The sequence below is a fragment of the Strix aluco genome, chromosome 5 (genome assembly GCF_031877795.1).
Source record: "Strix aluco isolate bStrAlu1 chromosome 5, bStrAlu1.hap1, whole genome shotgun sequence".
Taxonomy (NCBI): Eukaryota; Metazoa; Chordata; class Aves; order Strigiformes; family Strigidae; genus Strix; species Strix aluco.
In genome coordinates this window covers 84983827-85053620 of record NC_133935.1, presented here as the reverse complement: position 1 = coordinate 85053620, position 69794 = coordinate 84983827, and the positions used below count along the sequence as shown (strand labels likewise).

The window sequence follows — 69794 nt, the reverse complement described above, 5'->3', positions numbered from 1 at the left end:
TGCTTGCCTGCCCATCTCCCAGCAGTTGCAGCACGCTCTCCCCAGCTCTGCAGTTTGGTTTATAAGATAAACCAGCTAACGTTGGGGATGGCTAAAGTGGGTGCGGGAGATTTTGCAAGGATGCTTCAAGCGGCACATGCCTAACGCCCAAAACAACCTCAGCTATATGGAAAACAGGATCTTTCCCAGGAAGATGACTAACCCTTTCCTTGCTTCTCTCCTGCTTTTCTTATTCCTCCTGTAGGAAGAATGTGTTTTTTTCCCAAAGCAGTTTTTAAGCATCTTACCACTTCATAGCCCTTGAGTTGTTTTTCCGCTCCCAATCTCTAAGGTGTGATCTCTAGCCTCCACTTGAGAGCTTGCAGCAAGTCAACAGCTCAGGAATCCATGTGGTCCTGCCAAGACAAAGGTCTTCAACTCATCACAGATTTCTCCACCTTTTGCCGCGGGCAGAAAGCTGGGTAGCTTTTTTGGACTTCGCTGCTTTGAACTTGTAAAACTCGTATAGCAACTGTGAACCAAAACTCCATTGATACTCTAGCAAAACACCCAAGGCTGCTCCAGCACCTGCTCCTCTTGTGAGCACGGGAAGAGAAAACCGGTGGGTTTTGCGTTGTTTGAGGCACTTCAGGGAAGTGCTGGGTTTCTGCAGTTGTAGTGAAGCAGAGTTGTCGCTGGGAGAGGATATGGGTTGGAGCAATCCCCAAACACTCGTCTTCCCTCTTTCTAGGAGAGTGTGATGCAGTCACCCAGCAAAATTTGAATACCTTTCTGGGGAAGTAATCATATGGAAATGAAGTATACTCAAACCAGGATTCAGGTGTTTGCTTCAAGCACAAATTTTAGAGGAAGACCATCTCCCTGTACTTCACCAGTTAAAGCTCTGTGCATCACCCCATATATCACAATACAGCTGCTTCTGCAGATACAGTCCCAAAAGTATCACGTTCACCTACAAGGGCTCAGCTCTTCCAAGGAAATCAGGAATTTAGGGCTAAGAAGGAAATCAAGTAAGTCCTGAAAATACAGCCAGCCATCACAGTGCTGTTCATGTATTTCCTTCCCCTTTCTTCCCTTTGTTTTCTACCTGATAATTTCAAAGTGGTTTGCTTAGTTTTATTTCTGTCCAGCAGGTTGTTTTATTCATGGGCAAAGCTTAATGGTCTTTGTTTTTCCTGCAGCATTTCTGCAGGCAAAGCTTGGAGAATATAAAAGCCTGGGGACTTGAGGCTACTATCAGTTTTTATATTAAAAAATAATGATGTTGGCATCATAAAATCAATAGATGCTTTTTTTTTTTTTTTTTCCTGATGTAAGGAAAAAAAGAAAAAAGGGTTTAACTGCATGACAGGGATTTGCCTCACCAAGCCTGGACTGTGTGAAATAGAATCGATTATTTGTCACTCTGGATGCGTCAGGGGAAGGATGGAGATATTTCTCCAAATGTGACATTTTGTCTTCAGTGCCAGGTGGGTGTGTGACAGCAGTTCAAAGCTGTGGAAATCAATGGAGAGAGGAGACAGTTTCCTACATGGAAAGAGCAAAATCACATTTAAAAACCTGCTGGAGCAGATGGCTGCAGAAAAGCCACCAAGGTATGTATCTGACAGAGGGTGGTGTTGCTGCATTAATTACTGTGTGCAGAGCTCTCCTGGGAAATGCTGTCTGGTTCTTTACTGGGACCTTTCTCTCCAGAACCCCAAAGCTGATGACTGTGCAAAACAGGAGATCAGGATCAGGAGCTGTGCAAGGGACCAAGAGCACCAGGTCCTACGTCTTTGACCTGCATCTCTCTAATCCAATCTTGTCTTGACACCTTTATGGAGCACCTAATCTTTGTGATATGAAGATGCTAGCTCTAATACCAGAGGTTAGCAAAAGTAATCTGTCTAGGTCAAGGCTGCAGTGTATGTGGGTGTTGGCTGGAAAGTTTCCGGAAGCTCATTGTTCCCAGTCCCTGTTACATCTTAATCCCTGATGACCTGGTTGTGCTGCCCACTCTCCCGGCAGAAACAACATTGCCATTGCTAGTGAGAGGCCACAAGCCTCTTTGCAACTTTCCCTTCTGCTAAATTTGCAAGGCTGGAGAGTCAGGTGCGCGATCAACACGTGGGGAGAGCTGGCTGTGTGAAAGCGAGCTGGGACTAGGTGTCTTTGGCTGCTGATGTGGGGGAGAATTCACAAAGGCCTTGAAAAGTGGGTATGGGCCAAAAACAGAAGCCTTGGGGCTATAAACAATTCGTTGATGGTCAGTGAGTGGTCACTGAAGTGCAACCTTGAGAGATTGGCTTAGGTGTAACAGCAGCAGCTCAGCGAGAAAACAGCTGAGCAGTGGGATAAGAGGCCTGATGCTGCCTGGGAAAGCAGCACCTTCAAGCATCGTGTAACCAATGGGGTGAGGCTAAGAGCCTGCCTGAGCACTCAAACATCTTATAAAAGGACAAAATAGGATTATGCAAGCCAGATCGATCGTGTAAGCATGTCCCACAACATACCCAGTGCCAGCAGTTACGAGCACCCTCATCTTTCTTGGGCTTGTGCCACGCAAGCCGTTCAAAATGTTATGAATATTTTAAATGAGCTGTTTGTATTATTATTTCCTTGTAGAGTACAACCCTTGTAGTGAAGGAGATCCTCGTGACTGATTCTTGGGCTGAAGCAACTGCGTGGCTCCAGCCCAAGAAAAGCACCAACATCCCTGTCTCGCAGACTGCTACCAGCCGTTATCTTATCGTACCACTAACTGGAAAGGGAGGCCAGTTCAATACTGATTTCCTGGCTGGGCAGTCACTCATATGAAGATCCATTCCCCCCTGTACAGGTAAAGATGTCTCTGCTTCTCTTAGGTATGTGCAGAAATGCTGAGCAGCTTAGCTCATCTCCTGTGTCCCTTGATACAAAGCCTGGTTGTGCACAAGTATTGATTCGGTGCAAGGTGGGGAAGGGAAGTTAAATCTCCATCTTGGACAAAGAGGGTTTTTCTAGGGTTAAGGATGAAGCTGAGGGTTGCAGTCACAGCATCTCACCCAAATATGGGTTTTAAACCTGGGAGAAAGGTAAAAAGACTCTCTGCTGGGTCTAACTAAGCGACTCGCCTAAAATATTAATAATTATGCCTTTGTTTCTTTTGGAGACAGCTTCCCACAGGACATGGCTGGGAAAGGTGCTGGCAAACATCGCTGCTCCAAGTGCCTCTCCCACGGAAATCTGCACTTGGGAAGATCCTGAGAAGCCATCTGGACCATCCCTCAGCCCTGGGGCAGGATCAGCACTGGCTAAGACCCTTCCCAGACCATTTTCCCTACCTGTTCCAAAAACCTCAAATGATGCTGAGCCTCCCACTGCCCTCTCTGACCATACAGCCCAGCGTTTGTGCTCTGCCAAGAGGAGAGACGTCCTCATTTCACTCTCCTGGACCATATTTTGTTTAGTTTAATCTAAACCTGGTTTTGAGACCAGCTTGTTTCTCAGCATTTGGCTTTTTAAAATTATCATTATTATTACTTTTATGTTGTTCTTTTTAGATCCCAGACAGAATTGCTGTTGAACAGTGAGTAAGGGGTGGAGATCCTAGTGCACCAGAAATCCCCAGACTATGTGTGAAGCCTTCCCTGTTTATTTAAACTGCCTGACACCACTTAGGTGCCCGAGGTGCTTTCTGTGGGCGAAAAACAATAGTATCTAATAGAGGGAATGAGGCAACAAGATGCTCCAACTCCTACGATGGTCTTGGCTGGAGCTTGGAAGCTGCTTTCTAGAAATTGCCCATGGGGAAAACCGAAAGCAGATGTGTGGAGCCCAAGGATGGTCCCATCTGAGATCTTTCTAGGCCAATGGATAGGGTGACTGGAGCAAATCCCAATTATCAACCAGATGCTTTATTCATTTCAAGATGATTTCCTGGGGACCAGATTCTATGGAGGTTGTTACTTGTAAGCCTCTTCCCTTGAAGAGCAGCTGGGTCCTGGGTGAATGGCCTTGGCTTTGCCCATGGGGTGCAGGGGGAAAGTAGGTGCTTTGCTGCTGAACGGGCACCTCTTAAATCCCAAAACACTCCTGGAGCATCAGGAACAGCCCTCCATCCACTCAGCCGCCCTGAGGCTGGGTGCTTGCCCAGGGGTTATTTAAGCCTTTGCACTATTTCGTCCAAGGGGGTGGCAAATCCTCTCTACCTCCCTGACCAGGTGATGGAAGCACCTTAATGGGGACCTTAACCCCCAGCCTCTAGTACAGGACCTGATCACACCTATGATGCTCTGACATGCTCCTATTGGGAAGTTGTTGGAGCTGAACTGACAGTGTCAAAGAAAGATCAATATGCAGAAAAAAAAAAATATGAGGAGTTAGGCACCTTCCAAGCACTGAGCAGGATGTTATGGACAACAAATCTGGACATGAGCACCCAAACATGGATTTTGATGGACATGATGCCCAAGTTCATTATTGGGTCTAACCCTGAGTATATCGCACTGTTTCTTTTGCCAAGCCCTGGAATCATGTGCTGGAAATACTCTTCCAGCAGTGAACTGCTGATCCATATTTATCCCAGGCAGTAAAACTGTAAAGATCTGGTTTTGTGTTTTATAGAGATTTGGAAGCTCATCACTTCAAGCAATATCACTCATTTCCCAGAGTAGAGCACCAGGTTAGAGTTGGACTCTCGTTGCTGCTGGGGGTGGATCAGCAGAGTTCCTGGGCCGTAGACAGGTAATGAGGCCAACAACTGTGGGGAAAAAGGTTTTAACAGCAAGATGACAGCGTGACCTCCACAATGCCCTGTGGATCCAGGATGTTTGGAGATGCAGCATTAGGTCAAGCTGGCAGCCCGGGGCCAGATCCTGCACAGGGATCATCACAGGTAGATGCTGGCACTTTCCCTTTAGCTGCTCCCCATTGCTCAGCCGTGAGCTGTGCTGGGACAGCTGCACAGAGCAGCCAGGGCCATGTGGGTCAAGAGCCTGTGCATGGAGTGGGGCTCAGCAGCCTCCAGCAAGGGGTGGAAGGAGCCTGAAGGACACAAGAGGAGCTTCACAGGCTGTGGAGTAGCATTGGGGCTTGCTGAACTGCCTCCAGAAAGCACTGGCTGCTGCTGCTGGAAAATGCAATGAAAGGCAGGTTGCTGTCATGCCACCCTGGCCTTGGGCATGGCTGGGGTGTCCTCTTGTGCTTGGGTGTTGGGCCATGTGGAGCAGTCTCCTTCATCTACTGGGCTATGTCTGGCAGTGGCACGTGGATGTCTAGCTCAGCTGCCTTGAATTTTCTCACCCTGTGGCCCTTTAGGGTTGCTAAATGTCCTGACAAATTCCATCTTTGCATGATTTTTCCCCAATATAATGGTTGCTTCCTCGATTTGCCAGGGCAGAGATCCAGCCCCAGCCTGTCCTGCCATGGTCTCTGGGGGCAGGGAAGAAACCAGCTGCTGTAACTGGTTTCAGTTCCTGGAAGGAACCTCAGCAGCCCTTACCACCAAATCTTCTATGCTTTTCTCCCTCGCATGGTGCTGAGGCCCAGGGCCATCTCCATGTGCAGCAGCCATTGCTCCCAGAGCAGGGCATGTAAGACATTGATGTCCCTGCCATCCCTGCTGGAGTTACAGCTCTCATAACAGAGCCTGGGGGAATTTTTTTTTTGAATGCTCCTCACCCACTGCCTTAAACAGGTTTTTCTGGGGGGGTTTAAGCAAAATCTGGCAGACGCTGCACTGGAGTGGATGGAGAGTGCTCCCCTTGAGCATCACGGTGTTCTGGATGGGGCTGGAGCCTGCAGTAGGTGGACAGGGAGGCTTTATACACCACAGCCACCAGCACAGGGATGGTTTGAGGAAGATCTTGGTGACTCCAGGAGGGAGGAACAGTTCTACAGGGAGCAAAGACACAGCAGAGAGCTCGTGACCACCAAGATGGAAGGACGGGGGCCAGTCCTGTGTAGCTTAAGGAGTTTCTCTTGAGCTAACTCCAAGCCAATGCCTCTTTCTGCCTCCAGGGAGGGCAGTGAAGGAACCACAGTAAAAATAAACAACTCTCCCAGGTGATAATGCTCCACCTTCACCTCCTGCTGCAACCTGAGCTGCAGGTTGAGTGGTAGAGATTAAGCCACGAAGACCTGATTGCAGTTCCAAAACTCTAGGCTCAGCTCAGGGCTCATCCCAGCCCCGCAGCAGCTGTCCCTGCTGTGATCCCAGGAGAGGGGGATTTGCACATCCTCAGCGTGGGGGTTAGCACAACAGGATCTGAACCTCCAATTGCCTCGGCCTTGGATGGGCCAGCCTGTGCAAGGGCAGACGGGAGGTGCTAAACAGGAGGATCTGAGTTTCTGGCTCCCTGGTGTGGGAAGCAGTTGAGTTTTCCCAGCTTGGCCCAGTGCCACCACCAAGAAGATGGGATTGGTGCTCTGCTGAGCTCAGGAGATTGGCACAAGTGGTGCGGGAGGCCAAAACCCCATTATCTCACCCACATCCATTACACTCAGCTCTGTACTGGTCCCACCAGGAAGAAAACCACAACAAACCAAACCAAAAACCATTCCCAGTGGCTTCCATCCCTTTTTAAGGCCATCAGCTCCTTATCCTGTCCCTGTCACCTCTCTCCCAGCCCTGCTGTCTCCGGGAAGCGAAGGGTTAAAAGCTCCGAAATTGCAAGAACTTCCTCCTTTCCGCAGTGCCTGCCTCCAAATGACGCTGGTTTCTGCCGGGCTTTGCCCAAATATGTCCGTTTCCTTCTAAAAGAAGAAAGAGGAGGTAGGAAGAAAATATAAATAAAGAAGAAATATATATATATATATATATAAAGAGCAAGGCATCTGCGACCGCAGAACCCAGGCGTCCGATCCCATGCCGTTCCGCAAAGGTAGGGGCTGGATGGGGGGGGGGGGCGGGCAGCACCCCGGGATGGTCCTGGGGACGATGGGGGACCTGGGGGGGGGGGGGGGGGGGCTGAGGCTGGGTTCCGTGCGGAGCCTCCGTACAGGGGTGGGAGATGGGGGCACCGGGCTGAGCCCGGCTTTGCTGCACCGCTGGGTTTCGGTGGGAGGAGGGGGTTTACACCACGATGCTGGGGGGTTTGGGGGGTAGAAATTGCAGCCTGCAAAGGGCAACTGTCTCCCCTCCACCTTCCTTTGGTTGGGGGTTTTTTCGTCTCTCCCTGCTCTGGGGGAATAAACTGCTCTGGGTGGTGGCAAGGGCTGAGGACGAGAAGGAAGCAGGACGTTTCTGGGCGGGGGGGGGGGGGCGCTGCTGGGGTTGTTTTGGGCGATGTAGACTGAGAACTGGCAACCTGCGTGCGCTTGTGGTGGTCCTTAGGAGATGCTCAGCTGGAGGAGCTGTGCCGTTGGGAGCCTGGGAGGAGAGACCGGGGAGGTAAACGGGGTTTGGGAGGGGTATCCACCTGGGTAGCCCGCTTTGACACTGTGGTGCTCTCCGATCTGCACCCCCAAACCATCTCTTTTCCCAAAAAACTCCATCTCAGCAGCTGGCAGAAATCCCCACTCTTCCCATCCCCTGGCTTGGCAGCATGGGGCGAGAAGGACCCAGCTATGAGACCTAAAGCCCCGAGGGCTGCTCCTGTGCTTCCCCATGGGGGGTGGATGAATTTTCCACCCTCCCTGGCCCGCTGTGAAGCAGAGGCCCTTAATGTCACCACCTCCTCCTCATCCCAAGGGGTATCATAGTCCGGGCATGGTGGGGCACAGAGCAGGATGCTCCTGGTGGCTCCTTGTCCTAGCAGCTCTATTGGGATGAGAAACAGAGGGGAAAAAGTGTTTTCCAGGAGATACAAAGGCCGGGCGAGGCAGGGTTAAGTTGGGGCGTGCAAGGACACAGGGAGAAGATGCTGCTCAGCATCTAACCCAGGTGCTTTGCTGAAGTGGATCGGTGTCTCTGGGCTGGTGGGCAGCCAGTGCCACGCTGGGAGCTGGCAGTGCTGGGGCAGAGGGTACCGCTGTGGAGATGTTACACCCTGAGGCTGGCATGGCTTGAAAAGGCAGCAGGGAGGGAATGAAAATTTGGGAGAGAGGCATGGATTTGTTTTTCTTACCTCTCCCTGCTCTGGGGAGGATGCTCTGGGTGTGCGGCAGTTTGCCCGCAGTGATGTTCACGGAGCCCGGCGGAGATTTATGTTGCCTTTTAAGGCTCAATGAAGCATGATGTGGTTCACACCCTCGCATCTTGACAGCGCAGCAGACTTCAGGTCTTGATTTAATTTTAGGTGATAAACGGATTTGTTTAGAGCAGGAGGAGAGATGCTGGGGGGTGGGGGGTTGGAGGAAAGCGGAGCCTGTCAGGCTTTGAAAGTGCTGAGCCCCCGGGGGTGAGTATGGAGAGCTGGGGGGGGGGCTTCCCATGTTGGAGGGCAGCTCGTGTGGCCCCACTGCAGCCTCAGCAGGGATCCCAGTCCTAAAAACGAGAGGCAGATCCCCAGGGCTTGGGGACACATGGTGGGTTTGCAGTAAGGAGGATGCATTTCCATGTGGTCTTGCCCAGCACACCTGAACTGGGGAGGACCCATTTGTTGGGGCACCGTGCCGTGCTTGCCGTCCCCGCAAGATACCTGGGGCACAGCTAACCTGCAAGTCCTCGGGACCCCGCTGTGGGCAGTTTGGTTCTGCAGCCATTGTGTCACCCTCGCAGCTATAACTTCTCTACAAACTTCCTCTAGAGGTCAACCTTGAAATGCCAGAGAGGCTGCCAGCAGCTCCCTGCAGCAGCTTGCAGCTCCACCTTGGGAAGGTCTAACGTGACACAGAGGCCAGCGTGGATGGGTTTTGTCCATCACCTGTGCATGTGCATGCTCAGCTCACGCTGGAGACCCCCCAGGGACCCCTTCTTCTGCAGATGGAGACTGTCAGACTCGCTTAGACTAGAACAGACTGTGAGAGTTTGGCCATGACAATGCCTGTAGGGGTTCTCTGTAAGTCCTGGCTGCAGTCTGTGTAGACGTGACACCAGCTGAGAGCATCCCGTTGGGTTGGTGGCACCCCATGTCACCGGCCATGCCTAGAGCACTGCTTGGTGGCTGCAGTTGGGCTGCCTGGGCTTCCCATGGGCACATCTATAAACCACCAGGCAGGAGGGTTGTGGAGAGCATGGTCTTCTGCCTGCCCTTTAAAAGCTGCAGAGTGAGCTGTGCATATCCTTAGTTTGCAGAAGAGTCGAGCATGAAGATATTTTCTCTGTAGTTCAACTTGGTGCATTAAAAATCCTTGCTGAAGGTGGTGGCCTCAGCCTGATTGGAGTCAGGATGCCAGCCCGATCCTCCCAGAGGAAAAATAGGGCTCCAGCCAGCTCAGCAAGGAGGCTGAGCCCTTTCCGCTGGGAGCCTTCTGGGAGCAGTGTCTCACCCCACTCGCACACCTCCACCCAGAACTGGGGTGCAAAGAGGAGGCTCTGCCTAAAGGCTACTGCTCTGCGAACCTCCAGAGGCACATGGAGACTTTGGGATGTGCATTTTGGAAGCCCTGAGCTGTCTTTGCACACCCCTGCATGTGGAAATGGAGTGTCCTGGGGAGTAAAATGCAAACTCCACCCTAGCTCTGCTGGCTTCTCACCACTTGCAGCTTTGGCATCACTTTCCTGTGTCTCCCTGACAAGTCTGTGCTAAATCCTCATTGCCTTGGCTCTGTTCTGCCTCCTTTCTCTCTGGGCATCACGGCCAGTGGCATTGCCCCAGGATCTGCACTTCATGTCTGTACCACAGTTGCCATTTAGCCGACGTCGAGGCGTTTGGCTGTTTCAGATATTAAAGAAAGGTATTTCTAGCAGAGATGCTCAAGGACAGCTAGAAGGAATGAGCTTATGGCAGGAATTAATTTCTTATAGCATCACCACATCAGCTGGGAGAAAGTCCTGATCCCTAAGCAGCGCTGTTACCCTGGAAAAGCCCCATCTGTGGCTACAGCTCTACTGGCAGGAGGTGTGGGGCGCTTTCACCTAAAATGCCCTTCACCCCGCCTGAAAAATATGATTTAATTACTGCAGCTGACAAGAGGAAGTCTGGGAGTGTGCAGGTAATAAGCAGCCAGGATATTGCCAGAGAGCAGGACATTCGTCATTTGTCAAAGGACAAATGAAATCCTGGTGGTGCTGCTGGCGGGGAAGGAGCTGGAGATAAGACTGAAAGCCAGCGAGCAGAGATCGAAGGCATGATGCCGGGAGCCACTGGCTTCCCAGAGTATGGGTACGGCCGTTAGCAAGTTGGCAAGGGCATGACATGGGGCAAGGTGCTTCCCAGCTGAAAAAAAAAAATGCATGGCACCATGAGTATATATATATTTATGGGTATATATAAAGTTGTAGGTTGGCTTTGAGCTGTTGGATGGGAGGACGTTCTGGGTGCTGCTTGGATCATTGGTCATCAGGGCATGTTACTGCTGGACTGGTGTGAGCAAAGGATCCTGCGTGGTGATGCACGGCTTGAATCGGGCAAGAAAGAGGACTCGGGGCCCTGCTTGATGAGGGGGCAGGTTCTGGAGTGGTTGGTGTTGATTTCTTCTGTTGATGGTCTTCTCTGGGACCACCAAGGAGGAACACGCTGGTGGCAGAGGTGGGACTGGATGGATGCGGGCTGTGGTTTGGAGAGGCGATGGTGGACACCGTGTTCCTGCGAGGGGGCTCTGCTGGCATGGACATCGGCTGCAGTTGTGCAACACTGGTACAACCCAAGCAGAGACAGCTTGGACAAGTGCAGCCAACTGTGCTGAGCACTCCGTCTTTGCAGGATAAACAAGAAGACCTCAAAGGAAGGTGGAGATTAGAAGAGCCATGGGCATGGTGGACCAGTTGGGATCCTGTGCAGCATCTGAAGGAGCAGCCACAGCTTGCATGGGCAAGAGAAGAAGGAGGGACTCTGGAACAAGCACAAGCACCGGGGTCAGGGAACTCCTGAGGGGTCTGCAGCTGAAACATGAGCTCTGTCCTTCATCTGCTGGTCTGGCAGTGGGAAATCAAGCAGTGCCTCATGGTCGCTGCACACATGAGTTGGATTAAACACCTCTTCCCAGGCTAAGAGCGATCTGGTGGGCATCCTTGCATACGTCACATGGGGTGAGATGGCTTTCACCTTCCTTAGCCCTCTGGAGTGAGGTGTACGGCCTAAGCCAGGCATCCAGGTCCCATCCAGTGGCAACCTCTCCATTGGCATTGACCACAGGGAGAGCCAGACACTTGGCTCCAAGCTGTCACGACACAGCTGAGATGAATATGATCTCAGGCCTAGCGAGGGACTGGAGGAGCTGAGCACCTACCACGCACAGGGGAGCAGCAGGTTTGAAAAACCAACCCTAATCTTCCCAGGGTCCTTCCTCCCCCCATCACACCTACCTCCACAAGGACCAATTTACTCATGATCAGCCAAGTTGTTTGGAGATCTTGGAGACTCTATACAGCAGCCCCCAAATCCAGCCCTCGGGGTGCTTGCAGGACACAGAGCAGAGACCTCAGTGTGTGTCGCATCTACTGACCCCACTGCAGATACGTTGTGCTGGATGTCTCTCAACCACCACACCCCAGCCACCATGGGGTGTTTTGTCTGCGTGGAGGTTTGCAGCATCCCACGATGCTGGGTGGAGAAAAGCACCTGGTAGACATGCACAAAGTCCTGCTGAGGTCCACCCTCCCCTGGCTCCTCTCTGCTGGTGGCCATCAGAGCAATCTCCTGCGAGCAACTCCATCCATAGGTGGCAGAAGTTATTATACAGCAGGAGAAGTGGTAACAGGAGTTATTTTGGCAGGAGAAATGCCCTGGTAGGAATGATGCTGTGGCGGTGATTTCTGCCACCAAGCACTGCAATTTCCAGCTGCATGGTAGGAGGAGCGGGTAGACAGCCTGGACGTTATAACAATACTGCTCTTTATTAAGCCCTTTCCCTCTCTGTTAGCAGAAGTTGTGATGTCTTCTGGTCTCGTTTCTGCTTGTTGAGATCAAGGAGGCTCTTGTTAGCAGGAGCAGGGGTGCCTTTTGCACGTGAGCATGAAGGGAAAGGGCAGGACAGTGCCACGTCCCAGCATTATTATTTCTGCTGTGTCCTCCCTTCTCTGTTGAGCGCTTCCCTGATATCACAACTCCTGCGGATAGTCAGATTATAACACCCTCTGATGGGAAACTACCTGCTTTTGCAGTGTGATTACAGCTAAGGGTGGAGATTTGCCTTTCTGCAGCTCTTTAGTATTAAAAGGGATCGTTTTGTCACTTTGGGATGGTTTCTGCCTTTCTGGCAATGCCCTGCAAATCTGCATGCTGCTGTGTTTGCTGGTCACATCACCCATCGCTCCTCGATGTCATGCTTTCCCGGCAGCCCTGAAAAACCTTTTATCCAGCACTTCCCGTCAAAGGCACCGGGGAGGATTTACGAGCACCGATGAGCGATACATCTGAAGCGGAGAAGCCAAGTGGGGAGTTGGGAGCTGCTTGCGGGGGGCCCTGCCTGCTGCAGCTCCCCATGGGGGCTGTCCCAGTGACGGTGACAGCGTGGGTGTCTGCTCGCAGCCGTCTGCTCAAAGGGCAGGGAGGAAATGGGCTGCAGAGCTGGCCCCAGCTCTCCTGACTCACCGGCTCGTGCCTGAGTCAAACCATCGCCCTGTTTTCAATGAATACCTTTCCTGGAAGACTGGAAACCCCCTCGTGCCCTGCTTTGCCCCCTGGCTGGTATTTCTTGCCAGGGTATTCTCCTTCTGGCTCTTGGCTTCGTTTCATCCCCTTTCACCTTGTTGGCCTCCTTGAGTGAAATACAAGTAAATGACCCAAAGAAGCAGGTGTCTGTCACTCCATCACACCCGTCCCAGCACGTCCCTGCTCCCTGCAGCTCCAAGAATGCACCTGGTGAGCATGACCTCTCCACTGTCTCTTTGACATTGCACTTTCTTTAGTGTTTACGACCACTGATGGGGAGTTTTTAATGGGTTTAAGGAGCCACCGTGCCTCGGGGTTGTGTTCCTATTGGTGCTCATGGGGTTGCACACAACCAAGCAGCAAAGCCCACCACATCTCATGGCACTGGTGTGAGGGAGGACATGCCAGCCTGTGGTGGGTAGGTGGGACATCGTTCGCTGACACTGGCTGGAGGTGGAACTGCCACCCGACTACAAACTGCTGTAGGAGGCTTGTAAAGGGTTTGCCGTTCTCCAGCGGGGAGATGTAAGCTCCAGTGGGGGTTTTTGGGACCTGCTCTGTACCTTGATCGCTCCACAGAAACCATCTGGTGAGGAGATATGGTTGTTACTACCTCTCAGACTTCCTGAGTCTGGGAATCAAACCACGTAACGATGCAGTCGCTGATAGCATCTCCTCATCTCCTAAGCTGGGAGCAGGCAGACATGCCTGTAACCTGCCTTCCCAGGGCCAGCAACCCACCGAGCAACTTGGGTTGCTGGAAAAACCCTCCTTTTAGTGTCCTGCCTCCCTCCTGCATGGATGAAGGAGGTTTCTCCTTTGCTGTATTTACATGGTGAACAGGTATTAGCATGACCCTGGTACTTTCTGTCCATGCCACCAGCTGAAGACCAGGCTCGGTGGCCATGTTACATAGGAAAAGCTCAGCTGGCTGGGCTTGGCTGGCCTTGGCCTACGAAGAAGGGTCCAGCCCCTCTGTAGGAAGCTCAGTGTGGGCTTGGGCTTCACCGCAGAGCTCAGATCACGCCACCAACACACCCTGGGCCACTTCTCCACCTGGCATCCCACCATCTCTGACGTTCCCTTTGCCATCAGGAGCCAGTGCCGGCAGGGTGGCTGGCATGCCAAACCCTTCCCTAACACACCCTCAACGATGGAGAAATTAATCTCGACATAAAATGACTCCAAAGGCTTTAAATCAGATGACCACGGGTTTTTCGTGAAGGGATGTGGGAGGATTTCAAAACCAGCAGCCGGCGAGGCGTGATCCCTGTTTGCCTGCTGCGTGCGTGCACACATGCACACGCAGGCACGCACGTCTCTGCAGGGCACCCTGCTTTTTTTCCCCCTGCATAACCACATTTTAAGGCTGAAAAAAAAAGGGGATAGGGGACAGGCCCTGGTTGGGTGTCCAAATCAAACCTACACAAGCAGTTTCAAATTTCCCTTTTGTTTTCTCCCCTGGGGACTTCCTTGTCCTCCCAAGAAGTATTAGGCTTTCCCTAATACCTAGGCAACTTTTCCTATATCTACCTTAAACCATCCTTACTATCAAGGACAGTTATAATTTTCTTTATAACATCTTTTTTCAGACTGAAAGCTGTTCCCACATTTTCCAACCCAGGTTTCTCCTTCCTGGAGCACAAAATTGCTCGTATTTTGTGCTCTCCCATATATCCTATTCTGGAGACATCTCTTTGGTGTTGCCCACCCCAGCCCATCCCAGATTAAACCTCTTCCCAAAAGCACAGGGCCTGGAGTGAGATGTGCCCTTCCCTGGTGCTGAAAAACCAGCACCATCCAGGCTAGAAAACCCAACCTCCTGCATTTTCTATACCACCCTCCTGCTAAAACACCCTTGAATTGGGCTTTCCTTTTGGTTTTTCGTTATTATTATTTTTTTCTCCAAGGGTATCATGCTGTTTGTTCATAGCTGGCTGCTGAAATTTTTTTATTCCCCCTCTCTCCCGTCCTTCAGTCCTCACTGGGGGATTTCCAGCTTTATCTCTTGAGGCAGGGGAAACTGAGGCACAGGAGGGTGCAGTAATAGGCTAAAGACTGTAGTGATTGAGGCTTTAGTTACTCTTATGCACAAATCCAGTGCTCTCTGCATCAAACCTGGCCGTGCCTGAGCATCCTGCAGTGTGCCCCCCGCCATGTTGGTACATTTTGGTGTGCATCGCTGCTCCAGACCTTACCGTGGTGCAATGCAGAGCTTCAAAATCAACCCATGCAGGTAGGAGCAGGGTGTTAAAACCCTACCTGGAGAGATTTGGGTTGGAAATCGGGGAAAGCTTTGCTCAGCCCTGGAGTAGGTTAATCCAAGCACAGGGTGGGGAGGCTGAGATGGGCAAATATCTCCCTATGAAGTGGCTTGGGGAGAAACGATGCTGCTTCGGGGCTGGGGAAGGAGCGATCTGCTGGGAAAAGGAGGTGCTGTTGTGTTCCTGCGCAGCCCCAGCTCTGCTTCGGGCTCTCCCAGTGGGGCTGACAGCCCTCAGCAGCTGGCACTTGGGCAGGGACGCAGCAGAGCTGGTGTTAAATGGCTGCAGCCCTTCAGACAACCTGATTTATTCCCCTCCCTGACGCCTTGGCAGTCAGCTCTGGTGCTTGTTTGTCCAACCTGATGGGAGGGAGCTTTTCGCAGGGTGGCGAGGTGAACTTGTTTACAGATTTATTTCTCATTTTTTGGCCGTGCATGGCCCGTTGGCACGCAGCCGCCGGCGGGAACCCACGCTCGCTGCCCGAGAGGGCCGGCGGGGCCGGCGGGCTGCCGGAGCACGTGCCGGCCCTGGGAAGCCGCACGGGCTGTGCATGCCCCGTCCACATGCACATGGGGAGGAAACGCTGCTGGGCTCTGCTTTCCTGACCTCGCCGTCACCCAGCACCGCCACCATCCCTCCCAGCAGCTGCAGCCTCCGCCGGAGACACGCGAAAGGGGCATGAGCAGCTATCGCCGGTGCTGGGGGGCTGATGGGCTTTCTGGCTATTTCCAGGAAATCTGGAGAACAGCTGAGCCTGGTAAACAACGGCGATAATGTGCCAGGGTGGGAGGTGTTTTTCTTCCAGCGGTACTGGAAGAAAAATTGGGCGTCCTGCCTCCTGCACCCAGATCTGGCCACAAGCCCCAAGGGGGGATGTGACTTCCCAGTTTGGTCTCTCTGGAGCTGGGATGCTCTGGCTGCTTCTGCCTGGGGATAAGCAGGAGGACGGATTGCACAGTGTGGGTCTTACTCACGGGCTTGGAGGCAGGGACTGAGTGCCTGGCCCAAGGAAACTGAATTATTCTGCCCCTAAAAATGCAGACAGGCACTGCCGGGTTATCCTGCACAAATGGAGAATAAATGCTCCTTAGTCACTGATATAAATTTATTTGGAGGAAACGTCCCTTAATCCCAGGTATGACCCAGGCAAGTGTTCCACCTTGATGCCAATAGGAGACTCTAGCATGCCCAGTGCAGAAATTTGAGCTTTTGACTTGTTTTCTCTTCCACTCACTGATTTTCTTAGAAATCATCCTTATTAGCAAGGGATTTCTAAGAGGAACAGTAGGACATGGCTGAGACTGATTTAGGCTTGGGCAGCCTGACAAAGCCCCTCTGGCCCCAGCACCGCAGGATGCTGCCCCACTTTGTGCCAACACCAGTGCTCATGATAAAGCACTCCCTTTGCAAAAAAATTGAAATAATAAAGGAAAAAAAAAAAAAGCAGCTGTTGTTTTTTTCCAGCCTGGGTCCGTTTCCCAGCAGGACAGCTGGATCCTGTTCACAGCTGAGGGTGAGGCTTTGGGTTGGGAAGAGGGACTCGGAAGTGGCTTTGCCGCTGAAATCTCCATGTTGTTGAACTGACCTGAGCAGGGTGGGTCAAGACAGAAGAGGTACCTGCCAGCAGTAATTTTTGTGTTTATTTGTTTCTCCAAGGTTGATTTGCCAAAAGCAGGGAATGGATTTCCACCTCCTACCAGCTGTGAAGAATGTGTACATGGGCGACCACAAAGCCTTCAATTCTCTTAAACATGAAATCACCTCTGGTTGCTGCCGTGTTTCCCCTCTCCTTTTTTTCTTTTCATAATTTTTGGGTGCAGCTGAGCTGCTCAGAAACTCACCCAAGACAAACACATTGGCGCCGTAAATAGGAGAGCAATTTAATAAACCATTAAATGGTTTATGACTGTTGCAATGGCAGCAGTTTTGGCAACTTCTCGGTGGAGGACATGAGGGTGGGAAGAGGTCTTCTTTGGGGAATGGCTTTACCAGTCCAAATTTTGGAAAACCTGAGGTTGCTTTTTCTGGCTTGGCTTTGGATGTCCTGCCATGCCATGCTTGCAGCAATGGGGTTGGGTGGCCTTGGTGGCTAACGGCCCATCTGCAAACAAGACAAGACATGGCAACGTGGGATGATGCTGGCGTGTGCCAGTGTCGAGTCTTAGTCACCCCGGTTCGTCTATGACTGACTCTGTCTGAATGCGAAAGGACCAGATTTTTGAGCAGCATCCTAAGGCAGCAGCAGCAGGGGCTGTCAGGGATCGAGGCGGTTGCGTGTGCTCTTGCACGTGTCCAAGGGAGCTGTGCTTGTCCAGGCATGGACTGGACCCTGTGTGAGATGGGCTTTCAGGGTTTTTTATTTGGTCAGCCCTGAACTGAGTATCTGTGTTTAAGGCAGGACAGGGAGGGGACACACAACGCATCCGTGCTCAGAGCATGTCCTGTAGATATGGGGGACTGCAGCTATGACCCTCTGGCCACCCTTGCCTCACCCCAAACCCATGCTGGTGGGGTCTGCATTAGCCACAACTTCAGAAAGACCTTACTTTTGCATAGCTGCCAGGTTTGGGAAATGCTCTGGGCTCTGCCCATGCAAACCTCCGTGTGTCTCGGCACCCTAACGGGTGCAGACTGTAGCTCCTGTTGGCTCAGTGCATGGGTCGGGAGAATCAACCATCCATCTGACCCACAAGGCACCACAAGCACCTTCACCCAGCAGTGGGAACAAGGTGCCCATCATTTAGGTGCCTGGGACTATCCGAGCCTGGGTGATCAATTCACAACATGAAGCAAAGGAAGGTCGTGCCTTGAGCCCGAGCCCAGCTCTCTTTCTTTATTGGGAAGTTGGCAGGAGAGCCTGCCCAGGAGTTGGGTGGCAGTCAGATCTCTTGTTGACTCAGGCCACTCTCTAGCAGTTGTTTTAATTCAGCCTGAGCACCGGGTAAACAGCCGGGCTGGGAAATCTGAAACCCTCGCTCTGACCTTGCTGTCGCTGCAGGCGTCAGCCCGGGGAGCTGCAAGCGGGGAAGCACGGACCCATCGGCCCGGTGCATGTGGGCACGGTGGGAACAAACACGTGGGGTGAGCTCATGTCTCTTGGAGTCATTTGTTTGGTTTTCAAGGAGTGAAGAAAAAATTGAACCCTCTTTGGGGCACAGAGTTTGTGCTGTGATTCCTTGATGAGTGGTGTTGCCAGAAATACCGAAGTAGACGCAGTAGAAGTGGTTTTTCCCCCTTCTCCGTCATATTTGGTGGGGTCAACTTGTGGTCAATGGTCAACATGTTCTTCCACCTGTGCTATCCCCTCATGGCTCTGGCTCTCAGCTCAAGTAACAGCAGTTGTTTTTGGAGGAAACTGGGCACTCCCTAGTGCTATGATGTACAGCATCTTCCCTCGTGATCTCTACCAAACTGACAGGTACCCAAACACCGTTTTTTTAATGTTAAACTCCAGGGCAGAAATCTAAACATTCAGGTGAATTTTCTTTTTTCTTTATTTTTTTTTTTTCCAAGGAGCTGTTAACAGCTTGTCATTGTGGGTTGGAAAATTTAAATGCATTTGAGAAAATATGTTGGCAGCAAGCTCCCCATATTGTTTCAGCTTGTCCCAAAATTCCAGAGAAATTTACCATTCATATTTTCGTTTCTGATTGGAAAATGTTGGGGAAAGAAGAAACAAATTCTGTAGATATTTTTGGACAATGTTAGCATTTTTTTTTTCACCAGCCAGGTCTCCATGGCATGGAAAAGATTAAACAAAATACACAAATTAAAAACATCTGCTAGGAATTAGATAAATTAAAATCTTTGCCCTATAAGCAGAAAAATTTTAAGAAAACCCTGATAAGGAAATCTGGTTATTTAACTTCTGCATTCCAACCATCTGTGTGATCTGATTCCAGTGATTTGGCTCAAAAAATTGGTTAGGAGAGTTGTTAGAAAATCAGAGATCTGAATTGTAACCTGGGGGAGGCTTTGACTGTAGAGAGCTCCAGTGAAATATATGGAAAGTTAGACTGACTCCTGCAGCTGGAAAACCCTCCTTGAGATGTCTGCTGTGTGAAGGACAGAGCCTCAATCAGTCTTCCATCTCTTGATCTTTGTTCCTGATGCAGAGAATTCAGAAATCTTTGCCTTCTCATAACGGCTTTTCAGTTGGTTGGTCCTTGGGCATTTTTCAGTGTAGTTGTGGACTTTAGTGTTCTGAATTTCAACCTATTGGCTATACACGTTCTCTCTTAGTTGTCTTTAACAGACCTCCTAAAAGCAGTCCCTGCAAGTCTCAGATTTAAAAGCACATGGCAACAGTCTGGAGAAGTGGGACACTCAGACCTCACCTCTTGATGCCTTGTGGTTTCCAGCAGTTGAATGGAGAGGTGAACCCTTGGGGAGGCTGATCCAGGGAACAGCTCGACCCAAGGAGCGGTGTTGGTCCCAAAAGTGGTTCTTCTTGGCCAGAGTTGAGGTGCGTAGGACACTGTTGGGCAACCATCACCTGCCATTGCCTGTATCATCCCAGCCCTGAGAGGAATCAGGGACAAGCAGGTTGTCGATATGGCAGACGTGCTCACAAGGGTGTGTGGGTGGAAGGATCTTCAGCACGTACGCGGTTTCGAAACGCATCTCCTCCTCAAAGCTTTACTCTTCCTCCCTACATGGGACTCTGGATTGAACAAGGAATTGTGTTTTGGGTCACCTCTCGCTGGAGTGCACTGAGATGTGTGTCAGATGGCTTTGGATATAGCATGAGGTCTTCCTCCATGCTCAAGGGCTACAAACACCTCCAGCACACATCTCATCTTGATTTACAATCAATACCCAAGGCAGGGCAAGTGAATTGCTCTGGGAGTACCCGTTTCTCTCTGCAGACGGTAGAAGTGGTCAAAGGTGACCAGTTTCTTGCAGAGACCCAAAATGACATAAATTCTTCCCAAATACTACCCGCAGCTTCGCTGTGGATGGAGGCAGACACAGCAGGAGCCGTGCGGGGCTGCTCGGCATCCCTCAGGGAACATTTCCATCTGAGCATCCCAGGCAGTGCAGATCCTCCTGGTATGCTGCTTCTAGGACAGCATGTTATCACCTCTTTATCAAAAGCCCCTGTATCGGGAGCCAAACTGCTATTAGCGGGGGTTGACAGCAGGGACAAAAAATTACTCTTTTTCCTAGGTTACGATTAATCTGGTTGCATGCTGCTGCCTACAAGCACCTCCTCCATGATCAGCAGGAATACAAACCACCACGGTTTCTTCCTGAGAGCTTTGTATTGTAGCTTCTTGCATTTCTTTGAAGAGATTCCCCAGCGTCTCCTGGGTATCTGGCTTCATGACATCATTGCCTAGAGCTCTTTAGAAGCCTCTTGGTCACCATGGCAATGCTGAGGTTGTCACTGGCCTGGGCTTGTTATGTCATAAGGTGAGTCAGCCCCAGAATGAAAGGCCACAGCCTTTGCCATTGTTTGATTTAATAACCTGCAATGATGAGATAACGATCCAGGTTCTTAATGACAAGTGGGTGTTAATAAGATGTTAGGAAATAGTTCAATAGCAAAGTCCATGGGATAATGACAGGCTGTTGATTTCCGGAGGGTGACCATTAAATGGGTTGAATAGACTCATCCAAAGGGGGTTTCACATCCATCACTAAGGCCCTGCAGGCAGAAGACCTCCAGAGCTGCATCCCAGATGCAGCCGGATTGGGAATTAAGCTCTTCATGAACACAACCAGCTTCAACCACTGGGTGCCTCCATGGAAATGGTTCCTCTGACAGTCTGTGCTTGGAGGGTTGGGATTTTACCTCCTTCCCACTGGATCTCTGACTTGCATCACTTCGCAGCACGAATTAGGTCTGGATCAGGTGTAATCACATGGCTGTATTTCTGCTGATTTATCCAGAGAAGGCACTATGGTAACATGTGCCAGGTTTATGCTGGCAGCAGCAGGACGGGTAATATCTGATCTGGCAGCTGGGACAGAGTAACCATGTAAACACACTTTTCTTTCAAACCAGCAGGATTTTTGTGCTGGCTCGGTGCCTTGTCACAGGTGGTTGTGGCATTTTGCTAAGGGATGAGGTAACCTGAAGTTTAACATCTTGTGGATTTATGCCCTAAATCAACCCCAGGACTTTCAGTGGGGAATTTCACACCCTAAAATCACAGGGCAAACGGGGAGGTGTTCCTCTGGTGTAACTAAAAGTACCTGGGAGTGGGAGGCACAGTGTCAGGCTCATGTGAATATTGGCTTCTCAGAGTCACTGACAGTGCCAAAACCAGAATTTTGGCGCTCTGACTGATCCGCACCCTTCAACCCTTTCTGTTGGGACCAAGCCCGAAATTTTGCAGCCAGATTTCATTTCAAGGAGAACCAGTATCAGATTCCTGAGACTGGAATATCCCCAACCTCTTGCCATCTAATTACCCTGTAACCACTTTTAAAAACCCGTATTTGTCTCTGCAACCTATGGAGTCAATTATCTTTATGATTTAGCCCGTTTATGGGGTGAGTTTTGTTTTGTACTAGTCTTGTAAGGTCAGGAACTTTCACAGGACATTGCTCAATCCTTCTGGACCCGTGTCTAAGCAGATCTGTCAGTGTTGAGAAATATCCTTCCTCCAAGGGATGTTGCAGGTTCAGAACGTTATTTCTGAATGTGTTTTTTTTTGACAATTAGAGAATGTATTCTCAAAAGTTACAGATGAAACTCCCTTCCTGGGATTTTAAATAAGAACATCAGTCTGGGAGGCTCCTTTGGGGTCATCAGTCCTGGCTACTGGACACCCATCTTACACCTCCCCATCTCTGGCCTTGAGCTTTACTGGGTCTTCCCAGGGACCCTCCAAGACCTGAGCACAGTTGGAGACACCCACCTCTCTCTGGGGACATTGGAGGGATTCTTCGGTGATTTTGCTTCTAATTTGAGGAATCAAGATTAAATCCAGGCTCTCATACTCCCTTCTTCTCCATATTCATCACGGCTGGGTAATGCATTTGCAACTCTCCCATTTCCTTTCCTATCTACCTTTTAACTCACTCGATTAGAACCAAATGCCTCTAGTCGGGGCACAAATCTGGCAGCTCAAAAGAAACTAGGTTTGAACCCTCATCCTCCTGCTTGAAGGGCTCCTAAATGAAAAGGAATTTAAAAAAATAAATTGCTTTTAGCAGGGCTGACGGTGTACAACAGAGAGTTGACTTCAGGCAGAATTTACCGTCCCTGAAATATTTCCTGCGTTGCACGGGGTACAACAGTGACAGGACACAGGGGACCTCAGAGCAGAGGGTTGAGCAAAAGCAAGCAGGTGCCCAAGCTCGCATCGGTTGAATACGGCTCAAAAAGCACTTAAAGAAAATTATAGGGAGTCCCTTTTTTGCCAGGACAGTGAAATGATTTTTTTTTTTTTTTTAACTATCTGGGTCGTACTCGTTGCACGCAAGGTGATGTGCACAAGAGCTGATTTTTGCTGTTTGTTGCTTGAGTGTTGGGAACAGTCGCCGTGTGCATTTTTGCAACCCCTTAGTGGATTTTCCTGCCTCTTGGCTGCCAGGACAGGCTTGCGTGCGGCAGCCCCGAGTGCCTGCTCTGCTGGTATTTCAGTGCTGGGCTGTTGCTAGCAACTAGCTAAATTTCTTGCGATCTGGGAAGGAAGACGTTTCATGAGCACATCAGGTCCAGTTACAGCATGTAATAGTTTCAGAAACTGGACAGCTTGTCCCCAGCTGGGGGAACGGGTGTTTGCACCGGTGGGTGAAGGGAGGGACGGTGCAGGGACAGCCCCGAGCATGCGATGTTCCCTGCCGTGCCCTGGTCCTGCACCCCAGGCAGGGTTCAACCCTCGCAGTTGCAGACCCGAGAGGTGTCACTCGGGAGGTCTCCTCTCATTTCAGGGTAGGGGACTGCGAGTCCCACGCTGAGCAGGAAAGCCTGCCTTGAAATAATATCGTGAAGCAAGGATTTTGCCTGATTTCTGTTCCTCTTTGCCCCGCAGCGGAGTTGACGCTGCAGGTTTGATACCATTGAGGAGGAAAGGGAGCATGTGATTGTGAGGGTAGGGGGCTAAAAGGCAAGAAATGAGGAAGGAAAAACCATCTCGTTAAGAGGAGAGGAGAGAAAAAACTCTTTTCCGTGGCAGAAATACCCTGATGTGTTCCAGGGGCTGATGCAGGAGCTCATCCCTGTTCCCGTGGCAGCAGGGCTCGGGCAGGATAAGGGAGAGGGTGGGATGAGGAGAGGGAGTGGTGATATCCCGATGATACAGGTACAGTTCGCACTTCGCTCCTTGTTTATTTATTCTTGTAATTTAAATACCTGCGAGGGGCGAGGGGAAGGGAGGCGACTGAAGAGCACAAAGGACCATGAACTCCAGCTGCCTCTCCAAACCCAAATATTTTTTATCAAACTTTGCAAAACCCCTTCTCCATAAGCCTGACCCTCAGCAGCTTTTGCAAACTTCCAGTCCCTGCAAAGAAAGCGCCATCAGCAGCGAAAACAGCTCAGCATCCAGCGGACTAGAGGAGGGGGCAACCACTTGGTTTCCTCCCTGACCTTTCTGAAAGCCCCCGATTCCCTCAATACCTTGTGGACAATTTTCTCGGCTTCTCCAGGATCCCACCGATTTTTTTTTGGAAGTGCAAAGTTTAGCGGTTTTTTTTTTTTTTTTTTTTTTGTTCAAGTAAGTGTATAAATACCCTTTGGTCAGCCCAGAGGAATAATTCTCTCTGTTGCAAGAGGGTGTTGTTAATGCACCAACAGGAATTTAGGCAGCTGCTGCCTGACTTTTGCAACCTCCCTCCCAGGGTAGGGAGAACTATTTGTGCCCATGTCCCAGGTTGGTAAACTGAGGCTGTGCTGGAAATTGCTGTGGGTCAAGCTGCCCTGCCGTTAACTGAGCACACGTATGGCTGCACCTATATGGTGATGTAATGCACAGCTTCCAGACACTGTCTCCAGATTTTAACCATGCAAGGAGTTGCTGGGTGCAGGGTTGGACCGCGCCACTCAGATCCCACGGGGCATCACACACGCTGTCCCCTCCATGGCACATCCTAAGGAGATAGTCCATGCTGCACTGAACGTAGGCATAAACATGACTTGTCCTTTCCTTTTAAGTTTTCTTTAGAGGAGAAAAAAAAAAAAAAAAGAAAAAAGATGAGGATGAATCACAGCTTAGTCAGAGTTGGGGCTCGCCAGAGCAATCGCTGCCGTTGCCTGCATTTTGATGCTGGGGGGGAAGGGTGCCAGGGGAGGCTGGCTGGTGGCCCCGTGGTACCGGTAGGTTCTTTCAAAGGGGGTGGGAAATTTAGTCCAGGATTGTGATTTTGGGATGCATCCAGAGCCTAATTCCACTGTTCAGGGCAGGTTGCTAGGTCAGTTTGGAGTAGCAGGGGAACACAAAAGGGCGAATTGAGGGGTTTTGGCTTTGGGGTTTCGGAGAAGTCTGCTGCCTCTAAATCCCATAAGAGACGGGTGTCCTGTTCTCACAAATGGTTTTTTTCACCCTTTTTTTGCCAGAATCCCCCTCCTTTGCAATGCCCTCCCCTCTCCTATTCTTCTGGACCTGCCACCTCCATCCCTCAGATGCTCAAGATAATTTTTTTCCCCATCTACCACCAGGACCTTCAGATTTAGAGCCCTGGCATTACATTTATACCCCTGTCCCTTTGCATTCATTAAATCCCTGCAGGTTCCTGCGATGGGGTAGGTAAGGCAGCACCTCTGGCGAGCGCTGGGTGATTTATTCCTCCCTCCACATCTTTCGTCACCCGGCGAAGCGGAGGATGCAGGAGATCATCGCTGGCTGTCCCATGGCACACCGTGCCCGCGGTGGCTCTCAGCAAGCAGACGCACCTCTTACGCATTTGGCCCCCTCGGTGACTCGATTTCTTGAAAAATCGCTGAGCTAAGCGCCCCGTGGGCTCCTTTCACAGCAGCTGTGAGCAACAGCTTATTTATCGGTCCAGGCTCTATTTATAGGGAGCTGTGCTTTTGCACGGCACGACTCGAGAGGGGAAAATAAACCCTCTCAGTGCACCTAGTGCTGTCCTGCCCGCCACCCTACCCCCACGGTGAAAGTGCCTTATAAATAGTAATGATGCTCCTTCCAGCTGACCTCGCTTGGAGCAGCTGGGTGCTCGTGCCTTTGAAAACCAGGCCATTTATTTAGGAGTTGAAGCTTTCCGCTCCAGTTATTTAGGAGTTTTTAAGCCAAGAATTACTAGGTGGATCTAATTTGAAGTGACTGTGATTTTAATTCAGGCGGGGTTTCGCTTTCAGGCTCCTTTTGATATTGTGGGGGTGGTGATTTTCAAAGTGGAGAAGAGCCACAGAGAGGCTGCTGGAGAAAGGGGGATGCCCAGACTCCTCGTCCTGTAACATCACGTGAATTTTCTTCCTTCTTCTGACTTGTGTTTTAGCCAGATACCAAATTTTCGTTTCCCTCCATGGGAAAAGGTCTGGGATTTTGGAAAGAAGCCACCTCCTGCCCTTCCCCGAGGGTGGATTTTGTGCAGGGTGGTCCAGGGAGCACCGTTGTGTCTGACGCCCATCCCCACCTTCGCCAGCCAGAGCGCTCGCTGCTCTCCCCCATATTCCTTCCCACATTCCAAATCTCTGGCTCTTTTCCAGCTCCCTCATAGTAGCTAATTTTATTTTTTTTTTTTTTTTGCCTGTGAATATTTTTTTCCTGCGTAGGAGAGGGAAGGATTGTGCATTTTTTACTCCATCCATCTTGGCTCCATGTAAGGAGATAGCCAAAAATATGTTCATTCTAGATCAGTTATAAAAATATAAGCTTTTGCTTCTAGAGGAGGAAAAATGCCCTATATGATAAAAAAAGGCTATTGAACACTTTAAGTGTCCGAGGTGCTACTTACCGGGCTTTAAATTTTCGAGTAAAATTTGCTTTATTAAACCCCATCAAAGCAGATGCTCCCACCTCTACAGCTCTTCCCATCTATATTTCCACATTTCCTCACTGTGGCATGTTTGCCCCCTGGCATCCCCCCAACCGGACCCCCCAGCACCAGGCAGGATGCACTGGGGCTGGGGGGGGGGAGCACCTGCATGTCTGGGGCTTCGGCATCTCCAGAGTGGTTTTCTGGGTGGCACCTGGATGACGTCCCCAACCCCTCTGTGCTGCCAACACCCCCCTGCTTCGGGTTGTTCATATTGGTGGGCTGCTGTTCACAGCCTGATCTAAGGTGGAAAGGTAGCTTGCAGGAACCTGGGCAGTGGGTTAATAATAATAGTAAGAAGTAGCATAAAGTAATAATGAAAATAATGAAATAATAAAAATAGTAACTAGTAAAAATATTGAATAAGTAATTAAATGAAAATAATAAATAATAAAAAGAATAAGATAAAATGGGCTAATAAAATAAAAAAATAAATAAGAGGATAATAAATAACGAAAATAATTAATACAATAGTGAAAAATTAAAAATAATAGAAATAGCAAAGAAGAACATACTGAAAAATTAAATAGAAAGATAATAATGAAAATAATACAGTAGTGAAAAATTAAATTAAGAATAGAAATAGCAAAGAAGAACGTACTGAAAAAATAAATAATAAGAAAAATAATAATGAAAATAATTAATACAATAGTGAAAAATTAAATTAAAAATAATAGAAATAGCAAAGAAGAACGTACTGAAAAAATAAATAATAAATAAGAAAAATAATAAATAATGACCTAATGAAAACCAAATCATAAACTATAAATAATAGAATGATAAATGAATAGAATCGTGCCGATTGGAGAGCGAAGCTTCCCCGGGAGCAGCATCCCCAGCGCTGCCGCCGCTTCACCCCCCCCGGGAGCCGCTTTTGCCGGGGAGGACCTCGGGGGGGGGGCGGGTACGAGCCGCCGCCGGGGCGCCCGCCCGGGCGTTTTGCGCGTCCGCGGAGCGGGGCGGAGCGGTGGCGGTGGCCGCGGGCGGAGGCGGAGCCGCAGCCGCAGCCAGGGCATCCCCGCCGGGGGAGGCGGCCGGGCCCGGCCCGGCACAGCCATGTGCGACGTGAGCGACGTGCCGGAGCGCAGCCCCCGGCCCCCCGGCGCCCCCCGGCCCCCCCGGCCCGCGGGGAGCGCGGCGAGCGGCCCCGGCGGGGGGACGGCGGCAAGGGGCGCGGGGGCGGCGCCCCCCGGGCCACCGCAGTTCAGTTTCAGTTTATTTTTGTTCCAGGGTTGGGTTTTTTACTTTATTTTACTCTTTTTTATTGATTTTATTCATTTTGGGGTTTATTTTTTAAATTTTATTTTTATTGTCAAATTTATTTCATTTTAATTATTTTAATTACTATATATCTTTTTATTCTTTTTATTCTCTTTATTTTTATTCTTTTATCCAGCTATTTTAACTTTATTCTTTTTATTCTTTTATCCACCTTCTGTAATTTTTCAATTTTATTTCGAATACATTTTACTTAACTTCTTTTTTTTTTTTTTTTAGCTTGGGGACCTCTTGCATTCACCCCCCCCACTCCAGGCGCAGCCCTGAAGGCCCGCTTAGGGCCAGTTCCCCCCCCCTCCTCGTGTCCCCCCCCCCAAGGAGAACAAAGCCTCCCCGGGCTCAGCGGCGCCTCCTTTGTCCGCGCTGCAGTGCGGGGGGCCGGCGGCAGGCGGCAGCGCGGGCCGAGCCTCGCCGAGCCGCGCCCCCCCCCCCCCCTTCTCTCCGCCCTCCTCCTCCTCCTCCTCCGCGGCGGCGCAGCGGCCGCCCCCCCCCGCCCCGGAGGCGGGAGCCGCGGGGCGCCGGCCGGCTGCCGGGGTACAAATAGGCGCCGCCGCCGCCGCTGCCGGCTCATCGTGAGCGGAGCGGGGGGGGCAGAGAACACCGGCAGCACCAGCAACGCCGCTACCCTGCAGCAGCCAGAAGCTGGGCAGGGCCAACCCTTCCCCGGCTGCTTCGCCTTGAGATTTTCCTCCCTTTTCTTTTTTTTTTTTTTTCCTCAGAATTAAAGGGGTTTTTTTTATTATTATTTTTTACTTTTTTTTTTAATAGCAAAATTAGCGGCAGGACTCGCCCTCGCTCCCTTCAAGCACGCAGCGGCGGAATTTGTGCCGTTCCTGCCGGCTTTGTGCCCTGAAGCCCCGTCCCTCCTCTTCCTCCTCCTCCTCCTCCTCCTCCCCCTCCTCCGCCGTAAAGCCTTAACGAGACTCCGAGAAGCATCCGAAAGCGCCGCAGCCGCTCGTTCAAACCACCCCGCAAAAGCGACGACTGCAACAAAAAGCCTCTTTATTATCTAAATTTTTTCCCACCCCTCCTTCCTCTTTTTTTCCTTCTCCTCCTTCCACCCACCCCCCCTCCCTCCACCCCCCGCAAACGTACCAAGGTGGACGCGGAGCGCAAAAAGACCTTTGTTTTAAAAATGCCCATGGAGCTGACGCAAAGCCGCATCCAGAAGATTTGGCTTCCCAATGACAACCGCCCGGCTCTGCCCCGCCGCTGTGAGTACGGGCACCGCAGCATCCCCGCGGGGTGGGATGGGGTGGGATGGGAAGCAGCCCCCCCCCTTCCTCCTGCGCACTTCGGGGGGGGCTCTTTGCAACGCCCTTTCCTCCCCCTTGCAGCATCCCGCTCCCCCCTTTCCCTCCTCCAGCATCACCCCCGTGTCCGCATCCCACCCGCAGCCATCCCGTGACTCGCTTCAAGCCCCGGGAGCCGGAGGAAGGTGCAACCATCACATGGCAGCTCCCCGGCCCCGTGGAGCGGAGGATGCCGAGACACGCGTGTCCCAATTTCCACCCCCCCCACACCCCCCTTCCCGCCTCCAGCCTTGGGATTAAAAGGGAAGGGAGCAGGTTGCAAACCTCAGCACCCGGGTACCAGCTCAGCTGGGATTTCCAGGGTGTTTGGCACCTTGTTCTAAGATTTATTCGTGATTGATTAATTATTTTTTTTTTTGAGGGGGGGTGTTGGAGTTAGGATTAGAGCAATGACTTTGGGGGGAAAAAAAACCACCAGCTGTTTGCGTTTTACCTCTTAACCCTGAGCTGTGCTTGGGATGAGATAGGAGGCAGGTGGAGGGGAGGGCAAAAATTAATGCTGAAACTTCTTCTGCAGTGGCTTCCCTTCTTTTCAAAGCTCTGAAAGCATCTTGAGTGTTTAAAACCAACCTCCGCGCTTAAAAATAATAAAAGCAAACGCTTGGGTCATGCCGGTGTTACTATAAAACAAATCATGAATCATAATACAATACTAAAGCTTAAGAGACGGCTCTTTTAACTCGCCCAACAGCTAAACTGACAACCTGCCAGTTGTGCAACTCTGCGTAAGGCTAAATAAGCGTCGCAGGAATCCGCAGCTGCGGAGAGCCAGGACGGAGGAGGTGGCACTTTGCAGCCTGGCGAAGGATGGAAGTGGCTTGGGCAGTTGGGTGAATCAGTCTTTCCGATGCTTTCCTTGAGCAGGCGTTTTAAAAGTCACTTCGGATATCTATTTCCCTTGTCCGGAAAGTTCCCCCGTGTAAAAAAAAAAAAAAAAAAAAATCCTTATGATTTGCCACACGTTGTTGCCCCATGGCTATGGGTCAGGCATGCCATGAGGGATGTCTGAACCCTATAGCAGATGCTTGCACACGCAGCCTGTGCTTGGCAAGGGCAGCTCTGCAGCAGAAGCTGCTGAGGAAATGGCTTTCAGCAACAGGCTGAACATCTGGGTTGCCATGGGGCTTCGCTTTTAGCGGGGTAAAATGTCTCCTGGCTTAATGCTTTGCAGATGTATCTGTTTGCTTTAATTTTTCTCAAGGACTGACACCTTTGAAAGAAATCCCTCATGTAGGCAGAGCCTCCCTGGGTGTTTTGCCACTTTATTCAACTGGTTTCTCAGAGAGAATTCCCTCCTTGGCAGAGCAGAAAACTAACATACTTTAATATATTAAGGCACCAAGGGGCTCATTAACAGCGTAATGTGGCTTCTAATTATTTTCTCTCGGGGTGGGAACAAGCCGTGTTCACTGTGCTCTATGGGAAGAACGTTCTTGGGCTTTTTTTATTTTTTTGGGGGTTTTTCTTAAACCCAGGGTGACTATTTTAAACTCGAGGTGCTATTAATTCCTCGGCAGTAACAAAGAGCAGAGCCACAAAGCCGGGTGGGAATGGAGGTGTAACAGAGGCCGATGTGGTCCCCGGGGAGGAGGAGGGAGCGGGAGCATCCCTGGGAGCATCCTCGGAAAGCTCCCGCGTGGCTGCTCCCTGCGTGTGAAATAATTAGTGCGATTGTCTGCTTCCTCGTCAACGGGAGGCTCGAATGGATGCGAAGGGATGCCTTCATCTGGCCTTTTGACGGCGATCCATTAAATTGCTGTCAAGCTGCACGTCTCTCACGTAGGGGCTGGGAAAGTCAAGTCGTCGCAGGCGGCTGGATGGGCAGAGCCAGGCGAGGGGAGGGGGCTCGGGTGGGGGATGCTCGAGGAGGAAAAGGGCTCCTGCTGCCTTTCTCTCGCCCATCGCTCCAGCTCCGTGGAGGGCATGGGAGAATACGTCGATAAGGGTGATAATCAGTTCCACACGCGTGCGTGCGAGGTGCAGCGCAGAAACGCAGTGTCGGTGCATCCGCGAAGGTGTCAGGGAATTGCGATGGCAAGAAGCTGGAAAAGGGGACTGTAAGACTAACATAGAACATGTGGTGTGGGCTTCTGGGAGCAGGAGGTGCGGGGGAATGATTCTTGCGAGGAGGAGACAGTAAAAATGCCTGAAACAGAGATGGCTATTTTATCTAACCTATTATAGAAGCAAATTTCCTTCCTTTTTTTTTTTTGCTTCCTTCCACCCACTCCAGTGAAGCATGACAGTGCATTGACACCAGCTTTCTAGCAGATAGAAGGCACAAGTGACAAGCTACTTCTCAATATCCTGATTGAGCCTTTCGAAAGACATCCCTGACCTTGACTTACCTGGGTAGATGTTGATAACGAGTAATGAATATGCATTGAAATCCCTGATAGCTTTCCAGCAGTGGTGAAAAGAAATGATGAATTAGGTCTTTGTGAAGCACTGGGAGCAAAACACTGGTTTCTGTTACATCCCTGATGCAAAGTTTCCTGGAGGCTTTTGTGATTTAGCTGGGTTTGGGCTCAGATTCCTGGTAAGAAGTTGCACGCTTGATGCCCTGGTGTTTTGGGAAGTGCTTTCCCGGTCTGTACACAGATGCTTTTTCACAGTCCAAAGGGAACCTGAATCTTTCCTTTGGCAGCAAACTAAATTGGGGGGAGATTCCTCAAATCCAGGTGTTTAACTCCTGCAGCACCCTTCGGAGGTGGCATTTGTGCACCCATGCAGCGCCAGCGCTGGGACCGTCTCAGCTGTCTGGAGCCAAAGGGACACAAACAGTACCCGGCATTGTCCCCATCCTCTCGGAATGCTGTTATTTTAGTGGCCCCAAATCCTCTTGGCTCTGCTCTTTGAGATTCTTTGTCTGCTGGCAGGTAGGGAAAGGAGGAGTTTCTTTATTCAGGTATTATTCCCTCCCCCGTCCCTTTATTTAGAATGTGGTGGGTTTTTGTGCAGAAAAAGACTTGCACCTATAGTTTGGTTGAGGATGTGAGGCTGTTGGAGTAGGAAAAAAATGCTTTTTCTGGATACATTGCACAGCTCTCTTGGTACCCCAGCATGCAAAAATCAGTGCTTGCTGCTGAAATCAGTGGGAGCTGGCCTGAGCTTTTCAAATGCGTCACCGGGGATGCAGGTCACACAAAGGGAGCAAGTGTGAGGGCAGCTCCAGCCTGAGGAATGTCGAATATTTAGGGGGGGAAAAAAAAAATCTTTTAGATAGTTTTGTCATCTCTTGCCTGCTGAGACAGCCAAGCAAATGATGGGTGGTGGTTCTCTGCCCTTCTGGATACCAGCGCTGTAACTCTTCCTTGTGGCCTTAATTTGGTTTCTTTAGCTGTTGGATTTTTTTTTTTTCTTGGAAAGGGAGGGAAATCCCACGTGCTTTGCGCACACACTCTGGATACCTCTCAGTTTGTTTACCCTTCCCAGATCTTCACTGAGAGAAATCTACCTCAACCCACTGCCCCGACTCCATTCCCGGGGAGCCCCTCTCATCCCCAGATGGCTCTGCCACCCTCCCCTGGTCCCACCTGCGGGCAGCTGGGACGGGCAGGCAGAGCTCTGCGCCCAGACCGTAATTAAGCTGCGTTTTTATGGCTCTGCCACCAGCCACTCACTCCCTGCATTCCTTTCCCGTGAGGTCTCTGGTCTCGCAGGGTGGATTGAAGGGTGGGTGAGAAATCCCCCGGAGGGTCTCGCCTATCGGGGCTGGTCTCTGCCTTCGCCGGGAGGGCTCTTGGTGTGTCACGTCGGGCAGCATGAAAGGCGGCTGGCTAATCCAAATTCCATTAGGCATCGTTAAGATCTTCCTTTCCCCTATTTAAAGTGCTTGGCGTTGTGCCTTGGCCTTTGGTGTGTGCAGCATCATGTGAGCAGCAATTCTGTAGGGCAAACCCTGGAGAGAAGCGGGCGTGAGACGGGGGAGAGGGATGCTGCCACGTTACCTGGTCCATGGGGAGTGTGGTCTGGGTGCATCCTGTGGCACTGGGACTGGGCTGTGGAGGACTAAAAAAATTCCTAAACTGCATTCCCAGTCCTGTAACCTCAGTAATTTCCTCCAAACTGAACCAGGGATTTACTTTCTAAAGGATTAATGGAGGGGAAACGCAATTCACCTGGGCAGCTCAACTGCTGATTTGTCTGCATTTTGGTCATGCCATTTGGGTGAATTGGAGAGGAGTTCCTCTTCACTTGCCAAGTCATCACTAAGTGATGCCTCTGGACTTATTTTCAGCTGTTTGACATGGACCCTTTTAACACCACCACCAAAAAAACCCATCTTAAAACAGGTTTATGAAGAAAAAGGGATAAGTCACTTAGATACCTGCTTCTAAATACTGGTGGTTCTGTAGTCCTCATGCCCTGCTTGTCTTCAGAGAAAAGTTACTGGGCTGCATTTGCGTGTGTATCGGCTAAAAGGCTAGCAAAAGTTTGTGGAAGGTGGTGGTCTTTGTGGGTGAAGATCTTTGAGCAGACCTGGTATCTCAGCACAGCAGCCGTGTCTGAAGTGCACTGCTGGTGGGGATTGAACCAGACTCCTTGGCCATTCTCTAGTTTTTCATAGAATTGGCCAAACTGTGGGAATGGGAGGTCGTGTTTGCGTTGATTTTTTTTTTTTTTTTTAAATTTTTTTCCCCAGTGGGGAAACTGAGGCACAGAGGTCCTGCAGGGAACCTGGGGCAGCTGCTGGTTCCTTGCCCACTCTGCAGCCATCAGGATGTTCTCCTCTTGCCATGACTGTCAGGATGTGACTCCTGTTCCCCAGTTTGAGTGGCACCAGGGTGAATTTGGGTCAGCATGGCTTAGCTGGGGCAGTTGTCTCACTGGTGGGCAGCTACAGAGCCATCCACCATGTCCCCTGCTCTCATGTATGCTTGTTCAGCAGGTCCCATTGCAAAAATGAGCCAGTGGATTTGCCTCATCAAGGTTTTGGTTGTCCAGGTTTGTGAGAGGAAGATATAGGAGATAATCCAGAGATGATGGTGCATGGGGAGCAGAGGCTTTGTGTTCCTCTAGCTGCTGAAGGACCTGGGGGAAGGCTGCTGGGTCAAGAGCAAGGATTTATACAGGATGAGCTGGAGGATTAACAGCTGCTTATGTTGTTCTTTCTCCTCCTTGTAGCCTGTGGGCCGCAGCTTGCCAATTCTCCCACTGTGATAGTGATGGTTGGCCTCCCAGCCCGTGGGAAGACCTACATCTCCAAGAAGCTGACTCGCTACCTCAACTGGATTGGTGTCCCAACAAAAGGTGAGGCTTTCACTGGCTGCCTGGGGAAAGCATGATTCTGGTCCTCGGGAGTGTTGCTCTAGGAGCTCAGTGCCTTGGGGGCTGGGAGGGAGTGGGGGATCTTTCCAAGATCCCATGGGCCAAATATCCATGTCTGCCCATTGCTTCTGCTGCAGCCCAGGTTCTCCTTCACTTTGAAGACCAAGGGATGTCCCTGAGCCTTTTGCTCTAAGGATATCAATTCTTGGCTCATTGCTAGAAATCATGATCTGCAGAAACAGCACAGCTGAGTCCGTGCTGACGCTTGCCCCTGGTTTTGATGGTCTCTGTCTTTCCCATGCAGTTTTCAACGTGGGGGAGTATCGCCGCGAGGCGGTGAGGCACTACAGCTCCTATGACTTCTTCCGCCCTGACAACGAGGAAGCCATGAAAGTCAGGAGGTAAGTGTGGGCACTGGGTGACGAAGCCCATGGCTGGCAGCAGGGTTACCCAGCTTGTTTGCAGGGTGATGAACAGAAAAGTGGGGCTCTAGCTTGAATTTCCCCTGCCAGCCCAAGAAGGGCCTGACTTGGGCACCAGGAGCTGAAAACTGAAGCTGTATGGGCTTGCTGATGTAGGGTATGAGGTCTGCCATGGGGTTTTGCCTCTGCTGTGAAGACCAGCACGCTGCTCGGCATGCAGGGCTCTTGTATTTTTGGCAGACTGAGAGTATCTTTCCTAAATGTCCCTGGGAAGGAGGGGAGGTGGTGAGGAGAAGCCTCAAAGCCTGCCTGCCTTTGTGGAGGTCTGTGCACTGGTTGCCACAAGCATCTCTGGGGACATCAGGACCATGTGTCTCTCACCTCTTTCGCAGGCAATGTGCCCTGGCTGCCTTGAGGGATGTCAAGCTGTACCTGACAGAGGAGGCTGGCCAGATTGCGGTAAGCTCAGAGATGTGCTCCATGGGGTTTGGCAGCAGTCCTGGTCCTGAAGGCACTATGCCCTGTGCAGTTAGCTCTGCAGTTCCTTCTCTGAGGAGGGGCTCAGTGGGAAACCAGGCACTCTTGGTGCTAATCAAAATCTTTGCTTTTAAAGGTTTTTGATGCCACCAATACCACGCGGGAGAGGAGAGGGATGATCCTAAACTTTGCCAAAGAAAATGGGTTCAAGGTTGGTACCATCAGGCTGCTGCCTCTGTTGCATAGCCCATGTTAGTGTATTGTTGGTGTCTCTTTCTTCACTAGAGTGTTGTCCTCATGATGCTCCTGTGTAAGGGAGATTTCACTGCTGGGTTTGGTCAAAAATGTGAAATTCTCCCCTCGTTCCTAGTCCCAAGCCTTGAAGGAGGAAAGAATGGGAGTGGGGTGGAGGGAGAACTTTCCTTGTCAAACAGGGAGGAGGCTGGGTTGAGCAAGGAGCTGGTTGAATGTTATAAACCTTATTGCTGGCCTTCAGGTGAGCTTTGCTTTGCTTTGCAGGTGTTCTTCATTGAATCTGTCTGCAATGATCCCACGGTAGTTGCCACAAATGTTATGGTAAGTGTGGAAACATCTTGCTTTTGTTTTCTCTTGTGTCGGATTTTTCACCTGCACCTGTCTGGTTTCTTATCAGAATGTCTTGCCAAAGTTGGTTGAGGATTAGGAGGTTTTTATCTCTTTATGATGTATTTGTCCTGGGATGAGAAAGGAGCTTTTGTCTTCCAGGATCCAGGGCCACCTGGAAGTAATGACAATAAAAGTTGTTGTAGCCTTTCCCCGGTTCCCTTCTATGCTCTCTGTGTATCTGTTGATCTATAACTTGATAGTAAGGACAGAAAGGATTCCGAATGCTTTGGTGACCCCTCAAAGTCCCACATTTTGGATGTGATGGGTGCAGTCAGGGGTTTAAATCCCATTAGAGAACAGTCAGACTTGGTGTCTTCAGCCACATGGAGCTTCCTGAAAAAATCTATTGGGGTCTGCTCTGAGAAGAATAACAGCTCAGCTTAGAGGTTTCTTGCCACAAGCTGAAGTCTTGGCTGGGAGAGCAGCATAAAACATTGCCTACTGGCTCCTCTGGGAGCTGATGGATCTTTGATTTCCCACTAGCAGAAGAGCTCCTTTGCCCGTTAGGCTTGGCTAGGGCAGGTAGATGTTAATTGGTCTACCTAGGCACGATAAACTTGAACAGAAGTGTCCTTTCCTCTACTGGGCTCTGCTCCAGCCTTATCTCCAGTTGTACATCTGAACTTTGTGAGCCATTTTATGGTGCCTGGGAATGTGTTGCAGGATACCCAAAGTCTACAGGAAGGGTTTTTTTTCTGCCTCTGGGATGGGCTCCACAAAGGGTGCTGGGGTTGGGGCTAGAGCGTGGCTTTTGCTCTGGCTGGGAGCTGGTGTCCCATGGCCAGTGACCAGCTTTTTGGGAAGTTGCACGCAGCCTTTTGCATGACGCTAATAAAATGCTGGCTTTGCTCCATCTTTTTTTTTTCCCCCTCTTTTTTCTTTGTAACACCGTGAAGCTGGATTTTTTTTTTTTTTTTTTGGAGGATTTAATCCCTTTCTTTGGAAACTAATGCTTGAAGGGGGAGAAAATGAACTACAAGCTGAGCATAGGTTTTTTGCTCCACGGGATGCTGCAGATGAATGGTGTGAAGTGCTGGGATCAGTGTGGAAATTACGCTGCAGGCCTGGGGTGTTGCTGCGTGTGTCGCTCGATTGTGTTATCCTGTTGGTTTCAGGATTGCTTATGAAGCTACTAATGTGTAATGCTGCTGCTCAAACCCAAATCTTCAGGAAAAACATCCTGTTAGAGTAGTTCATGCAGAACTTAGTCCATGAGAGTTCTGGACACTGACATTTCCCATTTCTAGCATCTTTCAGCTTGTAGCAAATAGTGCATAGAAAGGGGTTGAATGTTGTTATCCTGCTACCTCAGGTGGTGGACAGCCAGGTTGACCTCTACCTCCTGGGAGCTTTATTCACTCAGAAGGCCCAGGATAAGCATCTTGTCTAAGCACATGCGCTTTCCATTCTCAGCTTGAATTGTTTAAACCTGATGGTTTTCTTCAGCCTTAAAGCTATCTCGGGTGGTGAGGTACAGCTCTTGGGAGAACTGTAGTGGACTGATGCATCTATATCAGTCATGCAATGGTTTATACCAGATTGTCTCACCTTGTGCTTAGTTTTGGGTCTACTTTGCTGCATTTCTGTCCTATGATAAGTGACGACTATAAAGTGGCTCAGCTGATAGCTGGATCTTGGGAGGACTTTGAAATTTGAGATTAGCATGGTCTGGCTTGGAAAGCTTCCTAACCTATCCCTTGCGGCATGTTTTTTTTCTCCTGTTGCAGGAAGTAAAATTGTCAAGCCCTGATTACCGGGACTGTAATTCGACCGATGCCATGGAGGACTTCATGAAGAGGATCAATTGTTACCAAGCCAGCTACCAGCCGCTTGATCCTGATGACTATGACCGGTAAGAGACTTTGCTGACTTCTGAACTGGCTTGAATGCCTTTCTTCTCCCAGGAGAGTAGTAACAAAGTACAGAGCTGTATTTCACTTTGTCTTCAAATACGTGACTGTGCTAGAATAATGTACAGCCAGGCCATACATTTGTCGTCTTCCTTGAAAATGCTGGTTTTCCCCAGCCCTGTGCCAGGGAGCTGGGCACTGAAGGTTTCCCAGGCTCTTCTGGGCTCAGATACGCTGGTTCTGCAGGTCTAAATACAAAGGTTTTGGAAAAGCGGTTTGGTTTGAGTGTTTCTGAGGTGCTTTTGTCAGTTAAAGGAAGGGACTGCTTGAACAAGCTCAAACCACAAGGTTGAGCAAGCCCTGTGGTTTCCACCTACTTGTGTGCCCTGGAAAGACCTTTGCTGTCCTGCATGACCACACAGGCACCTCCCAGCATTTCCACTGCTCAGAAATACATCCGTGTGCCCTGTGCGGATAATCCCAGTCCTGCTGAGCTCTGTCCTGGGGAGGAACGTGCTTCCTGCTAGTCCTGTTTAATCCTCTTTGCTGCAAGGAGGAACGGACGATTACACTGGTGTTACTTAGCTCTCCATGAATTCCTGTTACCTGTTGGCTTCCTGTTGAAAATAGCCTGCAGGAAATCCTTTTAGCTGGGTGATTGTGTTGACTGAGATACCATCCTTGAAAAACAGCCCACTGGCAACATCCTCATCCTTGCTGTGTTTTTCCTAGGGAGCTTTCTCTCATCAAAGTCATCGATGTTGGCCGGCGGTTCCTGGTCAACAGGGTTCAGGATCACATCCAGAGCAGGATCGTTTACTACCTGATGAACATCCATGTCCAGCCCCGCACCATTTATCTCTGTCGGCATGGCGAGAGCGAGTTCAACCTCAAGGGGAAGATTGGAGGTGACTCGGGCCTCTCCAACAGGGGCAAGAAGGTAAGGGAGAAGGGAGTATTCCTCTATGGCTTCTAGGAGTGATTTGGCTGTAGCAGATGCCATGCGTTTGGTTAAGTGTATATTTGACAGCTGGGGTGCTCAGAGGATAGGGCTGGTTAAATTTGAGCTTGGGCGTGGCCTCAAAACAACATTTTCTAGCCATTGATGTTGCATGTAGTTAGGGGTTAACAGAGGCTGGGCTGCAGGAATCTCTAGGAAAGGAGGGTATGAGCATCTTCATGGAGTTGACTCAGACTTTGCACAGGCAGGGCGGGATGTAGAAGGACTGCTGCCACCCTTCGGTCGGGATAGCCACCTCTGAGGGTGCTTTCAGATTGCTCGCTACTTGATTCTTCAAAGGCTTATCAAGCACAGTGCTTCAGGGAGGGTTAAACACTCTTCTGGCTTGCCAAACCATTCTGAAATCCAAATGGAGTCATTCGAGGTGTGACTATTATCAAGGACTACAGGATACGTTGATTTAGCTCCATGACAAATAAGCAGAGCTGTGGTTAAGGCTGTCTGGGGATCTCCCATAGTATTGTAGGAGAGCCCGGGCTGTGGTGCTGTTTCTTGGATGCCGATGTTGTTCCTTGGTGATATTAGGTTGCCACTTTCTCCTCTGCTGTTCTGTCTGCTCTCATACCCTGCATAGCTTTTGGGGATCAATGCATGTGTGGCTGCTCTTCACCTCAGAGCAGAAGGCTAATATGTCTGCCTATGGAAGGCAAAAGAGGTCCTAGAGAAGGCAACATTTACTGGGAAGCAGGGAAGAAGGCCGACTGGGGAGCTGTGGGTCAGGAATGAACCTTTTTTATGTCCCACAGTTTGCACTGGCACTGAACGAGTTTGTTGAAGAGCAGAACCTGAAAGACCTCAAAGTTTGGACCAGCCAATTAAAGAGGACAATCCAAACGGCAGAAGCTCTCCAACTGCCCTACGAGCAGTGGAAGGCACTCAATGAAATAGATGCTGTAAGTATCTTTGATTGCAGTAGGAACAGCTGGATCATGCTGGTTGCTGCTTGGCAGAGAGGGTGATAACACTGGCCTTTTCACTTTTGCCTAAATCTTGACTTTTGTAGTGAGATTTTTCCTTCTGTGGGAAGGGTGGTACTTCTGCTTCAGTGCTCGTAACTAGGCTTCTGATCTTACCTCAATCTTGTGCAGACACTTCAAGACGTTGGCTTGAGTGAATAGATTAGAATAATATTTTTTTGCTTGGAAATACTCTGTAGCTGACCACTCAGAGGGTTATAGACAATTGTTTTGGAAAAGGTTTTGCATGTTGGGTGTGCTGATACTTTTTGACTTGGGCATGTCCAGCATCTTCATGGATGTTCTGTTCTGGCAGGGTGTGTGTGAAGAAATGACGTATGAAGAAATCAGGGAGCAGCATCCAGAGGAATTTGCTTTACGTGATCAGGATAAATATTACTACCGCTATCCTTCTGGGGAGGTAGGTCTGCAAGGAGACCTTCAGAGATGTGACTCTTACTTTAAACGTGGCATTCTTGTCTCCATGCTGTCCTCTACACTCAGAGCAGGGGAGCATCAAGAGCTGCAAGAAACTAGAATCAAGAAAGGTCAGTCAGGCCTTACCTTTTGCACTGAGCTCTTGTGAAATCATGGTATGTGAAGATCTCAAGGAATGTATCGCTTAACAAACAGTCCCACTGACATTATAGCAAATTACTAGGAAGGGGCCTCTGGGAGTTTCTAGTCCAACCTCCTCCATTACATCCACTCAAAATGTTGAGCTGCCCCAATTTCCTTTTCTTTCATTTCCAAAGAAGCAATTTCTACCTCTGCTCTCAATATCATTCCCTAAGGGTTGATGTTGATATCTCTGTTCCTGGCAATCTGCTTTCAGGGTGTGACACAATGAGGTGGGAATTGACCTCAGTCCTAGGTGATACTTTAGGTTGTGAATTGGGCTTTTTATCCCTGAATTAAAAGTCAGGTCCGTAGACATTTGGGAAAAATAAATCTTTGGAGACATCCTAACAACAGTGTCTCTAACAGGAGAATGTTTGGGGGTGTCTGATGCTGACTCTGGGTGTCTGGGGTTCCTTCTGGTTGGCAGTCATGGTTCATCATCAAGTTGTTCAAAACTCTGGAGATTTTTCAGGATGCTCCAGACTTTTCAGAACTCAGAAATCCTGTAGAAAATCAAATTTCAAGATGACAGACAGACACTATGCTAAAGCCGCTGTGCAGTTGTTGCTTACCTTAATAAACTCTGCAGGACTATAACTGAGATGTGAATAGCTGCTTTCTCCTTCGATCGGAAGTAGTAGCTATGTTCTAGAGTAGCTCAAAGACAAGGATTTGTTGAATTTTGCTTGTTTTTAGCAGTAATTATGTTGGTTTAATCAGAGGCATGAAATAAGTAGATGTACTAAGACAAGGACCATTGTTCCTTGTGAGGTGCTTGTTTTCTTGATTCTATGCCATATCCCCCCCTCCCTTCTTCTGTCTCAGTCCTACCAAGATCTGGTGCAACGCCTAGAGCCGGTCATCATGGAGCTGGAGAGACAAGAGAACGTCCTTGTGATCTGTCACCAGGCCGTCATGCGCTGTCTCCTGGCATACTTTCTGGACAAGAGTGCAGGTGAGTTCCCTGTCCCTGGGAAGAGGATTGATCCTGCTGGAGAGGAGGGGTGATAGATGGAGCTCTGAGGAGATGAGAGATGTGTTCAGGCCCATGCAGGGCCTGGAGCATGCATCTCTTTAGTGTGGGGTGGCCTTAGCTGTTGATAAAGATTTCTAAGCTTGATTTTGGACAGGAAAAGGAATAACACTTCTGCTTTGCTTTCTCTGCAGATGAAATGCCCTACCTGAAATGTCCCCTTCACACAGTGTTGAAGCTGACCCCAGTGGCCTATGGTAAGTGGGGCCTTTCTACTAAACATGCCAAGAGGTTTGACTTGTACCTCCTCCTGAATCCAAGCTGCCTCTGGGAGAAGAGCAGGGGTCTGGGGTGGAGGACTTTGTAGCATCCTGTGCCCGTTGAGTTTGCTGATGGCCTCTCTGTCTCCTTGTGCTCCCTTCTGCAGGCTGCCGGGTGGAGTCCATCTCGCTGAACATCGAGGCCGTCAACACCCACAGGGAACGGCCAGAGGTGAGTGTTGCTTTTCCTCAGAGCCATCCCTTGGTGTCCCCCTCCTTTCCCCTACGGTCAGCCAGCAGCGAGGATGCCTGGGGTGGGCATGGGGACATTGCTCAGCTGGATGCTCGGAAGTGCTGCTGGAGGATTGGAGCATCAGATGGGTTCTTGCTCTGCAAAGATGTGGCTGGTCGAGGGTTTTCCAAGGGAAAAGGACTGTTGCATCTGCCTGCTTCCCAGTGGTTTTGCCCAGATTAAAGCTGGCCCAGGGAAAGGTCCTCCCTGGTCTTTGGCTTTTACCTGTGCAGTCATTGCTTGCCTGAGCAGGGAGTGGAGCCACAGATGGAGAAGGTGACTTCTCCCAGGTCTCCCAGCTGGCTGGCAGAGCCTGGGCTCAATGCCTTGCCCAACATCTGCCTTTGTGGGCTTTTTTGCCTGGCATGCCCATGGCTCTGTGGGGCTACCAGAGTGCTGTTCTGTAGGGTGGGGGGTGGCATCACTGCGGATACTGTGGAGAGAAGACCCCTCGTGGAGGAAACCTCCTGTAAGGTCGGGTCTATCTGCCATGTGCTCCATCAGGAGCTCGGAGGTCCGAGCAGGGGGACACCAGCTCGGTGTCCGGGTTGGGCAGCCACCCAAGGGGGACCCCAGGGACCCTGGCAGTGCCCATGTCCCAGCTGCTGGGACCTTTCCAACTTGCGCTTAGCAGTGATGGAGCCCAACTGGAAGTTGGACAGTCAGAGCCATCCCCTTTTGGCCCACATCTCCTTCTTCCTTTCACTTCCCAACCTCGGCAGGCAGCAGTATCTGAGCTGCCTCCCCCTCCCCATGGCCGTAGAGGGGGAAGCCAGTCCTTCCCCCTGCCATAGGGGCCATTGATGCCCTCCTCCACCACTGTCCCTGGGGATGGCAGGAGGACCATGCGCTGTGGGTAGGATGGAGCGAGACACGTGTGAAGCGCTTGGGTCCCTCTGCTCGGCTGCGTGGTTGCTGCCCCTCCATCCCACCTCGCTTGAGTTGGAGCTTGGCGCGGTGCCGACCCTCGCTGGCTGCTCTGCCCCCACTTCCCAAATCTTCCTTATCAGCCCGGGCTGGCTCATCTTCCCTTTTCTTGCTTCACACCCCTCCCTGGGTCGGAGGGACCAGCTTTGAGGAGGATGGGCGCCTCTGATGTGCAAAGTCATGGCTTTTGATTATTGCTAGGTGTTTTTTAGCAATCTGTATTTGCTTTTTTGTGAGGAGAGAGTCTGTCTTCTTTCCGAGTGCAAGGCCTTTTTGTTTTTTTCCCTCCTCTTAGGAAATCAGGCTGTGTTCTTGAACATTTTGCATTAGGGTTTTTTTGGTGTCCAGAGCCTTTCAATTTATCCTTTGCACGTTGACAGTGATTGTGGGAAAAAGCAGAGGCTGCTTTAAGAAAAAATCCCAAAACAACCTGCTTCTTTTTTTTTTCCTTTATAACTGTCGCCTTCTTCCCTTTTATTTTATTTTTTTATTTACTTTTTTTTTTCTTTGTCTCACTTTAATTTAGGAAGCAAAGAAGGGACCTAACCCGCTCATGAGACGTAATAGCGTTACCCCTCTAGCAAGCCCAGAGCCCACCAAAAAACCTCGCATCAACAGCTTTGAGGAGCATGTGGCTGTTTCTTCCGCCCTGCCAGGCTGTGTTCCTCAGGAAGTGCCCACGCAGCTGCCGGGACAAGTTAGTTGAACTCTTTTTTTTTTTCTTTTTTTTTTTTTTTTTTCTGTTGTTATTCTCGTTTTATTGTTTGTTGTCCTCCTGTCGCTCCTGAAGCTGGGAAAAGGCTTGCACTTGTCGCAACCTGTGCTGCTGTCTGAGATGCATCTTTCTCCCGTGGCTGCTGTCACTCCCTACCTTGGGTTGGTTTTGGGAGCACCTGGCGAAGGGTCACTGTCGATCTTCTCTTGGGTTTTAAGAGCATCATAAACCTCCCCAAAGCTCTAGGCTGTGTTAACTTAGTGCCTTCACCATCTGACGTTGTGGTGTCAACCTCCTGAGGAGCCGCATTTCTAGAGCGGACAGGACTGAAGGGCTCATGCCTTCATTCCCCCTGGATGTGCTTGGCTCTGGTGTAGACCCGAGCATTGCAATAAAGCAAATGTTCTTCTGCTTTCCCTGAGGAGCTGCCAGGAGTCATCTTTGACTGGAGGGGTCTCCTCCTTCCTGGGGCAATAGGCAAAACAGACCAAAAATGAGTAGAAGCCTCTTGGCATGGTGAACCTGGTTGCCTTCTGCAGCCCTGGGTGAAACCCTGTGGGTAGCTGCTGTGATGCTTATGTATCCTCTCCTCTTTCACCCACCCCTGAAGGGATATAGAGAGACCTTGCTTGCTGCACACTTCTCCAGGAACAACCTCCCCTCCTCCCTGTGCTCATTAGGGAGCTGAGGTGGTACCAGAGGAGCAGCATGGATATATAGGAGATCCTTTGCCATGCTGCCCTTCCCACCAGCTGCCTGTTGGATCTTGCTGTCTTGCCCAGCCCCTCTTTGCGTTGTCTGTGTTGTCTAGTGTCTAGCCCCTCCTCAGCCAGATCCCAGACAGGTTAGGAAGGGCGCTGTGCTCCTCCAACCGCTCTGCTTGGTGGCTGCTTCGCATGAGCCTTCCCACCCCAGCGAGCACCAAGTGGGGCAACTCCATCTGTCTCTTGGCATTTGGGGCTCCGCTTGGGCTGGTTGAGTCTTGCGACACACCCTTTGCCGGCTTTGAGTTTGGAAGCTCTCACTGTTCGGGTGCCCCTTGCTGCCGTCCGGTGTCCTCTGCCCGGTCTCGCGTGGCGTTACTGACACCTCTCTCCGTTCTCTCCGTCTCTCTGCAGCCTTTACTAGGGAAGGCATGCCTGTAAGTACTTTCTTGCGTCTTATTCCCCCTTTCACCCCTTTCCATGTCTCTTGCCATCCCACTGGTTGTTTTGTTGCTGTGAAACCCGACTGGGACGTGGACTTCTTGGAGTTAATATTTCTGTGGGAGGTGGACGGATTTGCATATGTCTTTAGAAGGGTAAAGAAAAGACTATGGGTGCTGCTTTATCCAACCCCTTGATTACATGTCCCAATTTTATTGAAAAATGAAGCAAATTATCGCTTGCCCTCTACTGATGTTGTCTAAATTCCCTCCCTCCTCCTTGAATAGTCACAGGATGGGAGATGCTGTTGGGTTTTCCTGGAGTTCTCTATGATAGCACATTGTACAGTAGGTGACAGACTCAGGTGGTCTGCCCTTCCCGGGGGCTCCAAGTTGTGTCTGAGTGATGGCAGTGGAGAGATAACTGAGAAGGTTCTCACCTCAGCCCCCAGCAGGGTTTTATTGCCTGTGTTGGAGCAGGAGGGTGTTTTCTGGAGCTGGACTGATCCTAGGTCCTGGCATCTGCAGTTCTGCAAACCTGGACTTGGGGAGCAGTCTGCCTAGATGTCTTGGGCAGAGTAGATGCAAGGATATTGTCCTCCTCTACCTCTACTAAGAAAGAAAGATGCCTTGAGCATTTAATGGACTAATTATGAATAATCAAGGCTTTGACAGTTTGGCTTAGTGCTGTTAGATCCTTGTGGAATAGGGACAGGACAGCTTCTGGACAAATACGAAGCCTTTGGACTTAATTCATGCTACATTGTTGAGAGCAGCAGCCATTGAGCTGTGTTCAAATGTCTTCTCAAAGACCAGGGAGACTTTGGGGCTGAGCTGAGGCTGGGTTAGTGCTCAGGGGTCTTTTTGCTGCTACAGACCAGTTTGTCAGCCTACATACACCTGTCCTGGTTCATTTTGTGGGCTGAAGATGAAGGGATTTGCTATAAAATGGCCAGGCCAGAACTCAGCTGGCGAACCTCACGTTTCTTCCCCTTTTAGAGTAAACATTTCTGAGAAAAGGGAAGCTAAAGTCAGACTTGGCTTTGCTGGCCGATGGGTTGGGGAAGATAATCATGCTCATGCTCCTGGGCGAATGTAGTGGTTGAGTTGCTCAGCATGGCATGCATGTCTATGCTCCTTCCCTTGCTGCTCATGGGCACAAAAGCCCCTGATGAAGTGCCTGGTCATCTTGGGTTGCTTTGAAAGCATTTTTGTTTCTTTGTCCATCCTTCCATCCACCTTTTTCCCATCCCTGTTGTAGTAAAAAACACTGCATGCTTCAGCGCTGGCTGATATACTGAAAACATGCTCTGATGTTAAGTTTGGGAGATGGCTGCATCAGATTTTGCTAGACCAGGAGCTCTGCTGGAGCAGGCAGTGATGGTTACCCATCCCAGGTGTAGGCTGTCAGCAGCAAGTTTAAAATCTCCAGCTGCTGGGAGCCTGCCTCCACCTACTAGTGTGGGACTGAAAGCCTAATTCTGAGGAAGCCATGAAGACACCCCAAACCAAAGGCTTGGTGGCACTCACACTGCTGTTACCTTTCTTGGAGGCTGTTGTCTCATACATGTGTTCGTCTGGTCCCTCACCGTGTCCCATCACAACCTGTACGGGGTCAGGGGAGGTGGAAGGTACCTCCTTCCCATTTTATACCATGGGGGGCTCGGTTGGCAGTGGGCACTTTGTTGCATCAGCCCTCACTGTTGGGGTCTTGACTCCCAATCCAGGAGGACCAGGGGACACCTGGAGAGGCTGGGGACATGGCTGTGTACCTTAGAGTCCTCCTGGCTGTGGGATCGAGCTGGTCTGGGGTAATGGGACTACCTGGCGTGATGATTTCTTTTCTTTTGCTTGGTTTGTGATCCAAAGTGCACTTTTTAACAACGACCTGATCCCCTCCCTTCTTTTCCCCTTCACTTTTCATGCTTAAAGACGACCCGTTTGTCACTTTCTCAAAGTTTTCTCTTTACTAATATTTCCAAGGTAAATGGCTGTGGTGCATGTGGCTTTTCCTAACCCTCCTCCTGTCTCCTTAGACAACTGAGAGAACAGCTCAGCCCACTCTGCCTCGTAGTGTTGCCAGGATTCCTGGTGCTTGTAAGAGGCAGTTTAGGTAGTAAAAGCAAAAAAAAAAAAAAAACCCAAAGCTAAGAAGCCTTCCTAGCTGTTTCCTAGTCCTCTTTTCCCCACCCTGTTTTGTGTAGTTTTGTGAATTGGGAAATGTCCTCATGTGATCATCTCCCCTTGGGTTTCTCCTGGTGGACGTTCTCCTCCAGCCACCACTCTCGGGGCTGGTCCTGCCTCTGTTTAGCTGGTTGTCTCCGGTTTTGTGGTTGCCTGTTGCTGCCACCCCACACCAGGACTGTGTCCAAAGCAGCTCTAGGGCCTGTGAAACCTCATGGGGTGTCATCAGGGGAGCGGGTGCTCCTGCCGTACTGCTGCTGGTGGTTGGTCCCCGTGCTGGCTCCTTGGTGTGACCAGCAGAAGCTGCATCCCCTTGGCAGTGCCAAGGATGGACAAATGGTGATGTCCTTGGTAGGCAGGGGGGAGGACACTGCTCACCCTCAAGGAGAGCAAGAGAGGGATGTTTCATTGGGCTCCTTGAATGAACACCATGGTCCTCTGTCACCTTGTCTTGCACGGACCAAAGAGCAGCTTCAGAAGGGCAGACCAGGTGGGGTGGGAAGGGTTGCCTTGTTTTTAGCTCAGTTTTTAGGGATATCTCTGCCAAATTCTCGCACTGTAGTTGAAGCCGTGTGATGCTTGAGGGGAGGGATGTGGGTAGCAAGTCAGCGCATCCCCCCCACCTCTCTCCTCAGGTGGACTGTGTCCTCTCCTCTGGTGGATGCTTTTGTAGTGACCCGTGCTGTGGCTTTCTGTTCCTCTCCCCGTCCCCTTGTTGATGTGTACGTAGAAGATGCTGCCAGGATGGGCTGCAATCCGAGCACAACCCCCAACCCTGGTCCTTCCCCTCTCATTGCAGAACATGAACAACTCGCAGAAGCCATTGTGACTCCGTTGGCGCTGTCGCGACGCCACCAGCGACGCCACCGGCGACGTCAGCTTCCCATCCCATCGCCATTTCCGAAGCTTGCTTATAAACCGGTCTCCTCCGTCTCCGGCGAGGTCGACCCTCGGCTGTTTCTACCCATGCCTGTTCATCTGCAAACTGCTCTGCTGAAGGGGGGAGATGCAGGAGAGCGGAGGAGAGGAGCCAAGCTCCCCAGGGTCACCACCAGATCTTTAGGCTGCAGCATTTGCTCTCCTCTCCGGCGTCCTGTTAGATCGTAGCAAGCTGTAAAGTGCTTCTAGCGCACAGGAGTTTAATTTTCCTCTGTAAGTGGTTTTGATCTCCTTTTGTATAGATGATTGGTACCCATCCATCTCTGGGTGGGATGTATATATGTGGATGGTGCGGGGTTAGCAGAGAAGTAGGGGGAAGTGGGGGGGGAGCAAAGGGATTTTGCATTTTTTTTATTATTATTATTATTAACTACTTTTGAAGAAAGCCCCTAATGCGCTGTGCTGCAGTCACTTACCTGTGCTACAGCCCGTCGCACACGCAAAGCCCGGCTCACCCAGGCCTGTGAGCACCAGGAAGGCAGTTACGTGAAATCTTTCACCACAAGAACTGCTGGGTTTAACAAAAAAAAACCCAAACCACCACACAACAAAAATATATGGGTCTTTCTCTTTTTTTTTTGAATCAACACACCTTTAAGGGGCTTGCAGAGAGTATAGATCTGCTTCTAAAACCAGTCACGAGCTGCCTGTAGTGTAAGGGGAGTCACGATGATCCTGGCTCAGGTGATGCTTTCATCTCGGGGAGAAGCCAGGGGATGCTCGTGAGTTCAGGCGAGTGTTGATTTTCTGGGGAGACTGAGCACTTGTTGAGGTGCTGTGCTGGTACTTCATCTCCCCTTTCCTCTGCCTTGGAGGAAAGTGGAGATTTTTTGGGGGGGGGGGGTTTGAATCCCTGCGTCATTGCAGGTGGACAGGCTGAGCTTAGATGCATTTTACAGATACACAGGTCTCATGGAGGTGGCCAGAGCTTTGGCCAGGATGCAGGAGTTCCTGTGTGACTGCAAAAAGCCACAAGAAGGGACAGTTTTGTCTGTGTTCTCTTTTTTTAATTTAATATATATACATGCACACGTGTGTGTGTGTGTATGTGTATACCTAGAAACCGCTTGGTTTTTGCACTTTATTTGTGGCAGGAGCATGACTATTTTTTTTTGAGTTGTGCCCCTTAACAGGGGAAGCCTGAATACAGGCAACTTTTTAATTTTTTTTTTTTTTTTTTTTATTTTGCATACTGGAAAGCTGGGACTACAAAAAAACAGTAGTTATGGCATTCAAGGTGTGTGTGTGGGGGGGAAAATGGGGCAAGGTCCTGAATTAGACTCCATCAGCCAACTCTCAGTGGTTTGATATGTGAGATCCCTTCTTGGCAGCCTGTCCCAGGCTGTGAGACAACAGTTAAAAATGGCAATTAACCACTATTGCTTTGTGCAAAAGTCTGTGGATTTTGATTTTTTTTTTTTTTTTTAGGGTTTTGGGTTGGGGTCTTTTTTTTTTTTTCTTCCCCTACCCCTATGGGCAGCAGCATCTCCATCCCCATCTCATGCTTTTTGGCTGCACGGCTGCGCTGGAGGCAGGAGGTGAAGGCAGCCAAGTTCTCTTGCAACGCTGGGCTGGTGGATTGGAGATGGGCGGCCCTTTGGTTTCATCCTTCCCATGGCTTTCCCCAGCCCCCTGGGTAGGAACATCCCTACAGCTGGGAGCAGAGAGGTTTGGGGAGAAATGAATTTTTTTTGTGTGTGTGTATATGTTTTTTTGGGGGGTTTGGTCTTGTTTTTCCTTTGGGAAAAGGCGAACCACAGTGCCTAGCGCTTCAGCCTCGTGCAGCCAAAGCGTGTGCTCGGAGCAGCACCCATGGTGGGAGGGGGCCGGGATGCGCTCGGTCTGTATCCGACCGGGGGAGACAGTCTCGGCAGTGCCCTGCCTGTGTGAGCTTGTGCATATGTGTATTATATTCCTGTACAGATGAAACAAAGAACACTTCCCCCCTCCTCTTTTTTTTTTTTTTTTAATAATTACTGCATTAAAAGCAGACTTCTCCCTGCGTGCACAGTTTATCTGCCCTTTCGGTTTCTCTGACTTTGAGAAAAACGAATGTTTTGGGAAGGCAAGTCACTTGCCTTTTTGGCCTGCTTCCGAGGGAGTTTTATCTTTCACCTCCTGCTACAAAAAGATAAGCCAGCAAATGCAAACATGACGTCTGGCTGCCCCGTGATCAATCCTGTAAACATGTAATTCTGCAGATGTTTTGGCGTGTATTTGTGTGTGTATATACATTTTTATATATATATAAATATATATATATATAAAAAAAATCGAACGGCAAAAAAACTTGATGACCCTAAACTTTCTTCCTTTGGGAATAATAGAAGTCTCAGTAGGTCTACAAAAAGATGAAATTTGAACCTGGCATTTTTTCCAGCAAGGGGAAAATTGGTCTCTGAGCAGCAGAGAGGTTCTCTCACGCTGGAGGGGTTAGCGGTAGGTGGGATGGTGTCAGCCCCATGCCATCACGCTGCCTCAGAAACTCACTGCCTATCACTTTTGGTTAACAGAGCCAAGGACCAGGCAGTGATGCTGCAGCCAGGGTGGGTGGGGAGAGGGGACTTGTCAAACACACCAATGATTTCTTCCCCCTCTCTTTTTTTTTTTTTCCTGGTTTTGTTTTCCTTTGTGATACTTGAATTTATTTTTTTATTATTTTTTTGATAGCAAAGCGCTCTTTATTTATTTAATGTATACTGCAAAGCTTGGAGAGAAGGGTAGTTACTTAGGATTTTTTTTCTTTGGATTTGTGGTATGTTAACTGTTCTGTATATACGTCTGGAATAATTGCCTGATATAAAGCTGTGCCAGCTTAAAAACAGGGTATGCCTTTCAGAAATTTGTATATTTTGCAGTTGCTGGACCAATAAAATATCTTGTTGAAATACAGATGTGACCTGGTTCTTCCTTGTGTTAGGACATAAGCCCTCAGGCCCATCTCGCATGTGGCTTGGTGGCCCCAAGGGTGACCATGTGCCATGCCTTGCACATACGTTCCTGTGCCTCATAAATCTCTCCTGACCTCACAGTGGGTTTTCTGAGGAACATTTTCAAGGGGAAACCATTTGGATCCCATGGCATGATCCTTTTTTTTCTGACTGAATAGTAATTTTGCAGAGCTCATCAGTGGAGTTGAGGGTGTCATTCCTCCAACTAAGTGGTGACACCTAATCAGGGCAAGAACATACCCCCACAGCTCTACCCACTACACCACTGTCGAGTATAAAGGTGATGTGCAGGAATATGTCCTGCCTAGATCTTCATCTAGGCTGCAAGTTAGGCAGGACTAGGCATTTATTCAGACCTAATACAGCTGTTGAAACCAAATACCTGCTTAAAATGATTTGGTGCTAAATGAAGCCAAAGGGCTGGACAAGAGCTGTCCTTGGAGATAGTTGCTGTCTCTGTCCTGAAGGCAGGAAACCAGCAGATGCCACCTGCAAGCAAAGTTTGGTTTTGGTGGTTTGTTTGTTTTTTTGTTTTGGTTTTTTTTTTCCCCCCTGGCTCCAGAGAAAAAGAGGGGGAGGAGGCAGGGAAAGGTGTAATTTGAATGTGATGCTCCAGAGTGCATCTTGGGTGGATGCTCCCCATGTGGCTGGAGGCTTGTCTTCCCTCGAACAGTTGTGACTCTGAAAGCTTGCTTGTTAGTAGTGAAATGGGAAAAAAGGTGTGGATCACTGCTATTCAAGCTCATCTCTGTGGTTAGCCACTGTTTGGCTGACGTGCAACTCTTGCTCTGATCTTCCCTGGGCTTCTGGAGCACCTTGAGCCTTGCTTTGGCTGGGGTTTCCTGGGATGCAGCTGGGATGCGCAGGGGTCATTTGGTCTGATTGCTCTGTGCAACAGGGCCCCTCACCAGGGAGAGGGGTCTCTGATTTTAAGCTTGATGGAGGCATCTGCAATAATTTCTTTCCAGGTGTGCATGCAGACGTGTGAGGCTCGAGGGTGATGCTCATCCCTGCAGGCATCCTGAGGGTAGGGAGGACCTGTGCTCTCTGGGACAGACAGAAACCACAAGATTTTAAATTATTATTTTTTTTTAATCTCCAGCAATCTGTCTGTCTCCTTGACCCAAGCAGAGACTAAACACTCCTGCCTTATTTTAGGGCAGTGAGCATAAACTTGCAGAGTGTCCTGCAAGGATGTGGGGGCTTCGATAACACCACCAGCTGCAGTGGGCTGACATTATGTGTAGTCACAACAGCAGTGCTGTTGCCCTGCCTCCCCCGGGTGGTTCTGAAGCTGTGATGACCTTGTCCTTGCCAGGGGAACACAGGGAGAAAGGCTTTGCCTCCCAGAGCGTGGCTGTGGGCAGCGTTTTCAAGGCAAGAAAACACCTCATCCAAAAAAATATTTTCTCCTCTTTCTGCATGCAGGGGGCACGATGGGGCTTGTATTGTGCTGTCCATGCAGGAGAGTCATGCAAGGGAGGGGGTTCATGGGCCAACGTCATCCCAGGCAGCATCCTTTATTTTTCTTCCATGTGATGCATTTTGTAGCATCACAGAGAGGAGATGTTCCTCGAGGCAGGGCGGCTTTAAAGGTTATATTTGACAGCGGGAACATTTCACTGCCCCCAGCCAAGTCCCATTTTCATTAAAAAAAAATAAAGCCCCAGCTCACTGCTGGCAAACAAGGCTAGAGAACTTGTGATTGCTAAAAAAAATAAAAAAGGACAGACCAGTCACGCTGGCTGACTCAGCTCTGATTGATGGCTCAGGAATGTGTCTGATACGTGCAAGGGATTAAATAAACTACGGGCAAACCTTTACAGTGCAACATGTTGGGTGAAGCACAGCCGGCACCCTGCTCACCTGCCTCCGGCTGGGGAGTGACTGCCATCATGTCATGGGATTGGAGGGGTTTTTCTTTTTTTTTTTTTTTTTCCCCACCTGTGGAAAAAAAAAAAAGAAATGGATATTTTGGGGTGTTGCTTTGCAAGGGGAAACAACTTGCTGCTTGTGGCTCTAGTGGGAATTATTTGCAACAGCTCCAGGTATCCAAACGCACTTGTGCACTTTTGATACAATGAACACGTCCTGGGAAGAAATATATTTCTTCTGTAACACGGAAAAATTATTTTGCAGCTATGCACAGGCCTGTGTAAATCACAGACTGGCTTCTCTGTGCCTAAACCCTGCAAAGTGTCGGGGTCCCTTCCTCATTCCCAGGGTGCACTTGGAGCCCAGGCTTCGTTTGTGGCTAAGGGAAGGCTGAGTGGATGTGAATATTTGATCCTTGCCTCTCCCTTGCTTGTGCGTTCATCTGTGTCCTCTCTCCTCTCGGAGACTGAGGGGTGTGATGGGGCAGTGCCAGGCTCCTCTCCCCGAGCTGCCCCCTCCCCTGGTGAAACAGCCCATTCTCATGAGCGTTCAGGCTCAGTGTGGGTCTGGGGGGGCAAAAACTTGCTCCTGACAATTTCATGCCCCCAGTAAAATCCTTCTGTTGTGGCTCCTACTGCAGAGTCTAAGCCCTTCTCCTCCAACTTCACCCCTGCCCATTGAGGGTTCCCCTGGCCCTGGCACTGCACATCTCTGCCTGCATCCCCAGCCAAATGGACAAGGGTTCAACACTGGTCCCATCCTTCAGCTCATTTGCCTTCAAGGGTGTCACCACTAGCTGCTGGCTCCCCTTCTTCCCACCTGCCCATCATGGCACTGAGAGCCTCTTCCACCCCTGGCCACACATGCCTTGGCTTTTCATGAGGCAACGTCCCGCTAAAAGTAGATGGGAAGACCTACGATGCTGAGGTCCTGCTCTTTCCAAAAACCACACAGACTTAGAGCGTTTTTTGAAAATCTCTCTGAATTTAAAAGGTCAAGTAAAGAGGATGCATCTAGAAGGAAAAAAAAAAGGGACAACAGTAGCTGTGCTACCAGCAACAACCACCCAGTCTGCAGCTGGACCTGCTCAGATGCTCCTAAGCCCCATGAGTTGGTCCTGCTGGAGAAAACTCCAGCTGTAGCCCCTCTTGTTACCCTTCTGACTGCTGCAGAGCATCCTCCCAGCCCTGCTTCCCCCGCTGTGCAGCAATGAGGAGCAGCCATCAGAGCTGTTTGGAAACAATTCTGCCTCTGAGCTGCTGCTTAGAAATAGCTGGCCAGTAACATATACCTTGTGACAGCCCATGCAACTTCCTGGATAAATACATAGAAGGAATTTTTTTTTTTCAGACAAGAGAGCAGTTGAGAAATCAGACTCTGTAATTTCCCCAGCCATGTGCTTTTTCTTTCTAATCTTTTCCTCTTGGGGTATGACCTGTTTGCCGTGGATGATCTGGCCTGTTTGCAGAGATGCAGTTATCTGCAGGCATGGCAGGATTCAGGGGAGACCTTAAAGGTTTGGTCATTGGGCCTCTGCTGGGAGTGCTTCTGGGAAGGAACTGGTTAGAAAAAGTGAATTGAAACTGAAAATAGTTGTCAGCAATGCTAGAAGAAATTACATCGCGTGGAAGGACGAATAGTGGTAAGAGTCAATACCAAAATGATTGACATACCCCTGAAATTCATGTACAGTGCCTACATCCACAAAGTTGGCTTCATGTCTCATATTCCCCCTGAAAGTGCCCTGCTGCATCCTGCTGATCCTCTGTCCTGCTCCATGGTCCACCCCCAGACCCTGTGCCTGGTCTGGGGAGGCCATGGGGTGAACCAGTCCTTGCTGCTGCTGGGGCCAGGCTGGGCTCTGTGTCCAGGGAAACCTTTATTGTAAGGTTTGCTTCATGCTTTCCTTGTGGTCTGATGCACCAGCCAACACATGTCAAGATGAGACAGTCCACAGAGCAACGGAATACAAAGAAATCAGTCAATGGTGTACTGAGATTGGCCAGGCCTCAGATCTCCTGGTAGTCTCTTCCCTCATGAGCCCCCACTATCTCTTGAGGACCCAGCAGCTCCAGCCCAACTAATGATGCACTAAATGCCTTGAGGGGTCTTCTTGAATGTTATCTCCAACGATCCTAAGGGAAATCCAATTTGCAACTTGATAAGACCATGACAAGGTTACTGAGTCTGCTGAGCTTCATGACAAGCTAGACAAAACCCAACTGATGCATCTGTCCACCGAGCTTGTTAGCAAAGTAAGAAGATAATTTCTTGCTGATCTAAGAAGACTCAGAGCTAGCAAGATCTGAAGGGATGGTGATGAGACAACGTTCAGGATCACACAGGCTTTGTGAATTGCTTCTCCCTCTAGTACAAGGTACAGACTCTCATATTGCATCCACTCCTAGTCAGACACCCAGCAAACATTATTTGGTCTTTACTGCCACAGGAGGTATCTGGCTGCTCTTTGTACTGAAATCAATGTTGGCAAAAATTTGTACCAACTGGTGGCCTGGTGCAGAAGTTAGAAAAGTGGATGGCAGCAGAGGTTGTGACCTAAAAGCACGGCTGAATTGGAGCTACGAAGAGAAACAGTAATTAAGACCTAACGAATAATTACCATGGTGAAGGGCAGCTCGAGAACGAGCACAGCCCCAAATCCAGATATTTCTAGCTGCAGAACCCCACAATTAAGCTGTGATTTTGGTCATTATGAGGAGGTATTTCCAGAGCTGGGTCTTGCCTTTTGCTGCCTTTATCCACCAAAACAACTAACTCAGCCTCAGCAGAAAGAAAACCCAGCATTTTGATAAATGTCATCCAAACCAGACTGGAGAGCCTGCGTTGGATGCCTCCACCAAAGCTGGATGCCAACCTGTGGGCAGAGCTGCCTTTTCCTGATGAGAGAGGAGAAGGCTTTCTGTCTGGCAGGGGATGTGTTGACTTAGGGGAGGTGGGGGGTACCTAAAAATACTGATGTCCTCCCTTGGTGGGAGCAGGAGTCCCACCATATGGTGGCATGGAGAAGCAAACATCACCATGCATTTCTCTGGTTCTTGGCCCACCTCTACCCGCTCATTACTCCAGGGCACTGATGCACAGTAAGAAAGGAGGGGAATGAAGCTGTAGCTCTCATACTGGTACCTGGTCACCCCGTCCACTCCATGCTGCAAGCACGCTGTCCTGGGGGGTGTCTCTACAGGGAAATCACACCATTGACCTACATTTCAGGGTGATGATCCAAGTGTTAATGGTTGATTTTCTTCCTGGTTCTCCCACTGGTGAGGACTGTGACTTACTTTGGCTCTTCCACAGCTGCTCTTTTACCTTCCAGACAGTATTAATATCACCCGCTCTGATGGGTGACACCACCCTACCAACCAGGTGTCCTGACTCACTCACTCTTCCTTCTGCCCAGCCTTGATTCATCTGTGACAAGTGGCAGACGTGCTCTCCTGCCATGCATCCACCTAACTCTTTCTAATCGCCCCATCCTTCAGCATTCCCTAGGCATTCGCAGCGCCATGCGTTTGCTTCTTGCTCTGTATTTTCTATGCAATGTGTAGGCATCTCCCAAGCGTGTCCTCCTTGTGCAGTACCCCAAGGCCACCTTCTGTCCTTTGACAAACTGCAGACATCCTGCTCATTAACCCTTTTGATAATTGCTCAACCACCACCAGTAGCTCCCCATGCCTAGTTTCTGCTGTATGGGTACAAAGGTTAGATGTCAGGTTTTTTTGGGGTCTGCACTTGTGGCTTTAACCTCCTGGAGAAAGGTGAGAAGAGGGATCTGGGAGTCATCTCGGGGATGTTGGAGGAGTTCTTGGAGGAGAAAGTTGTCCTTTCTACCTGAGACGTACCTATTTACAGTGTCAGAGTTATTGCTGCAAAATGCCTTTCCAGCCAGCACTTTCATTTATCATTTTAATATTTTTTTCCAAGTTTTTCCTGAGAGGATGTCTGTGGAATGGCTGGAAAACAACGGACATATGATGAGCGATCCAGACGGAGTGGCCTCTCTGTAACAACAGGCTGCAGCTGCTGTGAAGGACACATGCAAGGTCAAAGGAGATGAAGAAACTGTGTGCGTAGCAAAAAGATAAGGAAGTTGGACTGTTGAAAACAGGACGCCTACCTAGTAGTAGAGCAGCGCGTGGACACCACACCGGGACCAACCATGGACTAGTAGCTTTAGCCTATTAGCAATAAGATAGCAACGTGTCTACTTTATGCTAGTGTATAAATTGCTCTGTATCCTTTAATAAAGTGGTATTAACTTGATCACATTGGTGGTATAAGTTGTGTCGGGGACTTCCGTGTCAGCAGATGTCATCTATTTGGGCACATTCTCAGCAGAATTTTTGCACTATTAGAAGCCCCATTGGTGTGGATGAGCCTACCTTTTAGAAGCTACTTGGGGCAGGGAAGTTATTTTCTTATCTGGCTATAAATTACCCATCAGGGACTGGATGCTGTATAAGCAAGGCATAATAAAATAATAAAGCACTAATATTAACCATAATTAATTTGTAATAATGACTGGGATGCCTTTCCAGACCTGCTAAACCAGCGTGCAGGCTTATAGCAAATATTTCTGAGCATGGCCATTGCACAGACTAATTTCAAGCCTCCTCTTCTGGCATAATTTTGCCCATGACTGGGTTTGTTGCAGAGGTGAGAGAGGTCCATCCGCATCCCTTACATAAAATCACTTGCAAGAATCAGCAAAACCTAGAGAGAGATGGGACTGGGAAGAAAGTGAATTAAGTCAGAAGAGTTGTAATAAGGGGTTTGCAAGACTCATGGTTAAACCTGGCTGAAAACCAAGGCCTTCGGTTCACCAGAGATCTCTTTTAAACGTAAATAAAAACAAAAATATCTTCCTGTCTAAATGGGATTGAAACCAATATTTTTCAAAATTTCCAAAGCTCCTTTTGACCCCATGAACTGACATATCATTTTTCCTGTTTTGCTGGAGATGTTTTAAACAAAGCATTGGCCTTTTTTGACAAAACATTCCTTTGTTGGAAAACACCATGCCCGATTAACTTGCAGTAACACTGGGGGAAGAAGCACCACTGGTCAGAGAATGGGTGATGGCCCTTCATCACTCATGAAAGATGAAATGGGGTTTTCATTGCCCTTATCTCGCACAGGGCTGGACACCCACCTTGTCGGCACAACAGGTCACCTCCAGGCACCTCCTTCGAGACTCAGCAGAAAGGAGCTACAGGCTCAGGAATGCAGATATGACTCAGCATGATGTCTCTGGCATCTCACTATCATCCCTTGAAATGCTCTTGGAGCTGGATGACCAGCAATGTCCCAGACAGGGAGTAAGGTTGGGAGGGGGAGGCTCAAACAAAAAGCCCACCTGTCTGTCCTTGGTGGTTTTACTGCAGGTATTAATTACCTTCCTATCTGCTAAGCTGATCTGAACGTGTCTCTGGCTTCCTTCTGAAGCTGCTCCTAGCAAAGCTGCTGCTGTCTGCGTGCTAGAACGGCTGCTCCAAGGGCCGAGAAGGACGGGACTGGTGCTGATTAAAGGCTGTGAGGATGTCAGTCAGTCCTGGAAGGCTTTTTGCCACAGCTGTGAAGCTGATTTGCCTGCAGATAGCCTGACTCAGCAGTGCTGTGAGGGTTAAGCTAAGCCGGGCAATCCCACGCCTGCCACGGGGTAAGACCATGCACGTGTTGGGCAGCTGGGTTTTGGCTGATGGGCTGCCATTGAAATAGCTCAGTCGCGTGTCTCAGCCTGTAATGTGAGTTTTACAGCTTCTTTGGGAGGCTTTTTTTTTTCTTCTCCACACATGCAACCTGGGAAGATGAAACCCTCTGGTATTTCCCAATAGCAGTGCAATGCATTGCACAATATTTCCCTTTCTGGTTGCACTGGTGGGTTTTTGTGCTGGTCTGGGAGAGAGGATTGGGCTTCATGGCTTGTCTTTGGCACAGTCAGGGTTTTTGCAAAACATGATGTTTGCCAAGAACACGCAGGACCCCCCCACAATCATCATGTCCAATCCATCCACTGACTGTGGGATAACAGGTGTTCTCATGTCTGTGCATCTCTGACAGGTTATGGAACAAAGTCAGAATTATAGAATCAATTATAGAATCATAGACTATCTCAAGTTTGAAGAGACCCATACGGATTGCGTCCGACTACCTGCTCCTTGCAGAACTACCTAAAACTAAATTATTGGTGCAAAAAGAAATACAAGCAATAACTAATAAATACATACTGTCTAGGACATCTGTATTTAAAGCACTAATAAGCACAAGCAAACTGGTCATTGGCCTCAAAAGGGGCTGTATTTGCCCCTGTGCAAGGTTCAGATGAAATACTAAGCAGCTGTTACATCCCTCCGTTGTTTTGAAGAGGTGATTTGAGATAAACAGCTCTGGGACCCATTGCTGGAAGTGGTCTGGGTCCAGTTTCATAGTAGGCTCTTCAAAGACAGGCTGCGTGGGAGATCCATGCTAACTCACAATCAAATTGCATGCTTCAGTACAGTAATGCCAGAGGTCAAGATACCTCTGGATGAGTAAACATTTGCTGCAAGGGCTTAGGAATAAATCCACTGAAGGAAATGGACCTAAGTGCTATTGCAGAATCAGGCCTTGCCTCCTCTGTTGAACCGGATATGTTTGAGATAGATCCCATTAGCTGCAAGAGAGCTGCTCTGGGTTATCATCACCTCTGCTTGCAGCAGATGAGACAAAGCACAACACTGAAGCATTCAACTGCAAAACAGATATATTCCAGGGTGGAAATTCAGTAGCATCTTCTTTCAAGTAATTAACCAAGGGACCAAAGCAAATATGCACAAGGAACAAATTAAATCATCGTGGACTGGTCATGCCTGCAGAAAATAAAACTGTCAAGGAGGTTGTTTCTTATGCTGGCTGGGATTATTTATAGCTGCGCTGTCTGTAGGAGCTCATCTGAGCAGGCAGGGAGCATAGCAGGGGCTGTGGCTGCTGGGAGAAATCAGCTGTGTTTAAGCAAGCCTTTGAACGCAGGCAAAGCCAGGAAAGATTCTTCTGGGTGAGCTTTTTTTCTAGCTGAAAGCGTTGGTTTGTCAAAAATTGAAGCTCTCTGCAGCAACATGCCAGGCTATGTTTATATGGGCAAACCAAAAGGGTCAGGGCAAGGGCTGGACCTAGGGCTGTGACTGTCTGTGGTGCTTTGGTGTGTTCCCTGGTGTGGTGTTGATCTGGGCTAACTGGGACCTGTGGCTGATGGGTGCAGGGGATGGCATGGCTCAGGGATGGCTCCTGGGTGCAGTCATCCTATACCCACCACCCAGCTTGGGCATATGCATCAGCTGGGGGGTTCTCCTGTCCAAAGGGACTCTCCTAAAATAAATCAGAGTGCTCAAATCAGCTCCGGGTTTGAGGCACAGCGAACAAGACCTTGAGTGCAGATGCAGTCCGTGAACCACAGGATTATGTGGATTATACCTATGGCGTCTGTGAACACAGCTGAGGGCAGCAGCCTGTTGTCAGTAGGCCAGTGTCCCTCCGTGATGGATAAACTGGATAAGACTGGGAGCAGCTGAGCAGGGACCAGAGAGGGGCCACGTGCGCATGATGCACATCATGGCCATGCCGTGCACAGCCCCGGGAAAGTCCCAAACTCAGAGTGAAACCATCCCAACGGCTGTGTCTCTACCACTTGCCTGTGGAAGGGGAGAGCTGTGGGAAACTGCCTGTTTCCCAGGGTTTTGGGGCAGAGGCAGAAAATGGTTTCACCCTCAGCTGCACGCCAGCTCTGGTTAGCTGGGAGGGCAGGCGAGCGGCACTGTTCCCTGGCTGGCATTTTGCACAGCACCATGGGGGACCTCTCTGTTGGAGGGCATCATCCTGTGGAGCAAAGCTGACAAATCTCTGCGCTGTCCCTTCCTCTGTGGCAACCTCCATTCTCGAACAGCAGCCGCCAGCTAAAAGGCATGGCTGGGGTCACTGGACCACTGAAAGTTCCCTGTTGTGCTGGTCTCTGAGCCTGTATGTGTATAAATAACCCCAAGGCAGGTCTGCCCCTTGATAGAAGGAAAAGTTGTAGTATTATTATTATTTTTATTATTATTATTACTATTATTACTGTTGTCTTTGTTACTATTACTATTATTATGTCTGGGAGTAGCATATGCTCATCTGTGCAGTCAGAGAAGGATCCGGGCTGCACAGTGGGTTCCTGTATTTGGTTTCTTTGTCTGGGAAGGATCTGGGAAAAGAAGTGGTAAATTGCCTCATTTCTCCTCCTCTGCGATCCCCAGGCATACTTCACTGATCCCTGGAGGGATAAGTTTCTGTTATAGCCTCTAACAAGAGTCATGTACCCACCTGGATCTCCAGCGGTTTGAGTGACTGATGATCCTGTATGGGGAAGACATCAAAACTCAGGGTTTAGATGTGAAGTCCATTCTGCTTTCAAACATAGCCAGGGCATTTCCCAAAAGAAAGCCAAGGTGGAAGCACATCCTCCCTGCCTTCCAGAGCCAACATCCCCTTTCCTCCTCCATGGTCCCAGTTACAATCCTGAGATCTGGCATTAAGCAATCCTGAGCAAACAGCATTTCCATGGGCCTCACTCAGGTCACTACCTTCTAGTTTAGGATCTGGTGGGGTTGGAGGATTGCAGCAGAAGTGATGTTGTCTAATGGAGTGAACGATGGACCAGTGGACTCACAAAACACAGGAGAACCTGTAACTGGTGTCCAAACTGGATATTTACGCTGCCTTTAGCTTCTTGACATTGTATTTGTTAGTGCTGCTGCTTTGATTTACAAACTGTGCCTTGCCCGGCAGGTGTTGCCGCTGGCAAAAGCTTGCAGCTTCTTTTGCAGTTGGTGACGAGGCTTTAATTGTTGCATTGCCTAACTCTCCACTGGGTTGGAAAAAGCAGCAGCCAGCCTAAGCAATAAGGCTGTTTGACTTCAGGTGCCTTTTGTCCATCCGTTTCTAATAAAGCCTGTAGAAAGCATGCGGGTTTGGCTCCTCCCTTGAAGGAGAAACTCTGGAGGCAGACAGAGGCTTTGAGTACGGCAGTATTTAAAGATGTGGGTAGTTAGTTTCCGCCAGTAAATGCAGTCCTCTCACATGTGGTGAGTGGAAGAAGTGACTGAGATTTGCATCTTTGCTTGGTGCTGGCTCGGAGGCGAGAAGCAGCACAGCTCAAAATGAAAGCAATGTCTGCAAGCATGGGGGAAGAGGGGAAGCAAGGGGGAGGATGCCACCACGTGTCACAAATAGTCATTTCCAGTAATCTGTGTGTGATGCATGGCTTAGGCAAAACTCACGTTTAATTTACCGCCAGCCAGATGTTGGATAGCTCTCCCATTGCTTGGTCACAGGGCTTGAAGTCTTCTTTTCCTTCTCTGCTGTTGCCCCAACAGAGGCAACCAGCAACAGTGATCTTATGATCCATCTCTACCTGTGATCTCCTGGTGAGAAGGTTTCTTCCAGTTAATTACTTTGAACTGCTGGTCTGGCAGAACAGCCCTGGATGTCTGAGGACAGGCATTGCTGGACCTGGATTTGGCCCTACCAGTGCCTCACATCTAAACTGCACGAGACAGGGGTCAGGCACTTTGGGTTACCTGCTGTGGAGCTCCCAGCACAGCTCCTTCTGGCTTTGCTTGGCAGATGGATGTCAGAGGTGCCAAACACCTGATTTCACTGGCACCTCCAAGAACACCAGTGCCTTGGGAAACTCAAGTCCTCAAGTCAGTGCATTACAGGTGAGGCCAATTAACTCATGAGGGCAATGCCTAGAGGCTGGCCAAGATGCAACCAGTATTGCACCTGGGCCTTGCATGGATGTGGAGCTGTAATAGGCCCTTGCTATGCTGAATTAACAATCCAGAAGGTTTTATGCAGAGCCCAGAGGCTATGCACTGAGAAGGCAGTGTGGGTGGTAGGGGAGGAGATGAGGAACCAAACCATGCCCGTTGTTTAGGTGCATAAATCGAGCAAATTCCTTGCCAGCTAGTGCTTGCTTTACAGAACATGCTGGGAACAGTGTTCATTAGTTATGCAAAGCTGCATGATTATGAAAATAAAGTCTCAGATAAACCAAACTAGCCTGTCATGAGGTCCGCAAAAAACAAAAAGTGTTTAGAGAGATGCAAAACCTGCCCTCTGCTTGGGGCACCGAAGCTGGGAGAAATGGCATCGTTGCTAGTCCAGGACTGTACATCAAGTCCTATCTGATCTCCCAGACAATGCACTGGCTCCTTGTCTCCTCCTTCTCTTGCCCAAGGGATGTTTTGACTCCAGCACTGAGCAAAGAGATGGCCACATGTGACCTAAATCAGGTTCTACTTCTGCTCACATCCCTCCAGCTTGAGTAAACAGCCGAGGATGTGACTGAGAGCACATACAGTGCCTCGTCAACGCCTCTTCTCTGCTTCAGATTTTCTTCTCCCTTCCCCAGAGGTGAGTTTGACTCACTCTGTATTTAGAGAGATGCTTCTTCTTTCCCCACACCGCTCATTAAACCTCCCTGATCAGCCGGTCCCCAGCCCACTTCTGTAGCTTTTCTTGTTACACGAAGTAGCTTTGTCCGATATGACCTAACCTCCCAAGCTAAACCCCACCGGAGGGCTGGGAAAGCACAGGAAAAACGCCGGAGACTGGCAAAACAAACACAAAAAAGGCTCACTTGATCAGCCTGAGCACCAGCCCCACCCTGGGGTGTGGAATAAACACTGGCAAGTATTCATTGCCACTCAGCATCCAAATATTTGTTTCTCTTTGTCACAGGGCACACACTCACATTCACGCTGCCGGCCAGATGCCTTCTGCAGGGAACCTGGGCACAATTCTGTCTGCTAAGGAGGGAAGGAAAGAGATCTGCCTTCAAGACTCGTTATAAATATGTTAGGATTTCTAGCAGTTTGATGTCTAGATGTACAAGGATATTTCTTTTTGGATATCTGAACTTCCACCTAAACACTCCTCTACACCACACATTTGTCTCTCCATTTATATTCATGCACTCACAAATTTTTGCATATATATATATGTGTATACATACGTATTTAGCATATATGTATCTCTATCCACCCACATTCACCTACGTGTGAATACACAGCGCTGGAAATGATAATCTGGATGCCTTGGCATGAATAATGCATAAATCTGATGTTTGCAGAACTTAATATGCGGCACATGATGCTATTTTAATCTTTGCATACACACATAAACATCTTTTCTCCATCTGTCCAGTTACGCACATGCCAGTATATAGGTGTGCTTAACACCAGTATGTTCTTATATGGGAATGTGTATGAATTAAGTTAGCACACAGCACTGGTTATCTCAGCCAGAGTAAACATCAGCAGAACCATTTAATTAAAAATCATATGCCTGTTGTATTTGGTTGAATCAATATGAATCCAGCGCATGCATCAATGTCCTGATCATCTTGATGTAACTACCAAGAGAAGAATTAAATGTCCTTGTATGACTAATGAGGAAAAGTTCCTGGTTGACCCCATGACTACTAAAGCACTCCATCCACTGATAGACTGAACTGGGCTGCAGGTAACATGCGGAGGTGTGGCACCTGGGAGAAAAGCTTTCTGTAATGGTGAGCACACACAACACGTGATAACTACCCTTTGATCTGTCCCAGTTTTATGGATGTTAGGGGAAATGTCTTTAGGGGAAGTGAGTTCGAAATGTTGACCATGGCGATTAGATAAGTGAGAAGCTTAATTTCCTGCCTAAAATGGTCATGATGACCTGCGATGTGATGAATAATGATGGGCTGCTAGAGGTCAGGGAACAGGCCCCAGGGGAAGGTTTTCTTCAAGGTCTTCAAGGATGTAAAAGGGAGGGGATTCCTCAGCTAATCTGAGTACTTTATGAAGCTGGGATTTTATCCAGAAGTGATCCTTGGGGCAATTCTCCGTTGCCCTGGTGAGACACATGAATTTGAATTGATAACTCAGAGAAGCATTAAAGAAGACAACATTCTTATTCTTATTCTGGCCCAAGTACAGCTGCCCCTATATTCACAGCTAATTAAGGGCATGTTTTATCCTTATCAACAACAATATCTACTTTTATAGTCTTTATAACAGCAATTTGCTAAGAAGACCCAAGATTTTACTGAGATGTCCCAGTGCAGCACCTGCAATATTCTTCAGTGCCCACATCACAGTTAATTTCAAGATAAAAACAGGTGATGCCCAGCTGCCAGTGAAAGCTGAGAGTGGGATGCACAGTTTAGACATAGGTGACAAAATGTCCATGTGTCGTTGACTTCATTGACCGGATAGGGATGTGCAGTCAGGCAGCTCTGGAGATCTGCTCTGCTCTCTGTGTTTTTAAGTTGGATAGCAGGCACAACTAATTTTAGTCACACCAGAAAGTGGTTCAATAGGAGACATGCTCCACCTGAAGTCATCCTTCCACTGCTTGTTGTTGTGGGCTCCTGTAAATGTGTTTTTCTTCCACAGGCATACTTACCCACCAGTGGAATAGACACAAATTTGCATTTTCCAGCTAAGAAACCTTTGTGATCCCAGAGCCAAGCCACTATAGGGCATGGCGCTCCTTCAGCCATACCATCACCTGCTACATAGCGGGCCAAAGGAGTACCTTCCTCTACTTTTTTCCTGAAACCATCAGAACAGGCAGGGAAGCCTGGGGGGCCAAGGTAGCTTTTTCAGTCAGATGTGTTGCGTTCCACTTAAGATACAGCATGTTCTATCGGATAAGAGGACGTATGAAGGCTCCTGGCCTGAAATCCCACAGCACATGCTGTCACAAGTTCCCAGCAGTCTCATGGTAACAGTGGCAGACAGTGGCTTGGAGCTGACTTGCAGCACTTCTATAATAGGGCACACACCTCTGAAGCTATAAATGTAGTTGCATCTTGAGAGGTTACTGTGATCAGAGAAAGAAGGCCATGAAGCTGCTTTATGAGCATGCAAATACCTTCAAATAAATTGGTAGCGAAGTCTATTGAGAAGGCATTATACATGGCTGCTGTCCAGAAAAAGGGTTCTTCTATGGTCCATGGCTTGCTGTGTTTTTTTATACTCCCAGTTAGACCCTCCAACCATCAGTTAGACCCTCTAACCATCATTCACAGTGTGTGATCCCACTTCTGATAAGAGTGTCTCTGAATTTAGCGTAAGTCAACTCCTGCTCTGCACTGAACCCAAAGAGGCCCAGGTTTCAGTGACAAGGTCTCACTGTGTTCCTCTGTGGTGGTTGCACTGTAGGATGGGAACAGAGGGGGAGGAAGCCTTTTAGGAAGCCCTACAAGGTGGGTGTGGGTTGACCAAGGCTCCTTGATAGGCTCCAAGGTCTTCAGCGCCATCTGCTGCTATGCTAAGTCTTGGCGCCCTTGTCATCCCTCCAGGAATGGGTTTAAAGGATACTTACAGGCTCATAGGATGGGATAATTAGTAGCTAAATCTATTGCCCTGCTGTTCCTATGGGCTGAGTACAAATTAAAAAACATGTTAGTGTCTGGAGACAAAAACCTGGTGCTACTTCCCTTATAAATTCATACAAAGGGCAAGAAAAAGCAAATACTTGAGGACTGTTATCTGGCAACGAGCAAAAGCCTGGCAAAAGATAATAACTGGGAGCTACAGTGCTGTTCTTTTTGATCTGCTTCTGGCTATAGGATGTTCTCCACCATCAGCATAAAATTACAAAGTGAAGGTTGAGTAGACCATTCAGTGAAAGCTAGAGGGAAACAGAACTAAAGTGGTTATCACTTTGGTTCATTGACTTGTCTGCAATCAGATACAAAACATCGCTCACATTAAGCAGCAAAGAAATGTTAGATGAACATGTGATAGGATAGGTGTGGGTGAAGCAATCTATCTGTCTCTATGTCATGTTCTAATCTCAATCAGATTAAATCAGTGAAGTTACAATGAATTTACAGCCCCTGTATTAAGAACAGAACTTGGTTCTCTGTTCTCTTCCCAGGTTGAAGAACATAAACAGCTCTGCCAGGCCTACAAAAGGTCTAATTTATGAAGCAAGGCAGCAATTCATCATCCATGTGAGAAAAACCTTGATAACCAGCTGCAAAAAGCATCTCTTCAGCCATTTGGGAGCTGGTTTCATTCTAAGGCATTTTGTGGGGTATGTTCCTCCCCTGCACTTTCAGATAATAGCAGTGGTTCAAAACACACATGCTACTCTCTACCTGCCCAGGAACCTGGTTATTAATTTTATAAAGTGAAGACCCAAAATCAAGTCTGTCCAACTTTGCCTCTCCTGTAGATGAAGCCAAAGGCCATGCAGAAGCTTCAGCATCATCCAGTCCTCAGCAGTTCACACTCTAGGCAAGGTGGAAGATGAACCACAACGTGTGTTATTAGGAACTGGGATCAGTCTGAGCTAATAAGAGGGCTGTGGAATGGCTCCAAGTCACACTTTTGACAGAATATACCCATTCATCTTTAAAAACCTCTCCTGTGATCCTTGAACAGAGCAGAGAATCCTACAGGTGGCCTGAACTTCATCTAACATCTTGGTTGAGGGATTTGGGAACTGATCTCAGCATGCTCCCACACTAAACACGTTGCCTTCCCCAAGGTCTGATATGCTGTCAGATCCTCTGGGACCTGGAAAATAGAAGGAAGCAGCTTTTGAGGAACTTGTAACCCAAAAGCAGGGGAGATTCTGGAGGAGAAAATGAAAATTGAAGATTGAACTCATTAAAACCAGTTTGCTTAGTGCCACCAACAGTCATCTAGGAGTGCTTGTGGTCTTGGAGTTAAATACAACCTCAGGACTTCTTGCATGCTCTTCAGCGCTGTTGTAAGGAAAGCAGTAGGTATTAGAAACAATTGGGAGGTTCCCATTAACAAAGGTTCAGAACATAGCTGAGCAAAATTGCAAAGTAAATGCTTCTGCTAAGCTCCAGCTGGTGTTGATTCATCACCAGCCTTCTGCTGCAGATGGTTGGGTAAATTAGGAGTCCTCTGTATAGCAACCTGCAGGCTTTTTCCAAGAAAAACAAACAAAAAAACCCTCAGTGTGGTTTCTGCAGGAATGAAACTCCAATTGAAACGTTGGCTTTGCCTGTCTCCACTGACGAGCAGTCCCATTGACCACTTCTACAAAGGGCTAAGTAATAAGGACTTCTCTCAACCAGAGATAACCCCTTGAAAAACTCAGCAGTTTCACCAGTTTCTTAGCAGCATCTCTTCTAGCTAATATACATGTGTGCTCCTCCTGGCATGCTGAAAGGCAGGAGAAGGGTACGTTTGTGCAAACACACCCAAATTCCTAGTAGGCATTGCTGCCCAGGTCTCCAGCTGGGAAATTTGACATGCAAAGTGTGACCCCGATCACCTGCTAAATGCTCCAGCGATGACGTGTTGTGTAGGCTTGTGATAAGATTAACACATGTGTCTCACCCACCTTCGGTGTCCTGGTGTTAGTTACCAAACTCTGCACCTCTCTTTGCACTCCTGCACCTTGGCATGCAGAGAGCTGTGTTTCAGGAGGTCACTGTGACCTTACAGAGTCTCTCTGATCCCGGACATATCTATGACTGAAAAGGACAGGCCTGGGGTTGAATGATTGGATTTTCCAGTGCTTCAATTTACCTAGATGCAAAATGGTGATAAGGAGTTCTTGGAGATCTTTTCCAACTGCATCATGTCTTGCTAGTGTAGGAGTTAATTATTCTACCCTTTTTACTACCAGTGATTTAGCACAAAGGAATCTACCAGAGATGATAGGACAAGAAACTTTTTATAGTGCTCAATCAGCAGGATTTGGAGAGGAGACATCTGAACTCTGTTCCTGAATCTGTGACCGTGACTCCTCCAAGACCTTGGCCGATACACTTAAACATCTCTGTGGCTCACATTACCCATATGTAAACCAGAGAGAATAATGCTGAGCACTCTGTAGAAAGGACGAATTCCTCACTGTCTGCAACATGACTAGAGAAGCCTTGAGTGCCAGGGAACGCAAAAATACTTACCATTTTCATCTCTGTGGCTTCAATTTGTGGTCTCAGCATCCATGCTGTGCTCTGGAGGGGCCTGTGATAGCAAGTTTGTATTTGGCTTACAACAACCAACATGAACAAAGGGATCCACGCCTCTGGTAGAAAATGCTCCAAAGTCAGGGGGGAAAAAGAAAAAGCTTGGTCTACTCTGCCCTATTCTAAACACACAATAATGGAGATTTTTAAAGCTCCATGTATTAATAAGATCTAACTTGCTGCACTACTGACTCTTTCTTCATGAGTAGTCATGGCAATCAAGTTCAGCTGACGTGGTCTGCTGGAACGAGCTAAGAGTGTCTGTCGTGTTGACTCTACCCATAGGTGGTTTCCACAGGGCATTTCTACACTTAGAAGTTGCTTCTCTTTTACCCTAACACAGCTTGAATTAGTCAGACAGCAGCGTCTGACCACCTTCCCAGAGACATGGCTATTTTCAGACTTACGGAGATAAAGCCTTTCAAAGCAATGAGTTAAAAACAGCTGAAGTTTCCCCTGTGGGAGAAAAGGGACACGTTCAATCCATTTTCATCCACCACAGGTTCATCTCTTACACCTGCCCTTCATCCTTTGCTGTCTTAGCACTTTAGCAATTTTTTTATCTTTATTTCCTTATTTTTCTTTTGTCATGTTCTTGTGCATTCTGAGTTGATGCATGGAACAACTGTAAAAGCAACAGAAGATCCTGAAGGACATGACTTTGACTCAGTTTGCCATGTGTCTTTCACCCTGGCTTCAGTGATGAGTCAAGGCAGAAGTGCCTTTTCAGTCCCACTTGCACACAGATCCTGTGAAGATGTTTGCAGCACTGTGAGGAATCACATTAAAATCACAGGGAATAAAGACGAGTCATATGCATGGTACAAAGTCATCCAACACAGAGAGTTTCCATTTTTCTCACCACTCAGTGATGTTTAGAGCATGCTAACGTGGTGATGCTTGAAAAAAATAATGAATAAAAACAACTTAGGGAGAGGTGTGATGTTTAACTTGGCCAGACTCTCACAGGATTTCTAAAGCACGCTAAGATCCTTGGGTGAAAGACAGATTGTAAGGGCAAGAATGTCATTATTATCAGTTTAAATTCTGCCTTTCAAGAACGTGAAGTAGCAAGATCCCAAGGTCAGGGCAAAAGAGAGTTACACGCTGCATGCAGCAGTGGAATTTGATCCTTGCTGTAGGGTGAGCTGCTAATTAGAGGGGGGACTTTGTACCACCTCTGACAACATTTCCAGTTGCAAGTTGCTTACAATAATTGGAAATGGAGTTTTAAAGCAAGCAGATAATTTGTCAGCCTGAGACAAAAAACCTGAGATTGAATTTCAAGAATTTGTCAAAGACACAAGACAGAATAACACCATTCTTAGCAAATTAATCTCTTGGTGTGGGAGCTGACGTGGACTTAGGCAGCTGCTGGAATATTGGAAATTTGTGTTCTAACCTTTCAGACATTAATAGCAAAAAACACTTTTTTGTGTGTAGTTTTCCTTTTTTAACTTCCTTTTCCTTCTGCACTGGAAATGTAAAGAAAGAAAACCAGAAATTAAACTTCATTTGACAAATGAGAAGCTAAATGTACTCTGCCCCGACTCATGGCCATGGAGAAAGGGTTCAATCTGGGCTGCATGTGAGAGCTCATTGCTTGGGCTTGAGGCCTGTTGGAGCACCGATTTAGGGATGCACTTAACCATGGAGTGCTCCAGTCCCACACTACAGTTTCCTCTGGCTGCAACATTAACTAATAAAAGAGGAAAAAAGCTACCTACCTACCTTATTTTGTCAAGGAGCACCACAGGGTCCTTCCCAGCAAGTGCAGAGGTGTTACAAAGTCCACCAGTGCAGCATTTCCACATGTGTA

The 69794-nt window shown here is 49.1% G+C and overlaps 1 protein-coding gene and 2 long non-coding RNA genes across 10 annotated transcripts; 2 read left to right on the top strand and 1 right to left on the bottom strand.

The window, feature by feature from the left end:
* The first annotated feature begins 6809 nt into the window (after positions 1 to 6809).
* LOC141923863 (uncharacterized) lies at positions 6810 to 10995 on the top strand. The gene is made up of 2 exons (XR_012623419.1): positions 6810 to 6845; positions 10710 to 10995. It is a non-coding gene; the product is annotated as an uncharacterized LOC141923863 (long non-coding RNA).
* A 16609-nt stretch (positions 10996 to 27604) lies between these two features.
* Positions 27605 to 56207, top strand: PFKFB3 (6-phosphofructo-2-kinase/fructose-2,6-biphosphatase 3). Of its 8 annotated transcripts, XR_012623676.1 has the most exons (18): positions 27605 to 28308; positions 33535 to 33660; positions 33983 to 34079; positions 34493 to 34559; positions 34714 to 34788; positions 35097 to 35153; positions 36950 to 37074; positions 37805 to 38012; positions 38840 to 38986; positions 39366 to 39470; positions 40496 to 40625; positions 40838 to 40900; positions 41071 to 41135; positions 42649 to 42819; positions 43956 to 43978; positions 45709 to 45792; positions 46965 to 47317; positions 55873 to 56207. XR_012623676.1 is itself a non-coding variant. In XM_074828056.1 (17 exons), the coding sequence occupies exons 1-17, from the start codon at positions 28230 to 28232 to the stop codon at positions 46969 to 46971; spliced, it is 1629 nt and encodes a 542-aa protein (XP_074684157.1). In that variant the 5' UTR covers positions 27605 to 28229; the 3' UTR covers positions 46972 to 49996. The 8 variants fall into 8 exon arrangements, 7 of the variants coding, with proteins under 7 accessions (XP_074684157.1, XP_074684158.1, XP_074684159.1 ...); XM_074828056.1 differs by lacking the exon at positions 55873 to 56207 and having other exon boundaries at positions 46965 to 49996; XM_074828059.1 differs by lacking the exons at positions 45709 to 45792; positions 55873 to 56207 and adding an exon at positions 45914 to 45964 and having other exon boundaries at positions 27607 to 28308; positions 46965 to 49996.
* LOC141924826 (uncharacterized) lies at positions 49722 to 57616 on the bottom strand. Its single transcript, XR_012623677.1, has 3 exons — positions 57101 to 57616; positions 51922 to 51999; positions 49722 to 51102 (listed from the first exon to the last, which is right to left on the bottom strand). It is a non-coding gene; the product is annotated as an uncharacterized LOC141924826 (long non-coding RNA).
* Positions 57617 to 69794: the final 12178 nt, after the last annotated feature.

What these genes read in the sequence shown, in the direction of transcription:
- PFKFB3 (XM_074828056.1), top strand. Translation starts at nt 28,230, where the DNA reads ATGCCCATGGAGCTGACGCAAAGCCGCATCCAGAAGATTTGGCTTCCC. An exon ending in CCACGCAGCTGCCGGGACAA is followed by an intron (nt 42,820 to 43,955) that starts GTTAGTTGAACT and finishes GTCTCTCTGCAG; the next exon opens with CCTTTACTAGGGAAGGCATG. An exon ending in TTACTAGGGAAGGCATGCCT is followed by an intron (nt 43,979 to 45,708) that starts GTAAGTACTTTC and finishes CTCCCAATCCAG; the next exon opens with GAGGACCAGGGGACACCTGG.